The 71,173-nt window shown below is 46.8% G+C and overlaps 3 protein-coding genes and 1 pseudogene across 7 annotated transcripts; all 4 read right to left on the bottom strand.

The window, feature by feature from the left end:
* Positions 1–26,128: 26,128 nt before the first annotated feature.
* LOC103632972 (uncharacterized) lies at positions 26,129–29,066 on the bottom strand (annotated as a pseudogene). The gene is made up of 5 exons (NR_156015.1): positions 28,535–29,066; positions 28,312–28,377; positions 27,611–27,733; positions 27,361–27,447; positions 26,129–27,255 (listed from the first exon to the last, which is right to left on the bottom strand). The product of NR_156015.1 is annotated as an uncharacterized protein (transcript).
* Positions 29,067–35,201: 6,135 nt separating this feature from the next.
* LOC118473501 (uncharacterized) lies at positions 35,202–37,466 on the bottom strand. Its single transcript, XM_035963090.1, has 3 exons — positions 36,817–37,466; positions 36,666–36,737; positions 35,202–36,576 (listed from the first exon to the last, which is right to left on the bottom strand). Exons 1-3 carry the CDS (start codon positions 37,172–37,174, stop codon positions 36,230–36,232), a joined length of 777 nt encoding a protein of 258 aa, XP_035818983.1. The 5' UTR covers positions 37,175–37,466; the 3' UTR covers positions 35,202–36,229.
* A 2,630-nt stretch (positions 37,467–40,096) lies between these two features.
* LOC118473500 (uncharacterized) lies at positions 40,097–41,602 on the bottom strand. 2 transcript variants are annotated; one of them, XM_035963084.1, is made up of 6 exons: positions 41,397–41,602; positions 41,036–41,312; positions 40,863–40,947; positions 40,660–40,784; positions 40,498–40,569; positions 40,097–40,398 (listed from the first exon to the last, which is right to left on the bottom strand). In XM_035963084.1, exons 2-6 carry the CDS (start codon positions 41,283–41,285, stop codon positions 40,322–40,324), a joined length of 609 nt encoding a protein of 202 aa, XP_035818977.1. In that variant the 5' UTR covers positions 41,286–41,312; positions 41,397–41,602; the 3' UTR covers positions 40,097–40,321. The 2 variants fall into 2 exon arrangements, with proteins under 2 accessions (XP_035818977.1, XP_035818980.1); XM_035963087.1 differs by having other exon boundaries at positions 41,036–41,602.
* Positions 41,603–45,068: 3,466 nt separating this feature from the next.
* Positions 45,069–52,418, bottom strand: LOC100191641 (uncharacterized). 3 transcript variants are annotated; one of them, XR_002750032.1, is made up of 6 exons: positions 52,333–52,418; positions 51,715–52,241; positions 48,862–49,738; positions 48,696–48,761; positions 46,017–46,084; positions 45,177–45,446 (listed from the first exon to the last, which is right to left on the bottom strand). XR_002750032.1 is itself a non-coding variant. In XM_020549328.2 (5 exons), exons 2-4 carry the CDS (start codon positions 52,039–52,041, stop codon positions 46,062–46,064), a joined length of 1,227 nt encoding a protein of 408 aa, XP_020404917.1. In that variant the 5' UTR covers positions 52,042–52,241; positions 52,333–52,417; the 3' UTR covers positions 45,177–45,446; positions 46,017–46,061. The 3 variants fall into 3 exon arrangements, 2 of the variants coding, with proteins under 2 accessions (NP_001241714.1, XP_020404917.1); XM_020549328.2 differs by lacking the exon at positions 48,696–48,761 and having other exon boundaries at positions 52,333–52,417; NM_001254785.1 differs by lacking the exons at positions 48,696–48,761; positions 52,333–52,418 and having other exon boundaries at positions 45,069–45,437; positions 51,715–52,175.
* Between the last annotated feature and the right edge of the window lie 18,755 nt (positions 52,419–71,173).

Genomic DNA, 71,173 nt, shown 5'->3' with positions numbered 1-71,173 from the left:
AAGGTAGACCCCTTTGGATACCAGATCCCGAAGCAAGGCGTAGCGACTAAATATCTAAGAATTCGCTTCACAGCCACTAAGTGACACTCCTTAGGATCAGATTGAAATCTAGCACACATGCATACGCTAAGCATAATATCCGGTCTACTAGCACATAAATAAAGTAAAGACCCTATCATTGACCGATATGCCTTTTGATCAACGGACTTACCTCCTTTGTTGAGGTCGGTGTGTCCGTCGGTTCCCATTGGAGTCTTTGCGGGCTTGGCGTCCTTCATCCCAAACCGCTTGATCAAGTCTTGCGTGTACTTCATTTGGGAGATGAAGGTCCCGTCCTTAAGTTGCTTCACTTGGAACCCAAGGAAGTACTTCAACTCGCTCATCATCGACATTTCGAATTTCTGCATCATCACCCTGCTAAACTCTTCACAAGACTTTTGGTTAGTGGAGTCAAATATTATGTCATCGACATAAATTTGGCACACAAACATATCACCATCGCAGGTCTTAGTGAAAAGAGTTGGATCGGCTTTCCCAACCTTAAAAGCATTAGCAATTAAAAAGTCTCTAAGGCATTCATACCATGCTCTTGGGGCTTGCTTAAGTCCATAGAGCGCCTTAGAGAGCTTACACACGTGGTCGGGGTACTGTTCATCCTCGAAGCCAGGGGTTGCTCCACGTACACCTCCTCCTTGATTGGCCCGTTGAGGAAAGCGCTCTTCACATCCATTTGGAACAACCTGAAAGAATGGTGAGCAGCATATGCTAGCAAAATACGAATGGACTCTAGCCTAGCCACAGGAGCAAAAGTCTCCTCAAAGTCCAAACCTGCGACTTGGGCATAACCTTTTGCCACAAGTCTAGCCTTGTTCCTTGTCACCACCCCGTGCTCGTCTTGTTTGTTGTGGAACACCCACTTGGTTCCCACAACATTTTGCTTGGGACGAGGCACCAGTGTCCAAACTTCATTCCTCTTGAAGTTATTGAGCTCCTCTTGCATGGCCAACACCCAGTCCGGATCTAGCAAGGCCTCTTCTACCCTGAAAGGCTCAATAGAAGAGACAAAGGAGTAATGCTCACAAAAATTAACTAATCGAGACCGAGTAGTTACTCCCTTGCTAATGTCACCCAAAATTTGGTCGACGGGATGATCCCTTTGAATCAACGCTCGAACTTGGGTTGGAGGTGCCGGTTGCGCTTCTTTCTCTATCACATGAACATCTTTTGCTCCCCCTTGATCACATGCCTCTTCTTGATGAACCTGTTCACCGTCTTGAGATGGGGAATGCACCATTGTTGAGGAAGAAGGTTGATCTTGCTCCTTTTGTTCCTGAGGTCGTACATCACCAATCACCATGGTTCGTATTGCGGCCGTCGGAACATCTTCTTCATCTACATCATCAAGATCAATAACTTGCTCTCTTGGAGAGCCATTAGTCTCATCAAATACAACATCGCTAGTGACTTCAACCAAACCCGATGATTTGTTGAAGACTCTATACGCCCTTGTATTTGAGTCATAACCTAACAAAAACCCTTCTACCGCTTTGGGAGCAAATTTGGAATTCCTACCCTTCTTCACTAGAATGTAGCATTTACTCCCAAAAACTCGGAAATACGAAATATTGGGTTTGTTACCGGTTAGTAGCTCATACGAAGTCTTCTTGAGGAGGCGATGAAGGTAGACCATGTTGATGGCGTGGCAAGCCGTGTTCACGGCTTCCGACCAAAAGCGCTCGGGGGTCTTGAACTCTCCAAGCATTGTCCTCGCCATGTCTATAAGCGTCCTGTTCTTCCTCTCTACCACACCATTTTGCTGTGGTGTGTAGGGAGCGAAGAACTCGTGCTTGATCCCTTCCTCCTCAAGGTACTCCTCCACTTGAAGGTTCTTGAACTCGGACCCATTGTCGCTCCTTATCTTCTTCACCTTGAGCTCAAACTCATTTTGAGCTCTCCTTAGGAAGCGCTTGAGGGTCCCTTGGGTTTCAGATTTATCTTGCAAAAAGAATACCCAAGTGAAGCGGGAAAAGTCATCAACAATAACTAGTCCATACTTACTTCCTCCTATGCTTAGATAGGCGATGGATCCGAAGAGGTCCATATGTAGCAGCTCCAGAGGTCTTGATGTGGTCATCACATTCTTGCTGTGATGCACTCCTCCCACTTGTTTACCTGCTTGACAAGCTGCACAAGGTCTATCTTTTTCGAAAGTAACATTGGTTAGACCTATCACGTGTTCTCCCTTTAGAAGCTTGTGAAGGTTCTTCATCCCCACATGTGCTAAGCGGCGATGCCACAGCCAGCCCATGCTAGTCTTAGCAATTAAGCATGCATCTAGACCGGCCTCCTCTTTTGCAAAATCAACTAAATAAAGTTTGTCATCTAATACACCCTTAAAAGCTAATGAACCATCACTTCTTCTAAAGACAGACACATCTACATTTGTGAATAGACAATTATATCCCATTTTGCATAATTGACTAACAGATAACAAATTATATCCAAGAGACTCAACTAAAAACACATTAGATATAGAATGCTCAGATGAAATAGCAATTTTACCTAACCCTTTTACTTTGCCTTGATTCCCATCACCGAATATTATTGAATCTTGGGAATCCTTGTTTTTGACGTAGGAGGTGAACATCTTCTTCTCCCCCGTCATATGGTTTATGCATCCACTGTCGATAATCCAGCTTGAACCCTCGGATGCATAAACCTGCAAGGCAAATTTAGGCTTGGGTCTTAGGTACCCAACTCTTGTTGGGTCCTACAAGGTTAGTCACAATTGTCTTAGGGACCCAAATGCAAGTTTTATCTCCCTTGCATCTTGCCCCTAACTTCCTAGCAATCACCTTCTTATTCTTTCTACAAATGGCAAATGAAGCATTGCAAGCATGATATATTGTAGAAGGTTCATCAACTTTCCTAGGAACATTAACAACATTTCTCCTAGGCATATGAACAACATATCTCCTAGACATATCTTTACCATGCATATAGGTAGAACTAGAAGCAAACATGGCATGTGAGTCAAAAGGATCATAAGCATTACAACTCCTATGAGTCTGTCTTCTATCATGGTACATAAAAGCATGGTTCTTTTTAGCACTACTAGCCATAGGGGCCTTCCCTTTCTCCTTGGCAGAGATGGGAGCCTTATGGCTTGTTAAGTCCTTGGCTTCCCTCTTGAAGCCAAGTCCATCCTTAATTGAGGGGTGTCTACCAATCGTGTAGGCATCCCTTGCAAATTTTAGCTTGTCAAATTCATTCTTGCTAGTCTTAAGTTGGGCATTAATACTAGCCAATTCATCATTCAATTTGGAAATTGAAACTAGGTGTTCACTACAGGCATCAATGTCAAAATCTTTACACCTATTGCAAATCATAACATGTTCTACGCAAGAGTTAGATTTACTAGCTATTTCTAGCTTAGCATTCAAATCATCATTTATGCTCCTTAAGCTAGAAATTGTCTCATGGCAAGAAGATAGTTCACAAGAAAGCATTTCATTTCTTTTAACTTCTAAAGCATGAGATTTTTGTGCCTCTACAAATTTGTCATGCTCTTCATATAAAAGGTCCTCTTGTTTCTCTAAAAGTCTATCCTTTTCATTCAAGGCATCAATCAATTCATTAATCTTATCTATTTTATTTCTATCCAATCCCTTGAACAAACTAGAGTAATCTACTTCTTCATCACTAGACTCATCATCACTAGAAGAATCATAAGTGGCACTATTTCGAGTACATACCTTCTTCTCCTTCGCCATGAGGCATGTGTGACGCTCGTTGGGGAAGAGGGATGACTTGTTGAAGGCGGTGGCGGCGAGTCCTTCATTGTCGGAGTCGGATGACGAACAATCCGAGTCCCACTCCTTGCCAAGGTGTGCCTCACCTTTAGCCTTTTTGTATGCCTTCTTCTTCTCCCTCTTGTTCCCCTGTTCCTGGTCACTATCATTATCGGGGCAGTTAGCGATAAAATGACCAATCTTACCACACTTGAAGCATGATCACTTCCCCTTTGTCTTGGTCTTGCTTGGCTGTCCCTTGTGACCCTTTAGCGCCGTCTTGAAGCGCTTGATGATGAGAGCCATCTCTTCATCATTTAGCCCTGCCGCCTCAACTTGTGCCACCTTGCTAGGTAGCGCCTCCTTGCTTCTTGTTGCCTTGAGAGCAAAGGGTTGAGGCTCATTGATTGGACCATTCAATGCGTCGTCCACGTATCTCGCCTCCTTAATCATCATTCGCCCGCTCACGAACTTCCCAAGAACTTCTTCGGGCGACATCTTGGTGTACCTAGGATTTTCACGAATATTGTTCACCAGATGTGGATCAAGTACAGTAAAGGACCTTAGCATTAGGCGAACGACGTCGTGGTCCATCCATCGCGTGCTTCCGTAGCTCCTTATTTTGTTGATGAGGGTCTTGAGCCGGTTGTATGTTTGGGTTGGCTCCTCGCCCCTTATCATTGCAAATCTCCCAAGCTCGTCCTCTACCAACTCCATCTTGGTGAGCAAGGTGACGTCGTTCCCCTCATGAGAGATTTGAGGGTGTCCCAGATCTGCTTGGCATTGTCCAAGCCGCTCACCTTATGATACTCGTCCCTGCACAAAGAGGCTAACAACACAGTAGTAGCTTGTGCATTTTTATGAATCTGTTCATTAATAAATACAGGACTATCCGAGCTATCAAATTTCATTCCATTCTCAACAATCTCCCATATACTTGGATGGAGAGAGAACAGGTGACTACACATTTTGTGACTCCAAAATCCGTAGTCCTCCCCATCAAAGTGTGGAGGTTTGCCAAGAGGCATGGAAAGCAAATGTGCATTTGAGCTATGCGGAATACGAGAGTAATCAAAAGAAAAGTTCGAATTAACCGTCTTTCTTTTGTCGTAGTCGTTGTCGTCGTTGTCCTTTTGGGAAGAAGTGGACTCATCGCTGTCATCGTAGTAGACGATCTCCTTGATGCGTCTTGTCTTCTTCTTCTTCCCATCTTTGCGTTTGTGGCCCGAGCCCGAGTCGGTAGGCTTGTCATCATTAGGCTCGTTGACGAAGGACTCCTTCTCCTTATCATTGATCACAATCCCCTTTCCCTTAGGATCCATCTCTTCGGGTGATTAGTCCCTTTCTTGAAGAGAACGGCTTTGATACCAATTGAGAGCACCTAGAGGGGGGGGGTGAATAGGTGATCCTGTGAAACTTGAAACTTGATCCACAAAAACTTGATTAGGCGTTAGCACAATAATGCCAAGTGGCTTAGAGAGGAGTCTCAACAAAACACAATAACCACAAGAGATCAATCACAGAGATGGCACAGTGGTTTATCCCGTAGTTCGGCCAAGACCAACGCTTGCCTACTCCACGTTGTGGCGTCCCAACGGACGAGGGTTGCAATCAACCCCTCTCAAACGGTCCAAAGACCCACTTGAATACCACGGTGTTTTGCTTGCTTTACTATATCCCGTTTGCGAGGAATCTCCACACTTTGGAGCCTCTCGCCCTTACACTTGAAATTCACAAAGAAGCACGGAGTAAGGGAGGGATGAGCAACACACTCAAGACAAGAAATCACAACAACACCACGCACACAAGTCGCAACAAGAGCTCACAACACAACTCAATGAGTTCACAACTCAACTAGAGCTCTAATTGCTATTGCAAGGAATCAGAAGCACGGAATCGATGTCTTAGTGCTTAGGAATGCTTAGAGAATGCTTGGTGTACTCCTCCATGTGCCTAGGGGTCCCTTTTATAGCCCCAAGGCAGCTAGGAGCCGTTGAGAGCATTCCAGAAGGCATTTCTTGCCTTCTGTCGCCTGGCGCACCGGACAGTCCGGCGCGGATTTCTTTCCTTCTTTGGCGAAGCCGACCGTTGACGCCTTGGAGCTGTTGGCGCACCGGACAGTCCGGTGCACACCGGACAGTCCGGTGCCCCCTTCTAGCCGTTGGCTCGGCCACGCGTCGCGCCCGGATTAAGCGGCCGACCGTTGGCCCGACGACCGTTGGCTCACCGGACACTGTCCGGTGCACACCGGACAGTCCGGTGAATTATAGCCGTACGCCGTTAATTTCTTCCCGAGAGCAGCAAGTTCGCCTGAGCCAGCCTGGCGCATCGGACACTGTCTGGTGCACCACCGGACAGTCCGGTGCACCCCAGACAGAGCTGACTTTGGCAGAACAAAGTCATCTCTTCTCCAATTCGATTTCTCCTGTTTCCAGCACTTAGACACAATACATTAGTTTCTAAAACAATGTACTAAGTCTGAGAAACATACCTTTATACTTGATTTGTACTTTGTCCACCTTTTGACACTTAGGCACTTGTGTTGGACACTAAATCACCAAAATACTTAGAAATGGCCCAAGGGCACATTTCCCTTTCAGGGTGAATAGGTGATCCGTAAAATCAAACACTAAATAGTCACAAGACTTAGTTTATTATAGAGTTAGTGCGACTAAGTAGCTTTGAAGCGAGTTCTTGTGAACACAACAATCACAAGGAAGCAACACAAGAGACACGCGATTTTTATCTCGTGGTTCGGCCAAGTAACACTTGCCTACTTCCACGTTGTGGCGTCCCAATGGACGAGGGTTGCACTCAACCCCTTTCAAGTGATCCGATGATCAACTTGAATACCATGGTCTTTTCCTTTAGAGTCTTTTCCTGTTTTCGAGGAATCTCCACAGTTTGGAGTCTCTCGCCCTTACAATAGAGATCACAAAGAAAGCACAGAGTAAGGTTGGGGAGAGCAACACACGCAAGACTCAAATCCGCAGCACAACCACGCACACAAGTCACGACTTGAGCTCGAAACACAACACATGGAGTTCGCAACTCAAATGGAGCTCAAATCACTAACACAGAGAATCAAATGCGTGGAGTCGGAGTCTGGGAGTCTTAGAATGTTTCTTGAAAGCTTGGTGTTCTCCTCCATGCGTCTAGGGGTCCCTTTTATAGCCCCAAGGCAGCTAGAAGCCATTGGAGACAATCTTGGAAGGCAATTCCTGCCTTCTTTCGAGTGGTGCACCGGACAGTCCGGTGCGCCACCGGACAGCCACTGTTCATGTCCGATGCACGATCTCCTTCCAAATCAGGCGCTTCCGACCGTTGCTTCTCCGGGCCCGTTGGCGCACCGGACACAGTCTGGTGCACACCGGACAACTGACCGTTCGAGCAGTCCATGTGTCGCCCGCAGATTGCGCGGCCGACCGTTGGCGCTGGCGACCGTTGGCTCACCGGACAGTCCGGTGAATTATAGCCACGTCGCTTTTTCCGTTTCACGAGAGCGGCGAGTTCGTCGCGGATGACTCACCAGACAGTCCGGTGCACCACCGGACAGTCCGGTGAATTATAGCCGTACAACTCCGTCGATTCCCGAGACCGGCTACTTCACCGTTGACCAACCTGGCGCACCGAACACTGTCCGGTGCACCACCGGACAGTCCGGTGTGCCAGGCCCGAGCAGATACTTGGCTGTTCACAGCCAAGTCTTTTCCAATGCATTCCTTCTTTTGTTGGCCCTGTTTCTAGCACTTAGGCAAACACATTAGTGTACAAAATAATATACTAAGTCTAGAAACATACCTTGTACATTGATTTGCACTTTTCACCCATTTAGCACATAAGTGCTCAATTAGTGTGTTGGGCATCTAATCACCAAAATACTTATAGAAATTGCCCAGGGGCACATTTCCCTTTCAATCTCCCCCTTTTTGGTGATTTATGCCAACACATCCAAAAGCAACAAAAGAAGTGCAACATCAATGCAATTTAAGACTAAATTGTTTTTGCTTATAATTTGGCATATTTGGATCACTCTTTGCCACCACTTGGTTTGTTTTTGCAATTTAAATTCTTTTTCCTATCTCTAAGTCAAACACACTTGTTTGGGCAAATAGAGAGATATCCCAAGAGAAAAAATTTATCAAGTTCCAAAGAACTCCCCTTTTCCCATAATCAAAATTCTCCCCATAAGAGACCAAATTTTGCAATAAAAGAATTTTTGGTCAAAACACAAATTCTAGCTCTACTATTTTCAAAAATCTCAAGTGGTTGGCTGATCCATTTGCTTTGGCCTTAATTTCTCCCCCTTTGGCATTAAGCACCAAAACGGGATCATTTTTGTCCCTTTAACCCCATTGCTTCACCGAAAATGTCAATTAAGAGCAAAAAGGCCATGAGATTGCAAGTATGAACTTGGAAGTAAGGACACTAATACCGGAGTGCAGTGGAAGTCTTTTCATCATCCAAGTTCACCTTTCCCTTTCAATGCACCTTTGAGACTACATCAAGTATACTCAAACAAACATGTTAGTCTCAAAGGGTCAAGTTGTAGCACATCTCCCCCTAAATATGTGCACCATTTGCATATGGACTTGTGAGGTCCGAGGAGGACTTGTACAACTTGAGTACCATAAGTATACAACAAATAATGTAAATGCTCAAAGTAACATGATCAAAGGCATAGAACACATGTATGTTATAGATCAATCCAAGTTACGCGAATCTAAGACATTTAGCTCACTACGCAACCTGCAAAATGTATTCTCATCCAACGGCTTGGTGAAGATATCGGCTAGCTGGTTCTTGGTGCTAATATGATAAATATCGATATCTCCCTTTTGCTGGTGATCCCTCAGGAAGTGATGCCGGATGTCTATGTGCTTAGTGTGGCTATGTTCAACAGGATTATCCACCAGGCGGATTGCACTCTCATTGAGTCATTGTCACATAGGAGTGGGACTTTGCTCAGATTATAGCCAAAGTCCCGGAGGGTTTGCCTCATCCAAAGTAGTTGCGCGCAACACTATCCTGTGGCAACATACTCGGCCTCAACGGTGGATAGGGCAACAGATGTCTGTTTCTTGGAACTCCAGGACACCAGGGACCTTCCTAGAAATTGGCACGTCCCTGATGTACTCTTCCTATCAACCTTGCACCCGGCATAATCAGAGTCTGCATATCCAATTAAGTCAAAGGTAGACCCCTTTGGATACCAGATCCCGAAGCACGGTGTAGCAACTAAATATCGAAGAATTCGCTTAACGGCCACAAGGTGACATTCCTTGGGGTCGGATTGATATCTAGCACACATGCATACACTAAGCTTAATGTCCGGTCTACTAGCACAAAGATAAAGTAATGAACCTATCATGGACCGGTATGCCTTTTGATCAACGAACTTACCTCCTTTGTTGAGGTCGACATGTCCGTCAGTTCCCAATGATGTCTTCGCGAGCTTGGCGTCCTTCATCCCAAACCTCTTGAGAAGATCCTAAGTGTACTTCGTTTGGGAGATGAAAGTGTCGTCCTTGAGTTGCTTCACTTGGAATCCAAGGAAGTATGTCAACTCGCCCATCATCGACATTTCGAATTTTTGCATCATCACCCTGCTAAACTCCTCACAAGACTTTTGGTTAGTAGAACCAAATATTATGTCGTCGACATAAATTTGGCACACAAATAGATCACCATCACAAGTCTTGGTAAAAAGAGTGGGATCAGCTTTCCCAACCTTGAAAGCATTAGCAATTAAGAAATCTCTAAGGCATTCATACCATGCTCTTGGGGCTTGCTTAAGTCCATAGAGCGCCTTAGAGAGCTTATACACGTGGTCGGGATACCTATCATCCTCAAAGCCAGGGGGTTGTTCCACGTATACCTCCTCCTTGATTGGCCCATTGAGGAAAGCGCTCTTCACGTCCATTTGAAACAGCCTGAAAGAGTTGTGAGCGACATAGGCTAGCAAAATTCGAATTGACTCTAGCCTAGCCACAGGAGCAAAAGTCTCCTCGAAATCCAAACCTGCGACTTGGGCATAACCTTTTGCCACAAGTCGAGCCTTATTTATTGTCACCACTCCGTGCTCGTCTTGCTTGTTGCAGAACACCCACTTGGTTCCCACAATGTTTTGCTTTGGACGTGGCACCAGGCTCCAGACTTCATTCCTTTTGAAGTTGTTGAGCTCTTCCTGCATGGCCAACACCCAGTCCGGATCTTGCAAGGCCTCTTCTACCCTGAAAGGCTCAATAGAAGAGACAAACGAGTAATTCTCACAAAAGTTTGCTAATCGTGAGCGAGGAGTTACTCCCTTGCTGATGTCACCCAAAATCTGATCGATGCGGTGATGTCTTTGGATCGTCGCTCGGACTTGAGTTGGAGGGGCCCGTGGTGCTTCTTCCTCCATAACATGTTCTTCTTGTGCTCCCCTTTGATCACGCTCCTCTTCTTGAGGTACCTGTCCATCATCTTGAGTTGGGGGATGCACCTGTGTCGAGGAAGAAGGCTGATCTTGTTCCTGTAGTTCCTGTGGTCGCACATCACCTATCGCCATCGTGCGCATTGCGGCCGTTGGAACTTCATCTTCATCTATATCATCAAGATCAACTTGCTCTCTTGGAGAGCCTTTAGTCTCATCAAATACAATGTTGCTAGAGACTTCAACTAATCCTGATGATTTGTTGAAGACCCTATATGCCTTTGTATTTGAGTCATATCCTAGTAAAAACCCTTCTACAGCTTTGGGAGCAAATTTAGAATGTCTACCTTTCTTCACCAGAATGTAGCATTTGCTCCCAAATACACGAAAGTAAGAAACATTGGGTTTGTTACCAGTAAGAAGTTCGTAGGAGGTCTTGTTGAGGAGGTGATGCAGATAGAGCCGGTTTATGGCGTGGCAGGCTGTGTTCACAGCTTCCGACCAAAACCGCTCGGACATCTTGAACTCTCCAAGCATCGTTCTCGCCATGTCAATAAGTGTCATGTTCTTCCTCTCTACCACACCGTTTTGCTGTGGTGTGTAGGGAGCGGAGAACTCGTGCTTGATGCCTTTCTCCTCAAGAAACTCTTCAACTTATAGATTCTTGAACTCGGACCCATTGTCGCTCCTTATCTTTTTCACTTTAAGCTCAAACTCATTTTGAGCACTCCTTAAGAAGAGCTTTAGGGTCCCTTGGGTTTCTGACTTATCTTGTAGAAAGAACATCCAAGTGAAGCGGGAAAAATCATCAACAATTACAAGACCATACTTACTTCCCCCGATGCTTAGATAGGCAACGAGTCTGAAAAGATCCATGTGAAGGAGCTCTAGTGGTCTTGATGTTGTCATCACATTCTTGTCGTGATGTGTGCTCCCCACCTGTTTTCCTGCCTGACATGCTGCACAGGGTCTGTCTTTCTCAAAATAGACATCGGTTAGTCATAACACATGATATCCCTTTAGAAGTTTATGAAGGTTCTTCATCCCAACATGTGCTAGACGGCGATGCCAAAGCCAGCCCATATTAGTCTTAGCTATTAAGCAAGCATCTAGATCGGCCTCCTCTTTCGAAAAATCAACTAAGTAGAGTTTGTCGTCTAATACACCCTTAAAAGCTAATGAACCATCACTCCTTTTAAAGACAGATACATCAACAATTGTAAATAGACAATTGTAACCCATGTGACACAATTGACTTACAGACAGAAGGTTGTACCCAAGCGACTCTACTAGAAATACATTCGATATTGAGTGCTCGTTAGTGATGGCAATCTTGCCCAAGTCTTTGACCTTGCCTTGGTTCCCATCTTCAAAGATGATCGTATCCTAGGAATCCTTGTTCTTGACGTAGGAGGTGAACATCTTCTTCTCCCTCGTCATGTGGTTTGTGCATCCGCTGTCGATTATCCATCTAGAGCCCCCGGATGCATAAACCTGCAAGGCAATTTTAAGCTTGGGTTTTAGGTACCCAACTCTTGTTGGGTCCTGCAAGGTTACTGAATCTATATTGCACTAACTCTAATATATGGCACACAGTTTGCCACCCTCTCTTTTCCCTTTTTATGCAAACATTTTCTTGTTATTTTATATTGTGCAGAAGAGAGAGGCTAGGCGATGCATAGTGGTAGTACACAGATCAAACAGATGATACCTGGTACCTTCATCAAAAACAAAAAAAGTGAAGATGTCTAGATAATTGCTTACCTTGTTGCCAATAGCGCGCCCCAAGCCACATGGCACTGCAGCAGCATCAACATCACCAACATGTGGCCCAAGGTCATTCGTTGCCCTTCAGATAATCATGACATAGAATGTGGAAGTATGGGATAAGTATGGAAGGGCAAACTGTAATAATCATGTGAACATAAATTTATAATGTGTCATTAAGAAATGATTCATGATTAGTCAGTACCATGCAGCAATAAGTAGTCCTGCCAACTGCCTTGAACCAACTCTATGGAAGGATATCCCCTCATCAAGTGTTTTGCCAATACTGTCTATCCACCACTTCCCATTGGCACTGCCTTCAAGCCCTACCTAAGGCCATAAGAGAGCTATTTTGAATCAAATATTCATGTTAGAGAACAATAATCAAATGTATAGGTGATGATAGCTGGTGATGTTGACATTTCTAGATTAAACTGAAAGCAGCACGAGAAAGATCAATATACAGTAATGGATGGGGGAAAATATAAAGTTATTAGTGTTCCATCCCTTTCAATTGTCAGGGGTAAAGTGGATACTTTCTAAAATTGGATCTATAATTAACACAAGAACAAAATACATTAACTTCCCAAGTTAAGCTACAACATTGAAAACTTTAACTCACGATAGAGAGCAAATAATAACAAGGTGGAGACACAGTACAAGCATTAGGGTGTATTTACATTGCATTTTGGCACAAATAAAAACCTAAATGATTGAATGCTTCATGAACATGAACATCAAGGTCCACAAATATTCCCTATATTTCATAATATTGTTCAAGAAAATGAAACAATGGTATCGAATACTCCCTTGATTTTTCAAGAGGTCACATATTTTGGACAAACCTATACGAAAATCTTCCTAAAATCATGAAACAGGTGGAATAGAAACAATAGGAAGATCGTCAAAAACTATGCATATTTATTCTTTAAATATCTTCAATTCAAAATTCTTAACCAGATTGTTTTCCTCACTGTTCTGAAAGAAATAAATATTAAGGTGAGACAAAGCATCTTACACTTTCTTGGGCAGCTGTCATGCCAAGAACTCCAGCACCCATCTCGACCTCTTGCAAACCAACCACTACCAGCCCAACATCAAAAAATGCACCACCCAACCATGACCTTAGTGCTTCAGGAGAAGCTTTCTCTTGTGCAACATTCCAAGTCCCAACCAGTATTTTAAGGTTCTCTAGCCTTGTATATAACAGTTCCCTGCTAGCCAACTCATAGCATAGAATATCATCTAGAGAGCTAGGGGAATTTAGAGGCCATCCTCGAATACCACCATGATGTGCCAAAGAAAAATGTAAGAATCACTATTTGCCATGTCTATGACTAGGCAGCTATGACCAATCCATCCCACCTGAAGGTTACCTTCGACATCGACAACTTCAATAGTGCCACTTGCATAGCTCACCCAAACCCTGTCTCCGAGTGTCTTTATGCATCGAACAGAAGAACTATGGTAATGAAATTCTCGCAGTCTATTCCCATTTCCATCCCAAACAATAATTGAACCATCTGTGCAACGAGACAAAATTGTACCATTCATTGCTTGAGCCACTGCTTCAGTTTGTCGATTATCTTCCACAAATGTCCCTTTTGTTGCAACTCTGCGTACAACATCAGCTGCGCCCATCAAGGCATTCCTAGATTTCTAAAAAATGTGAAAGAACCTTGCAACCTCTCCCTTTTGTGGGTTTTACTTTAATCTCTTCCTCTATGAATTGTTCTGGCATTACTCGGGCCTCAGGACGAGCTAAGTCGACTTGTCCATCGATGCCAAATACTTTTAAAAGTTCCCTAGTCTTAGCATCCCTGTATAAAATGTATAAGAAAAATAAGAGCCAGGGAACTTGAGTCAACTGTTAGATATATCTGTATTTATCAAAGTATACCAAAGAGCAAATGTCATGCTAGTTAGACTCCAAACTTTCGCTCGGCAGCTGTCTACGAGCATGTGTTTCACATCAGCAGCAGGCAAAGAGCACATGTTACCATAAATTTCAAAAAGGAAAGTTTGCAGTCTCCATAAATAAAATGAATCTAAATTTCAATTGTGTACATTCTTACTTGAGGTATGGCAGAGCCATTATCTTCATCAAGGAAGGATTTATTGTAAAAACAATTCATAATGAAATGAAATAAAAGGATAAGAACTTACGATCAATATTTTCTTCCATTAGGATATTTGGGTGAAACACATTCAAAACTCAGTCAAAGTCACCAAAATCAATGACATCCCTTTTACAGACATCAAAAAGGTCAAATATCTTAGGCCAGTATCATGTAAATTTGACTGATGGAAATAGTTCTTAAAGCACAATATAATAGTGATGAAATTCAAATGAGTATAATTGTTAGCATATGTATACTCGATTAGGGAAAAGATTTCTTTCCTCTGATTCTTAAATAATGCTAACTGGAATTCTTTATGTGCAATATAAAATTTTATGTCCATAAAATTTTAGTTCTCAATGGCAGCTCCACATGACAGAGCTTCAGCTCATTTTTTAAAGCTGAGCCAGATTAGAGTCCTGAGAAAGATCCAGACCATGATATAAAAAATGTACAATAATTATGAGTATATCAGTGCCATAAATAATGAAATAGTACTTACTAACTACTATAAATGCATCACTCACAAGATAAAGCACATGCCAACAAAAATAAATATGTTAAATATTAAGATGCATTTAAGCAACCCTTTAATTAATTACTTAAAATGGTAATTATTTACTTGTTTTTTAGAATGAGTATAAGATAAGTATGGTATGTGTCGGGGACCATAATTAGGGGTACCTCCAAGACTCCTAATCTCAGCTGGTAACCCCCATCAGCACAAAGCTGCAAAGGCCTGATGGGTGCGATTAAGTCAAGGCTCGGTCCGCTCAAGGGACACGATCTCGCCTCGCCCGAGCCCAGCCTCGGGCAAGGGCAGCCGACCCCGGAGGATTTATGTCTCGCCCGAGGGCCCCCTCAAGCAACGGACACACCTTCGGCTCGCCCGAGGCCCAGCCTTCGCCAAGAAGCAACCTTGGCCAAATCACCAAGACGACCGACCGTATCATAGGAGCATTTAATGCAAGGAAGGTCTGACACCTTTTCCTGACGCGCGCCCTTCAGTCGACAGAGCCGAAGTGACCGCAGTCACTTCGCCGCTCCACTGACCGGCCTGACAAGAGGACAGTGCCGCCTGCGCCGCTCCGACTGCTGTGCCACTCGACAGAGTGAGGCTGACAGCAGCCAAGTCCGGCCTCGGGCGCCATAGGAAGCTCCGCCTCGCCTGACCCCAGGGCTCGGACTCGACCTCGGCCCCGGAAGACGACGAACTCTGCCTCGCCCGACCGCAGGGCTCGAACTCGGCCTCGACCCCGAAAGACGACGAACTCCGCCTCGCCCGACCCAGGGCTCGGACTCGGCCTCGGCCCCGGAAGACGACAAACTCCGCCTCGCCCGACCCCAGGGCTCGGACTCGGCCTCGGCCCCGGAAGACGACGAACTCCACCTCGCCCGACCCCAGGGCTCGGACTCGGCCTCGGCCTCGGAAGACGACGAACTCCGCCTCGCCCGACCCCAGGGCTCGGACTCAGCCCTGGCCTCGGCCGACGGTCTCCGCCTCGCTCGACCCAAGGGCTCGGACTCGACCTCGACCTCGGAGGAGACTCCGCCTCGCCCTACCCAGGGCTCGGACCGACCACGTCACAGGAGGGGCCATCATTACCCTACCCCTAGCTAGCTCTGGCTACGGGGAACAAGACCGGCGTCCCATCTGTCTCGCCCCGGTAAAACAAATAATGATGGCGCCCCGCGTGCTCCATGACGACGGCGGCTCTCAGCCCCCTTACGGAAGCAAGGAGACGTCAGCAAGGACTCGACAGCCCCGACAGTTGTCCTTCCGCAAGGCTCCAGCGCTCCTCCGACGGCCACGACATCACACGAACAGGGTGCCAAAACCTCTCCGGCTGCCACGACGGCATGTACTTAGGGCACTAGCTCTTCTCTACTAGACACGTTAGCACACTGCTACATCTCCCATTGTACACCTGGACCCTGTCCTTACGCCTATAAAAGGAAGGTCCAGGGCCCTCTTACAAAAGGTTGGCCGCGCGGGGAAGGACGGGACGGCGCGCGCATAGGCCTCTCGCTCCCTCCCGCGCGGACGCTTGTAACCCCCTACTGCAAGCGCACCCGACCTGGGCGCGGGACAAACACGAAGGCCGTGGGTTTCCCCTTTTACGTCTGTCTCCCTCCGGTTTTTCCCCCCTTCGCGCTCCGTCTCGCGCCGACCCATCTGGGCTGGGGCACGCGGTGACAATTTCCTCGTCGGTCCAGGGACCCCCCGGGGTCGAAACGCCGACAGTTGGCGCGCCAGGTAGGGGCCTGCTGCGTGTTGACGAACAGCTTCCCGTCAAGCTCCAGATCGGTAGTCTCCAGTAACCTTTCTAGCCCGGAACGGTGCTCCGTTTCGGGAGTCTTGAGTTCATGTCCCTCGACGGCAGCTACGACATGATACCCCTTCCGCCGCCGCGCGATAGCGACAATGGCGGCCGACAACCCGCCCGCCGCCGGCGGAATCGACGACGTCTTCCCCACATGGCGGAAGAACAACATTCGGGTTTGTCCCGTCGCCTCCCCCGCCGACGGAGGAGGAGGCGGGGCAACCAAGGCCAAGCAGGAGGCGGCACCTCGTCGGCTGTCGAGCGAGTCGACGGCGCCGGCGCCCCAACGGGGGACACGCCGGGCATCGACCTCGCGTCTGAGACGAAGACGAGCGCCATTTCCCCGCAACACGCCAACTCCAAGCGGACGGACGACGCCAGCACGCTCGCAAAGGACTTGCTGGGCGTCACCCTCGTACCTGAGACGACGGTGCAGTATGCCCCTGACGTGACTTTGTCACCGCCCGTCGACCAAGAGGTACCGACCGATTCCCATCTCGTGCCTTTTGGATTCAGCCTCGACCCACCAAGCGACTTCGCTTCGGTGGACGCTTTCATAGAGGCGAGTCCAAACCCTCCAGGGTACGGTATGAGGTCACCCTGGGACCGGCTGACAGCCGTCTCGACCTACGGGCCCTCGGGTTCCGAGGAAGATGACGAGCCTGACTTTTGTTGGGATTTCTCCGGACTTGGTAACCCCAGTGCCATGTGGGACTTCATGACCGCATGCGACTACTGCCTTTCCGATTGTTCCGACGGTAGCCACAGCTTCGGCGACGAGGACTGCGGCCCAAGTCGTGAATGTTTCCACGTCAATCTAGGGGGTCCCGGCGAAGGCAACCATCTTGGTATACCGGAAAACGGTGATCCCCCTAGGCCTACGCCTCGCGTTGACATCCTTCGGGAGCTAGCTGTGGTCCCAGTCCCCGCGGGGGGTCAGGACTCACAGCTCGAGCAAATCCGCGAGATGCAGGCCAGGCTCGACGAGGGAGCAGGAACACTTGAGCCGTTCCGCTGGGACATCGGGCAGGAATGGGTAGGCCAACCTCCAGTCGGAGAAGCGCGTCATCCACCCCCGGGCATCCAGCACCGCATCGCCGACGATGTCAGGGCAAGGCCGCCACCGGCATCCAGCGGGGTCGGCCAGAACCTGGCTGCAGCGGCAATACTTCTCCGCGCGATGCCAGAACCATCATCCCCCGAGGGGCGTCGTATCTAGGGAGAGCTCAAGAATCTCCTGGCCGGCGCCGGGCCTTCGTTGTGTGGCGTCTTGCGAGGAGGTCGGCTGGCCGGCGAGGCCCGGCGCGGCACTAGCTGCGGAAGCCGACGCCGTCTGGAGGACCTTCCGGGGAGCCAGATCGGTCAGACCGTGACTCCGCTTGCTAAGGAGAAAAGGAAAATCAGGGTCGGGACATACGAAGGAGGAGCCAGGACGAAGATATCCTAAGATACTTACCCACTTCGGGTCATAATCAACAATGCCTGTGGGGAGGCCTCTCGAACCTCGACCCCCGAAGGTACCACCGAAGTCTGCCTCGCTGCCAGCTTTGGTACCATCCTCGCCTTGGGCGCCCTAGGCGCCCGAGAGACGGACTGCCCAGGCGCAGCCACGACAACCTGAGGATCGCCCTCCTGCGCAGCCGGCACGGGCGACGGTTCTCGGGGAACAGGCAGCTCGGCCTGACTCCCCGGGGTCACCTCAACTTCCCTGGCCGAGGGGTCAAGTACCCCCTCGGTCTACCCCCGCTCTTCGGACCGGGACCCCGACGTCACGGCCCCGGATACCGACGGCACCAGCCCGCTCGGGGGCTGGCTTGGCGACCCCTGGCCCAGCCTCAGATCCGGCTGAGGCCAAGGCGGGCAGCCATATCGTCGTCTTCGTCATCGTCTTCATCGTCGTCGTCGTCGTCAGGCATCTCTGGCGACGGCTCCCTCGGGAGCCCATCCCTCTCCTGCCGACGATGGAGCCTTTCCAAGGCGTCCCGAGCCCGCGTCCGCTCGCGGGCCCGAGCCTTCTTCGCGTCCTTTTTCCCCTTCCTCTTCTCCGCGGCAACCCTCCGCGCAGCTCGGTCCACCGCGTCCTCCGGGACCGGTGGCCGGGAAGGCTTGTGATGCTCTACCTCCTGGAGACAGACGAAAAGTCTCGGCTGTGAGAACCAGGGGCAATCCGACACAAGGAGAAAGAAGGAGCGGACACTCACCAGGGACACACACCCGCGGTCGGGACGCATCAAGGGCTAGGAAAGGGCGCCGGTGTCTGGCTTCCCCAACGTGACGGCTACCCGCCTGTGGAGGTCGTCGACGGGAAGGGGATCCGAGGACATCCGCAAACCCTCCAAGTCGGCCCCCGACGTCATCTCCCAAAACGGCAGTCGCCGCTCCGTCAAGGGAAGCACCCTCCGGCGATGAATGGCGGCAACCACTCCCGCAGCGGTGAGCCCTCCTTTCCGCAACTCCTCCAGGGCCTTCAGAAGGGGCTGGAGATTCTTCTGTCTGTCGTGCGGGGTCCCGTAGCGCCAGATATCGGCGGCGGCGGTCACCACTCGCTGAGAAAACGACGGGAGCCTCCTGTCGTCATTTCGGAGATAGAACCACCGGCGCTGCCACCCTTTGTTCGAGGACGCAAGGATGGCAGGGATATACTGCGGCGCCCGCGCCTGCCTCAGCTGGAGGATGCAGCCACCGGCCCGCACTGCCGTGCGGACCCTTCTCTCCCGGCGAGGCAAAAAGCTCCACGGAGAAGAAATGAGTCCACAGGTCCCAGTGAGGGTCAATCCCCAAGTATCCTTCACAAACCGCCGCGAAGATGGCGGCTTGCGAGATGGAGTTGGGATTGAGGTTGTGCAGCTCCGCCCCGTAGACATGCAGAATCGCCCGCATAAAATGGCTTGCCGGCACTCCGAACCCCCGCTCGTGAAAGGAGACGAAGCTCACGACATACCCCGGCGGCAGGGACGGGGCGGCTCCGCTCGGGGGAGGCATCCACTCCGGCTGCGAGTCACCAGAGAGAGGGTGAAGCAAACCCTCAGCAACAAGGGCCTCCAGGTCATCCACCGTGACGGTGGAGAAAGGCCACGGGTCGCGCGGCGGAACAATGGTCACCCGGTCGGCCATCACCAAGCAGAAGAGGTGGCGGCGGAAAGGACTGGGTGAGCGGTTTCCTTTCTCTGGCTATTCCCTCGGGTTGCGAAAACCTAAGAAGGAGGCAAGTAGCAAGAGTAAAAAACCGTCACCGGTCCCTCTCCCGAATATATAAAGACCCAGGCGAGACCCATTCAACACTTCGCCCGAACCCGCCGCGGGATTCAAAACTCAAAGCGAAACGCCCGTTCCTCGAACGGCTCGCGCACGCGCAACGGCTGCCCCGCAAACCACTCGTCCCGTCGCATTAACTCTGCGGCAGGACAGGCGGCACCTTTGGTGGCAGAAGCAGGCGACGCTTCGCTTCCGCCATAATGACCGCGTCAAAAAAGGTGCACCATGTCATTCGATTTCGTATCCTTTTCCTCTTTCTCTCTCTTACAACAGGGACCGGGAAAGGGGATACCCCGAAAGGGATCCTTCTCCGCGAAGGAAGCGGGCCCCGAGCCCCCCTACTGATCAGAGGTTCGAAGGCTGGCCCCTCGGAAGGGTTCAACAGTCGCCTCAGAGCACTCGGGCTCCGCACCCACTACTGGTCAGAGGTTCGAAGGCCGGCCACTCGGAGGGGGTCAACGGCCGCCTCAGGCTACTCGGGCTCCGCGCCCACTACTGATCAGGGGTTCGTAGGCTGGCCCTCGAAGGGTTCGACAGTCGCCTCAGACGCAGAGCGAGGGATGACCCTGGGTATGTTCGATACATAACCAAGGCTCGGGCTACGCTCTTGAGGTACCCTATGACATTTCCGAGACCAACGAGAACGATTTTGTAACGGAATCCCATCAGAGGGAGGCATCGAGCCCTCGGACCCCGTCAAAAGGGGACCGGGTCCGGCAAATCACCCGCAGGTACTTTTGGAGCGCGCCTCCGGGCCACTAGCCGACCCCTAACAAATGGGGCACGGGCGTCCACTCGGATTACCCGTTAGCAGCTCACTGGAGACACCATGTTCGGCGCCCTCCAAGGGCAACATGGCGCTTTCCCCCCTCCTCCTTGCGGAAAGGCGACGCAGGGGCGTACGTAAAAAAGTCGAGTCTGTCCTTGACCATCCTCTCGCTCTGTGTGGAGGCTCGGGGGCTGCTCTCGCAAACCCGGCTCCGGCCAAACCGTTGACAGCGTCAACATACCAGCCCGAGAACTTGGGACCCGACCGTGCACCCGGGCTACGGCCAGCTCGCATGAGGGAACAACTAGACCGGCCGAAGCATCACGAAACGCGTTAAGACCTCGAAGGAGTCAAACCACTCCTCTAAGGCCTCGGGGGCTACACCCGGCGGGTGCGCTCGCGCGCACCCACCGGAACAAAACGCAACCGAGAAAGGTCGGTCCCCTTACAAAAAAGTGCGACAAAAGCCTCCAAGCGAGTATTAACACTCCCTTTGAGGCTCGGGGGCTACTGTCGGGGACCATAATTAGGGGTACCCCCAAGACTCCTAATCTCAGCTGGTAACCCCCATCAGCACAAAGCTGCAAAGGCCTGATGGGTGCGATTAAGTCAAGGCTCGGTCCGCTCAAGGGACACGATCTCGCCTCGCCCGAGCCCAGCCTCGGGCAAGGGCAGCCGACCCCGGAGGATTTACATCTCGCCCGAGGGCCCCCTCAAGCAACGGACACACCTTCGGCTCGCCCGAGGCCCAGCCTTCGCCAAGAAGCAACCTTGGCCAAATCGCCACGACGACCGACCGTATCACAGGAGCATTTAATGCAAGGAAGGTCTGACACCTTTTCCTGACGCGCGCCCTTCAATCGATAGAGCCAAAGTGACCACAGTCACTTCGTCGCTCCACTGACCGGCCTGATAAGAGGACAGCGCCGCCTGCGCCGCTCCGACTGCTGTGCCACTCGACAGAGTGAGGCTGACAGCAGCCAAGTCCGGCCTCGGGCGCCATAGGAAGCTCCGCCTCGCCCGACCCCAGGGCTCGGACTCGGCCTCGGCCTCGGCCCCGGAAGACGACGAACTCCGCCTCGCCCGACCCCAGGGCTCGAACTCGGCCTCGGCCCCGGAAGACGACGAACTCTGCCTCGCCCGACCCAGGGCTCGGACTCGGCCTCGGCCCCGGAAGACGACGAACTCCGCCTCGCCCGACCCAAGGGCTCGGACTCGGCCTCGGCCCCGGAAGACGACGAACTCCGCCTCGCCTGACCCCAGGGCTCGGACTCAGCCCTGGCCTCGGCCGACGGTCTCCGCATCGCCCGACCCAAGGGCTCGGACTCGACCTCGACCTCAGAGGAGCCTCCGCCTCGCCCTACCCAGGGCTCGGACCGACCACGTCACAGGAGGGGCCATCATTACCCTACCCCTAGCTAGCTCTAGCTACGGGGAACAAGACCGGCGTCCCATCTGGCTCGCCCCGGTAAAACAAATAATGATGGCGCCCCGCATGCTCCATGACGACGACGGCTCTCAGCCCCCTTATGGAAGCAAGGAGACGTCAGCAAGGACTCGACAGCCCCGACAGCTGTCCTTCCGCAAGGCTCCAGCGCTCCTCCGACGGCCACGACATCACACGAACAGGGTGCCAAAACCTCTCCGGCTGCCACGACGGCATGTACTTAGGGCACTAGCTCTTCTCTGCTAGACACGTTAGCACACTGCTACATCTCCCATTGTACACTTGGACCCTCTCCTTACGCCTATAAAAGGAAGATCCAGGGCCCTCTTACAAAAGGTTGGCCACGCGGGGAAGGACGGGACGGCGCGCGCATAGGTCTCTCGCTCCCTCCCGCGCGGACGCTTGTAACCCCCTACTGCAAGCGCACCCGACCTGGGCGCGGGACAAACACGAAGGCCGTGGGTTTCCCCTTTTACGCCTGTCTCCCTCCGTTTTCCCCCCTTCGCGCTCCGTCTCGCGCCGACCCATCTGTGCTGGGGCACGCGGCGACAATTTACTCGTCGGTCCAGGGACCCCCCCGGGGTCGAAACGCCGACAGTATGTAATATAGAAAGATTGTTCAAACGGCAATGCAGTAAGACAAACTTACCTCAGAAATCACTACATGAGCCAGATTAGCATACAAAAGGTCAATTGAGCCCCCATTAATTTTGAATCCCAAAACAGGCACATGAGCATCATAGTAATACAATAACTCTAGGATTTCAAAGGGAGCCCCTCTTACGTTTCGAGTTGCATGTCTTGGACCAACACACAGGGTGTCAATGTCGGCACCAGGGCCATGTACATGTACAATAGATTACACAACAAATTCAGAGCAATTCCTTTAAGCCACTGTGATAAACAACATAATGTGGAAGGGCTTTTGGTTTATCAAATATACAAATCCCCAACCTTTTTAACATCATCTATCTGCATAAGGTCTTTCTCAGTCGGTCGACTTAGCGAGATTGGCCCAGTGACTCCAAGATAGCCATTCCACAACCCTCACAAACTCTCCTAACACTCAACTTCAGAATTAAAAATTCTCACACAGCTACCTTTGCTAAACGTAAATTTGATCTTCTTGCCCTTCACTGGTTAACACTTATTTCTCCTTTCCTTTTATTTTCCTCCGGGTGTCAATGAAGGACAACTATCGAATCAACGACATGTACCAAAAAGAACCAGACGGTGGGGGATTAAAACAATGTCTGGGGTATAGTCGGTTTCTCCTTGTCATTAACAACTCAAGAACCCCGGGAGCAGCACCAAAACAAGATGAGGAAGAGCATGACCTAAATAAAATGAGGAAAATCATAAATAATTAAGAGTAAAAAAAGAAAATGGTGCGGCTGCTTTTCCAGTCACAGCCCGAGACGAAACACGCTGGTGACAACAGGAACGTCGTCGCCGCCGTGGATTCAGGAATCGTTCTTGGATCCAAGCAGAAGGGGGACAAGCTAACGGCAGGCGAGTCAGCGTCGGGCCAGGACCGTTCTTCCGAGTCTGGCGACGGGCGCGGCATCTGCGACATGGGAGGGAAGCGGTGCTCCCTCTAGCGATTCTAGGGGACACCCCCCAGTGTTACAAACCCCACCCCGCCCTAAAGAAGTAAAAGCGCCCCTTCACGGCGACGGCTCGATGAGGGCGAATAATACATCGATAGAGGAGGGGGTAGGAGAAGGGGGATCGGGTTACCTATGGGGCCGGGCGGCTGAGCTTGCAGAAGGCGTAGTATTCATCGTCATCATCAGTGTGGAGCCAGGACGCAACGGGCAGCCGCGACGGCGAGGAGGGGGCAACAGTGGTGGAGAGGAGGCACGCGACGTAGTGGTGGATGTGCATGGCGATGGTCGGCCGCGGGGTGGGGCGAAGCGCAGACGATGGTCGGTGGTGTAGGGTGTGGGCAGGCGTCGCGGGGCGGTTGCGTCGCAGGGTGGGGTGGGCGAAGCGATAGAGGGAGGAGAAAGCTGGGCAGGGATAGAGGGAGTGGGGACCCGAACGCCAGGTTGGCCCGAGAGCTTGCGACGTGCTGGGCATGTTACGTGGGCCGCACCAAATAACACAGCCCACACGGCCTGTCGTCATCGTCACGGCTGTCGGCTTGTAAATTATAGAATCATACTGGGCAACCAACAATTGCAGTACCAGCTTATAAGTTGCGCTCCTTTAGAGGAAACAATCGTGCTTAAATGCTCTTGCCAGTCTCTAGTCTAGACGATTTTTTTGCGTGAGAGGACGTGTGGAGCTATCACGTGTGCCCGAGTGCAGAGTGTGACAGAACATGGAATCGTTTGCACGATGGAAATGGAGGCCGACGCTGTCACGTGGGCCCGACGTGCGGGGTGTGAGAGAACAGGAATGATTTGCTACACGATGGGAATGGTGGCTCTCGTGGAGAGGCTGTCACGTGGACCCACATGTGTAGGGCGTGTGGAATAAGAATGAGAATGGCAGAACGACAGGCTATTCTTGTGGCCTTAATAAGTAACTAGGTATGTGCCCGTGCGTTGCGACGGGTGATAAAAAATTTGTATGAATTAGCTGATATTAAGCATATAGAACAATGTTTGTACCTTCGAGGCCTGAGTTTCTAGATTACACTACTAAGACAAGTCTATATATGCTTTCTAAGCACTACTATCAAGCTGCTGGCAGCTTGGCCATATTTTATCCTAGAAAACGATGCAGACATGAGAGCTTATAATGATTTCATGAGTTACCTAGGTGATAAACAGTGTGCAATAGTTTGTAAACTTGGAGAAGGGAGCACTTTGTTTCTTGTTCCACCTTTGGATTTCTCAGAGCAAGTACTCAGAGTGCCTGGAAATGTCAGCATATCTGGAGTTATTCTGAAGTTTCAGCAGTCAAATTCAGATTACAACATGCCAAATCACAAATCATTGAAGAGAGCTCCTCACCCATCTTCTGCAAGTAATTTCAACACTCATCTAAGCAATTGTGAAGACCTTCATGCACCGAGAAGGCTAATCCTCCAGATATCAGCACATTCCCACATGGTCAAGATTATGTCCATTCATCAGGTGGAAATAATACCCCAGCAAGTGCAGATATTATTGCACAATATAAGCCATAGAGTGCTCCTCCACATGTTGTCTCCCAATTACTGCAAGAAAAGCCACCAGCATACCTCCCTATGGGTATTGCATAAGGCCAACACCACCAGCTCCTAGAACAGAGTTATCGTGCTGTCTAGCCATGTGTTACCTCTCAAAATACAACATCCAACATCCGTGCATGTACAATGGCCTAAGCAAAATACTAAATTATGATATAAGTTCATCTTTCTCACTTAGATTAGGCTATCCACATATGTAACATTAGCCATAATATATTTACAGCTGTTTGTCAGATAGGCAATCAAGCAGCTAAAGTTCTATGACTGACCAAAAGGCACAATTTTTTTTCTAGTTAGGGTGTTGAAATTTGTTCGTGGTATTTATAGATGGTGACATGCATCTACCAATTGGACTGAAAAAGCATATACAATGGTCAGACAACAGACAACAGTAGAAGGAAAAGAGAAAAAAAGGAAGAGACTGGCATTGGATGGGTTCATGGAAGGGCCGGTAGGGTGCAGAGGGCCTGCACCAGCTGGGAGAGCACCTGCAGGGGAAGGAAATTGGTCACCACCAGCTAGAACAGCACCTGCTGGGAAGGAAATTGGTCACGGTGAGAGCAAAGCGAGAGCGAGGAGAGGGGCCCATGTCGGGAGAGCACGGACGCAACCGGATCCGAGTCGCCTCGAGCTCGAAGAATGGTTGAATTTGTTCTTCAAAATTTCATACAAATGAACAAACTCTGGGTCCGGATGCAGCATCAGCTTTGTTGCAGGCTTGTAAGATAGGGCAGAATCTGCCTTTGCTTCTTAAATCTTTACCATACATTTCACCTTAGCACATTAATGACAGAAGTGATTAGATCCATTGTCTAGTTATACGCTCCTATCTAAAATTGAGAAAAGGAAAAGCTCGGGAACCTGGTAATTTAGTAACATCTGGATATGCTACTCAACTGCAGGTGTCATGGTCGTGGGACTAAATCTACGTTGTAGTGAACCATTCCTGAATCATAATCTCCATGATGATTTTCTTATTATATCTAGTTTGTACAGTGAGAAGGGGTGTTCTACGCTTCTCGTGCAACATGAAGGATCTGTCTCCCAATCCCTATCCACCCTCTATAGGTTAGTCATCTCGTGCAACATGAAGGACACAACCAGAAGGGATCCGCTTGAGCATTGTTAGCGTGTGCTTTGCGATGGCTTCTGGAGAAGCCTTCTCCTTGTGGTCGGCTCCAGGAGTGACCATGCTGGGCTTCAGCAGGATACCCTCAAACAGAACATTGTTCTGGGCCAAGTAGAAGAACACCTCAGACCACACTTTCTCTGCCACCTCGAGAGTTCTTTCGATCCCATGGTCTCCATCAAGAAGGATCTCTGGCTCCACAATTGGCACTAAGCCATTATCCTGTAGATTATTAATGTTGAAACATGATAAACAAAAAATGGCATTATTTCTGACCAGTGTAAAGTTGTAAAGGATGAACTCGAATCAGGCTGTAAGAGTCTATTGCAAACGTTACACTGCATGATTCCATTTTTGCTTCAGTTCACAAATATGTGTGCCGACAGCAACTTTATTAGATGTTTATAAACACCTCAGGCTGAACACCAAATAAATCCATACATCATTCTGTCCAAATAAAGTCTGACCCCCATTCAAACACCATGTCTTTCTATTCACAGTAACTGCAGCACAACTGATGTCCATGATCTCACGAACAGCACAAGTGATGTCCATGATCATCATCAGGCTCCTCTCCACGAACTGCTTCTTCACTGCTGGAGAATAATATGTGCATGATTTTTCCAGGAGGGTAGAACCTATGCACTTCCTTTGTCTCGCTGAGCACATCTTCAGCCACGCCACCCACCTCCTCAGCAATTGTACTTTCAGCCATCTCTTCGGCTATGTCATCTTCTTCTCCCTCCCTCTTCCGGTACAACTCACTTTCAAGTTGCTGCCACAGCTCCACATCAGTCATCCTGTCCTCGTCCCCATGGTGATCGACGATGTCATCATCGCTATCTCCCTTGTCATCTACCAAGTCAACAGCATCGACCGCCACAGAAACAGAACTCTGAACCACTTCTGATACAGCTTCTGATGTAACTGTCTTTGTGGTTTAAGAAAGCTGCATGCTCGGCTATATGCATCCGTGAACTGGAACTGCATCTCCTTTGTGTAGTTGAGCTCGTCAAGGTGTGCATCCATGGCCTTGTTCATCGGAGGAGGACCACATCTCAGGATTTGAAATAGGTAAACACATCTCAGGTTACATACAAGAATAGAGAATACGCAATCGATCTTCATAGTGAACTGAAAAAAAATAAGACTCAAGATTCACCTGAATGTACTCAGCAGGCGCTGGACAATGAGATTGGATCATTTCCTTAGACACAAACCCAACACCACTGTTCCAGTTCTCAGGAGGCTGCACAAGTAAAAACACTGTGTATGTCAGATGTCTTTGGAAACAATGTGCTAATTAGTATAACGTAAAGAAGATTTCTCATGATAATAACTTCAAACGATAGAGAACAACATAGCAAGGAAGTGTTGTCCACATAGCAAGGAAGTGTTGTCCACATAGCTACCTAGAGGCAGTGGTTCATTGTGCGGGGTGTTCTTGGGTTGAATATGATCCATCTCTGGCAGCTGGAGATGACCCTCATTATTTCTAGCCATAAAACAAGTAAGGTCTGCCTGCCCTTAATAATCTGGAAATGAAAACAAAAATCGATATCACTAATTCAGTATCACATAACATTAAGACACATATGAACGCATACCAATATATCACAAAACAATTGCCAAAATCATCCAAGTTCATTCAATATCGCTGTTTGATTTTCAGTTCATGGATACATAAACACAATTCTGAATGAGCACATCGATGCACAGCAAGATGAAACAGCAAGAATTCAGAATTTCAACCAATTCATAAAAAAATCACACCAATAATATGGAAGAGGCACCCTTTTTGAGATGTGTACATTGTGAAATATATGCAGTCCAAATTATTCTTCCTTAACTGACAAGCAAATGATAAGGTTTTACACTGAATCGTTTGCATCCCTTGACAGATAAAAGTGCTTGAGCTCTATCTTTTTGGGCTATGTGTGTTCGAGCAGAGGCCAGAAGTCTCTTAGCCAAGGCAGATGTATAGTTCTTGATTTTAATATAATGCTTCCCTTTTCGAAAAAACAGATGCACCCATTACAGCACAACAGGGATAATTACTTAAGCCTCGAGAGACCCAAAAAAGTTGCACAGGAATGGAACCAAAGAATTTGACCTGCTGAGTTTTTTAGCTGCATTCGATGTAACAAGTTGCGCCAATGTGCTTGCGCAGTTCCTCCCCCTGCAAGGTGAGGCAGAAAGGAAAGGGCAAACTATAAGATACTGATGAGAGGCATTTGTATCTCAAAATTGCTAAAAATTATGACAAAGTTCAGCTGCTGCAGTTCTCTAGCCCTCAGCAGAAAAGCATGGGAAATAATTAGTAAGCAAAAGAAAACCTGGAGACGGCTCAAGGGTTTTAAGAAACTTTCAATTCCGGAAAGAACATCAGCACGTGTGCTTTCACAGAGGGCCAGCACCTGCACTCTGCCTTTCAACCACTTAATTATCTCAGATTCCCAGTTGCTAACTAAGCTTGTGGGGGTTACAATGACAGCCCTTTTAACCATTGGCTTATCATCAAAGCCTTGACAAAAAAGGGTATATAGTAAAGTTAAAAGGGCAAAAACATTATAACCTGCCCAAACATAAACTGACTTGATCTTATCAAATGATATAATATTTATTAGAGAAAGAAATGAAACATACAACTACAGCACTGTACATTATGGCTGCCCTTACCTTTTAACAAACTTTGCACTATCATCACTATAATATGCCACGGAATCGTACAATAACACGATAACAATATATATTCTAGATATGTGCCCGTACGTTGCGATGAAAGTAAAAGATTTGTATGAAACATTGATACTTAATTTAGAATTTTAGTTACAGACAAATGTGTCGACAACTGTTCACTATTAAGCTAATCCTTTTTAGCGATATCGACAAGTCTTTGTTGTATGTTTGCAGGGATGGCATATCGGCACGAATTGTCCTCATAACTTAAAAGATCAATCACAAAGTTTTTTCGAAGAGTCTTTGCATCCTACAGACAAAAAGATAAGAGAACAAAACATATTATCTTGTAGAACGAGATAGTTATAATGTAAGTTTTGAACATAAAACGAACATACTACACTCACCCCAACAAATTTCAGTCGTCTGTCATTCCCCCACATGGCCATAGCTTGTAGAACGAGGTAGCTGGTATTAAACCTATAGAATAATATTTGGGCAACTATGTTTTATACAATGATTATCATAGAAAAAATTTAAACTGCTGAGAAGGTGGTACGAAGAAAATACCCTCTTAAGTCAATTGGAACACCAGTCTGAATTGTATGTTCCCACTTAAAGATATCCTCCGCCCATCCAGAACGTTTCTTGCTGTAAGCAATCTTATATTTTTTTGAGGCCATGATAATCGCTTCCGCGAACCTCTTGTATGGCATGTGCTTACACCAATCTTGAGTCGGTGTAAAATCGATAAAAGTCACATGCTTTTTAACATGATCTATTACGAAAAGGGCGTAACATCCATTGAATTTCCATGGCATGAGAACCTGCAAAATATCAGTCATTAGGATCCTACAACAGAAGTGTCCTTTATAAATACATTCGAAATGAACACATACTTACATATCTACAACCCGTGATATAATAATTCATTGATGGCCAACAATCGAGTGTTTTGGCTAACTCTTCTGTTGTAGGATCCTGATGGTACTTTGGAAGTTTACCAAAACCAACCATTCTCTGGACAGTATATATACATGTCCACATGATGATTAGATGTAGATACTATATATTAATACATTAATGATTGGAAACAAACTTACCCAAAAACGCATGTCCATATAATGCTTTCTATTATTTATGATTTCTTCTTTCGGCCTACGTGACTCTTTATTGGCAAGCAGCCGAACAGCCATGTCAAAACATCTTAAAATCATATCTTGAGTTGTCGTTAATATGTTTTGCAGGTCTTTGACAGATATTTCTATCTTAAAAGGATTGAAACTTCGCACCCATGTTCTCCTATAATGTAGCATGACGAAAGTCTATATCAAGAATCTAAGTAGTCGATATACATAAAATAAATAAATCAATGAACACTTACTCTAGTGTCGTATCGTCTTCTATTGCCATGATATAATCACATAAAACATCTATTGAATCGGCTTTGGTCACTGGCATGTCCTTTGTGGAAAGGCCAACCATTAAAAAGTCATTGGTGCAACCATCGGTAGATACTTTTACAGGAGCTTTTTTATCCCAATCATCAACAAACCACCTTTGCAAGTCTGCTTGAGTAATAGGGCCTTCCTCATCTTCATACACCACTTCGCTATCATCAAGCACGTGGAGTAGTTTCCTCTTATTAGAATCTGTTGGGTTTTCTAATATCTCAACATCAGATGAGCTTCCAGAGTCAACTTCTTTTTCATTCTTGTATAACAGACACCCCCTTCTCTTATTCAGGTCTGAAGATAGTAATATAGCAGCCATTTTTTTCCTAAAGTGTGACATGTCATCCTACAAATAAGAAACAATTATTTAGCATTATATATGTAACACTGACTGTAGATTAGTAGTAATAATATACCTGGGTAAAACTGTCAGACAGTTCATCCCCTGTCCAGTATTCGATATAGTTCAAAAGAAAGAGGCCACATGAAGAGCTACAATATACATTAATACCAACATAAAGATTAGTATGAATGAAGAAATTGGTAAAGAAGATCTTAGGACGTACCTATCTGTCTGCTTTGCATATCCCATGTCTATTTCTCTGAGCGGCCAAGAAGCAACTTGGAGGTCTGGCCACCTGTGGTCTTTTAACTCCTTACGTTGAGATATCATATCTATTTGTCTTTGCAGTCCTTTAATCTTTATATATGGTAAAATAAAATTAGAGATTGGGATAAGTTAATATTGAATTCATAATTGTTTAGTTTGTGCATACTCACAGAGTCAGTGAGGTCTTTGCGGTCTTGTGAAGTACCAAGTGAATCGAGCACTTGTATCTCCATATTTCTTGCATGGATCACAGCAAGATACCAGTGCGTCTCTCGGATGTTTATCGGAATAAACACCTACAAAACAATTATAAATACTTGCATAAGAATAAAATACATATAAACACTAACTGTTCAGATTGCAAACTCATATGTACCATGTCATGGTCTAGGTAAAGTAACACCCTTCGTTCAGCGCTACATATGTGTGCCATGTCTTTAATTGGATATAGCTCCTCTGTTTTAATTTCAAGATCACCATCTCGCTTCAGGAAATTGAACTGGAAAGCATTTTCTATGTGAACGCGACCTCCAGATCGGCACTTTAGATGCTTTTGAGCTTTTATCAAATTTATGTAACAGTCTATAACCTGCAAGTGTGTAAGTTGTGGTTAAAAATACCTGGATGAGTAAAAAAACTTATACATAACAACGTCGCCAAATATAAAAACTAAGCATGGATTACCTCGTCACCTAGATATGCGCTCGGCTGAAATAAACACTCCATCCACTTCCTTTCAACAAAGGCATCATCAATAAGAACGACTTCTACCCTTGGTTCACAAGGGATTTCCTTGATAAAATCGATGAGAGCAAGATCACCTTGCGTGCAAATATAGTCTAGGAGCAACCAGTCATGAGATAAAACTAAAATTAGTTATTACAAAAATACAAATTGATCCATACATAACTATGAAAATTATAATACCTTCTCGAACTATTGCGGTTGCCACCGATTTTTTTGGCTTGTTATAAGACAAGCCTACAAATAGAGATTCCATTCTCGCGGGACAAAAACCTACATTCAAAACAAATTGCTAGATGCATAAAAATTAATATTGCTAATTTCACAAATGATCCAAAACTCAACAATACTTTAAGGTAGTATGCATGCTCTAATAATACACAAACATGTGCGGCTCTGATAAAAACAATTGTAGCATGCAAACATGACTTGATAATACACCAGACCAATCAAACATAAGACAAACATCATCCTATTAGTTTGTTAGTTGAACATGCAACTCTTACCATGGGTCTAGTTTGTTAGGACCTCCTTGTAGACGATGTTCTTGGTATATGTCCCACAATCTACGGTGGGGTTTTTCTTTACTCCCTTCCTTGACTTTTTCCTCCCATCGATGGCTGGCATGACAAGAATCTTTATGTTCGATCGGGCTGTCGCTCTAGATAGAGCAACATATAGTTGGCCATGAGAGAACACTGGTTCAGGCAAGTATACACCAACATTGGGAATAGTCTGACCCTGTGCTTTGTTAACCGTCATTGCAAAGCTAAGTCGTACAGGAAACTGCTTTCTTTTGAACTGGAAAGGGAACATCTCTTCATCCGAGGGACACAACGGTATACGCGGTAGGAAAATCCGTTTTCCAACGTGTTGACCCAGTACAATCTCTGCGTCAATGCTATTTCTTTGGAAGCCACGAACGACCAGCCTGGTGCCATTGCAAAGTCCATTTGCAGGGTCTATATTCCGGAGCAATATAACAGGACATCCAATCTTGAGCTTCAAAACATGAGGTGGCAGCCCATTAGGCGTCAATGTGTTTAGGAACTCATGTGGGTAGTAGTTATGGGGATCATCCATGGCGCTATCGAAACTATGGTACACCATATGCTCCCCTTGAAAACGATCAATCATCTTAACATTTATCATATCCACCCAGTCGTTCCGTGTTGACAATATCGCCCTTGAAGTGATGTAGGTGGAATCCGACATATTTTCGTTGAGATTTGGGAAAGCGAAGTCTATTAGGTTGTCAAGATCGTTGTCACTCCCACTATAAGGCACACACACATCGTCAGGAAGACGAATGTCGCTGTCACTATTTGTGTCCTCAGTTCCACCGCCTACGCGCAACAAAAACTCCGCAAACCAAGGGTCGTTTTTTGCTCTCATGTTGCTAACAAGCTTTAAGTGGGACATGGACTCCCATAGGTAAGACATCCGTAGCGAAGACGCGACCACTTGAGCCCTTGACCCTTTACGAACAACAGGCAAGACCTGTCTGAAATCTCCACCGAAGACAATGGTTTTACCACCAAATGGCAGTGCGGGGCGACCCATTATATCGCGCATGCTATTGTCCAGTGCCTCCACGGCTTGTCTCTTAGTCATAGAAGCCTCGTCCCAGATAATGAGAGATGCTTTCCGTAGCAACTCTGCTGTTCCACTCTGCTTCGTGAAGCTACATACAGCGCCATCATCAATAGTGAGTGGTATCTTGAAGCGTGAATGGGCGGTTCTTCCTCCAGGCATTATGGAAGCCGCAACGCCAGATGTAGCTGTTGCCACGGCAATCTTGCCCTAGTTGCATAGCGTCGCGAGGAGCACTCTGTATAGATAAGTCTTCCCGGTGCCACCAGGTCCATCCACAAAGAACAATCCGCCCTGATCGGTGTCAACGGCAGACATAATCTTATCATAGGCGTCCCTCTGTTCCTCGTTAAGAGAGTCTTTAAGAGCCACATCTCCCGCTGTCGGTTCGATACTTTCCTCCTCGTAAACCTCCCTAGCAGTACCAATAGCATCGTCATACGCGTCGATGATAGGAGGTAGAGGGAATGTCTTTATGTCCTTTCCCATTGACTGCAGCATGTTCCTAATGTCAATCAATACCATCTGCTCAACATGAGTTTTGTTCTGACTCTTGTGTTGATAGTCCTCGGACATAGAATCTTTGTGTTTCTGCCAGAGTACAGCCACATCGCTTGGCTCACAGTACACCAGTATTGTGGCAAAAAGCCGTCGCAGCGACGATGGCATCTGGAAAAGAGCACGTTCAGTGAGACAATCATCCAGTGTGTTGTCCGACTCAAGCAGTCCCCTTCTCTCTGCTGCCTCACGAAAAGTCGGTAGGGTAACACCATCAACTGTCCTTAGATCCACATAGGAGGTGGCGCCAGTCACGTGGTTTAGGAGAACACGAAGATAGTAGCGCTCCCCCTCGGCCGGATGAGCAGAGACTATTCTACCGACTTGTCCACCTGTATCTCGTTTCCTCCGTTGCCATACTTTGCCCTTACCACTCTGCCAAGTGTACCACTCAGGGAAATCACGATATAGGATGCAACGAGCCTCATCGTGTAGCATATTCGCCTCAAAATATGATGTGAGCATCGACCTATCAACACCTGGACGGTTGACGACTCGCTCGACCATTTGCCGCTCGTGAAACGCCACCATGTGCATGTTTGGAAGATGGAGTTGCAGCTGCATCACAGGTGGAGATATCTGACTAAGCTCAAAGCCGTATATCCTCCACAAGGCTTCCGGAGGAGTCACCCACCTTGCATCTCTATACTGCTTGATCTCATCAACATCATCATCTGCTTTGCTCGCATCTCTCATAACAACAGACGCACGATCATGGCCTTTGTATATGTACTTGAACAGGTATTTAACAGCCTTGATGCTCCCACATGCCTCGACATTGATGTGACAGTTGAAGAGACGAAGGAGGTATGGGTTATAAGGGACAACCCATCTATTGTCCAATTCGCACCCTCGGACCTTTTCTTTACGGTCATCGTCACGACGTCTGTAAATAGGGTATGAATCCTTCCCTTGCAAGGTTGTGTCACTGAAAGGCCGAGGGTAATGATTCTTGCACGATTTACGACCCTTAGTGCATGGGCAGTTCGGGTTTAGCGACCCACACGGGCCATGCATCATATGCTTGATAACCATTTTTCGTAGTTCAGGGTACTTGTTGCTTGGGATCTCGGCTGAGATCAAAAGGTCGTACTGCTCAGGACATGTGAGCTTGTACTTCCTCTGCATTATGAGTAGAAAATGGGCATGTGGCAAACCCCGCTTCTGAAACTCCACGACATAGACGTAGGCTCGGACCTTACCAAGAATATCCTGTTTAGTCAGCCTATGCTTTAACTCTTGTAGCTTCGCATGAAAGACACGCACTACAAGATCCGGACGATCTTGCGGTGTCTGCCCAGGGAGAAGCTCCCTCCTTATCTCATCCCAGTTAGGGTTACATGTCATGGTAAGAAATATGTCTGGTTTACCAAACTTCCGCACCAGAGCCATAGCATCCATATACCGACGTCTCATGTCACGAGGACCGCCAATAAACGACGTCGACAACACAGTTCGCTTGCCAACCTTCTCTGCTCTAATATCTCCATCTAGCATGCTATCCACCAAGCCCTGGTACAGGTCTGCCCTTAACCGATCCTGATTCCTGCGTATGTAATCTAAACGAGAGCTCTCAATCTTTATGTACGTGTCGACCGCGAACTGCTGGAAAAGCCGCTTTCCATGAAGTATTGGATTGAATACCCCGGGGCGAATCTGGAATTTGTAGCAATAGTAGTCACGTACAGACACACATAAATGGCTTGGAGATTCTGCATACGCAAGGATTATAAAGTGAGTGATGCTGAAAAGAAAGTTAATAATGCGCAAATTATAAAGAAACAACTAACCTGCATCTTCATCATTTGCATTACTTGCCCTATGTGTCGCACGATATGCATCAACTTCGTCCATGGATACTCCAACCTTTGGGATATTTGCATGCCATCCAAGTTCGCCTCTAGGGAAGAACAATGGATATGATAGTGCATCGTAGCATCCATGGTATGAGCGGATGCAGTGGTTTGAACTGTCCTTCCCATGGAGCATAACACTCTTGCTGAACTGGCCTCGCCCTTCGCTCCCTTCGATCCAGACAGCGGCCACCTCGGAAGTGAGAGGTGTGTTATATGTCTTCTGGTTCAACGTCTGGTCTAGGTTCAATGCGATACGATAGTCATCAAGGTTATCAACGTGGCCCATGGTCCTAAGGTGCTCCGAGTACGGGTTTCCACGTAGTATGTCGACTATCTGTCGAATAACCTCTTTGTCTTTCTGTTGATGCTCTTCGCGACACTTACGGTACCGATGCTCGAGAGTGGGATCATCATCATAAAAGTAAAGCTCAAGGTGTTTATGCTCTGCCCCACCCTCCCTACCAAAGGACTTGATATTGTGGTACATCATGCCCTGTGCTCTGAACATGTATATACCAGAATCCCTTACATTAGTTGTCATACTATCGAGGCAACAGTATAGGGAAGTGAAAGAAAAATGGCCATTAAAAACCTAATGTTATCACGAAAGTGCCTAGCATCAGAGTCTGCACTATCCCACAACCTCTTGAGTTGGGGAGGGGTCTCAAGTGGGGCTAGTTCAACCTTCCCACCACGACAACAAAAACCAGGTGTCTCATACTCAAACTTCTTCGCGGTGCAATAACCGCAGTTGGGAACAGTCTTTAGCATATGTGTTTCTTCAGGGATGTTGCTATACACCTTGTCGTACGGGTCAGGAACATCAGTGGCACTCGATTCATCTTGACTACCATCGATCTCTATATCCTCATCAGTATCCTCATCTGATATTTTTTTGGAAACAATGAGTAAGACATATATGTATATTTATATAAGCATTTGTATCATATCATAAAGAGATTGAAATTAGTACATTGCCCAGCGAATAGGTATCCCTCGTTCTCATCAGCATCGTCTTCAAATACGACACCGTCATCGTCATCAACTGGAGGGTGAAAATACAAGCCACATAAAATACCTGGGCATTCAGGATAAAAGGGGGGGATAAAAATGATAGTAATTACCATTGTTGTTGATCTTTGCAGACATATGGGTTTGTGTCGAATCATCCTCTTCCTCGGCATCACTAATAATATCCTCAGCCACATTAGCCATGTTCCTTGAAATGGATGCTTCAAATTGCCGGTTTCGACGGGCTAAGATAGCTTGTCTTTCACCACGTGGCACATGTTGTTTACGTCTTAGTGGTCTAGTAGACATACGCAGTGAATCGGCATCCTCAGTCTGTGTTGAAGCTGGTAGGAACGGGTTACTGGCGATATCAGGGATAACCCAGTCGGAGGGGGTAAGAGCGGATCCATTAGGTTCAATTGCATCTGTTGTAGGGTGTACAACCTCAGGGGTATATGTTGGGGACTCCATGGCGATGGACTCCTGACTCAATGTGTCAGCCAACAGTGCTCTACGTTTTCTTATGTACTCTATCTTTGACCCTTTCCGCTTTGGTGTATTATTATACAACCTAAGGTGTTCACGATTAAGCTCCCTCTCGGCTGGAGTTAAGTTTTTGTACCGCTCTCTAAAGTAGGCAGCCCTTCCCAAATTATGGTTAGGCGTGTTACCAACAGTTTCATGCACACCGCCTGGAATAAGGCATGTATACGTTAAACCGCCTGAAATCAGCTGTTTTGCAAAATTAGTTGAGTGAACAGTCATGTACCTGGTGTCAGAAGGTCTCTTGTTGTGAAAACATCGTCTGACTTGAATGTCTCATTCCTATGCAACCAATCGCTATCATCATCTCGATTCACATTTGGAACTGCCAAATCAACAGTGGCAAAATGATTTTCATGGCTACAAATCTGTATTTCTGTATTTATAAAACGACCGGTGGAAAAAATTGTGATAGGTATACCCGCAATACCTTGTGTTGCAAAGTTTGTGAAATCAATTGTGCTACAGCCATCTGAAAGACTAACTGTGAAACAAAATGAAAACCAATATAAGATTAATAGACATTCACTAATCCACAAGAGGATCTATTAAAATAATTAGGAATTTAACTTTTTCATCACCTCTAGATGCCTCTGTCTGTATAGGAGGTCCTTTATTTCGTTGGCTTGCTTCACGACGTTTTCTACTTTTCTCGTTTTTTTGTTCAACGGTCATCGCGGCATATCTTTCCCTTTCCCTTTGCCTCTTACGTTCCTTAGCATCGACATTTGGACCAAGCCTTTTCGATCCATTTTCATCAGCTATAATATAAACTTGTGTATTAGTGTTACCCTAAATACTACGTTTTAAACGTTAATCGGCACGCGTGTAATAACCTTTACCTATAGTAATGGTGTTTGAGATGTTTGTCAATGGTGTGCGTCCATCATTATGTTCCATCTGATCTGTTTCTGTTGGTTCTCCGTTCTCCATAAAGAAACCCTATCATGGACAGTGGAATGGCTTAGTTAAGTTTTCACACAGTACTTGAGTAAGGTCTGATTTGGTGATCAGGGATCCTGAGGGGATCCATGGAGAGGAATTCCGCTTGGTATTCAAATAGCAAGGAGATTCCTCACACATGGATTTGAAAAGCAAGGGATTCACAGCACTAAATCAATCAGCACGCTGTTGCTACCATACAAATTCAGGTCTCACATACATCCATCCTCAGGCGAGCCGAGTGCTTATATAATCTGGACGGTATTGACCTGTGTCTACCTGACCACATTTTACAAGCAACAAAGTGTAATAGTGCACGCGATTTGGTTGTGATTTGTTCCTTCACCCAATTCAAATATTCTACATGATTCTGCAAAACATAGGCACATTTATCCACTCACTTAGATCCAGTTGCATACAAGATTATTCTCATAGCACTCCTGCCGAAGGGGTCTTCCTGTACCACTATTTTTGTTTGGATTGTTTTTGTTTGGTGTCCTCATCTAGCACTTGGTGATCTCCTCATGTCCACCATATTTGGCATCAAGGAGCCAAGGACAGAGCCCTCCAGTGCGAGCCAGCTAATGACACTGTCCTGCTTCCAAGTGCCAGTCTAGCTGGGGAGTGACATTGATGAAAGTTACTGGGTGATCTGGATGTGGACGCTGCTAAGCAAGGGGATTGTAGCCTTGAAGGCCGGGCTGGCATACAATGTTGTCCATGGACTCTTACTGCTGGTGAGTAAGCAGACCAGCTATGTGCAAATGTAACGGTGCAGTGGCAGCAGGAGCAAGGGTGGATAGTGATGCTAAAAATTCAACCCAGATAATTAAGCGTTAGAATGTTTCAAGAGAATTAAACAAAGGGCTACATGTTTGCTCAAAACAAATAACTTAAGAGCTCCCCTAAAAAACAGCAAGGAATATAGCCAATGCCAGAAACCAAGGACTACAACAGTCTTGGTCAGAAACCAAGATCTATTTCGTGGAAGCAATTTGCAGCTAGAAAAGCATTTTGCATTGCAGCGAATTACAGGTCAATGCCATCCTCAAAACAATGCAAGATATAGCTAGTTGCCTACTTGCACAGAAAGATCATGTTTTTACACTTATGCATTTCCATTGAACTACAGGTGTTGGCCCGTGACAGGCTCCTGGGATCTTACAAGGTACTAATGCAAAGCCTTTTGGCACCCGCCCCCAAACAAAGCACGCTCTGTGGTATGTCTCACCAACGACAAACTGAGAAGAATTTGAGTTCTTAATGGCACACAAGCATAAGGAACAGCAAGAACAAAGGAACACAGAATCAGAGAAAAAACAAGAGTTTATATATTCACTTTTCTCTCTTTGTTTCTGGAGTTACATCTGATCTTTTCGTTTTGGAGTTACATCTGATCTTTTTGTTTCTTGAGTTTCATCTGTAGTCTGTAGAGAGTGACCTTTTATTTACAGCAAAGGACGCAAGGGTGAATACACATTACCGTGTGTACTTCTCAGTTTCTCCCCTCTAACTAATCTTGCCACCGTTGGAGTCATCTGTTCACATTTTTTTTATATACTGATTTTACAACACTCTCAGATAGGGCTGTGGTTAGAATGTTTCAAGAGAATTAAACAAAGGGATGTGATTTAGTCAGTAAATCAACTGAAAGCTTAAAGAAATCAGACAGTGGTTCAAATGGCTACATGTTTGCTCAAAACAATGCAAGTCCCATCTGGAGCACAAGCTATGACGATGCTAAATAAGTAAGCACTACTCTTGATCATGTCATTACTTAGGAATTCCACGGAGGTTAGACATAATACAAAGTGAATATTTTTTCTCATAATATAATATATTACAGATTTGGAGACTGTTTGCATTATCTAAATGTATAACCCATACAGATTATTACGGGAATTCAAATTTTCGCACAAAATATTTATTAATCATTTGCACGGTAAAAAATTTGACAAAATATCTCTTATTAAACCCATGTCATAGGTATTACAAATAAGATTCATAGACATACAAGTTTGCCTCCTGTTGCTTTTGGTTGATCAATAACAGTACGACACGTATTCTATCAATATAGAATCTCTCTACGCCTAAACATAGTCCCAATTATTGCTCTTTGCGAATTTGTAGAATCTATCTACGCCTTTGTTCTTCAAGAAATGTCACAGCAAACTGATGGTTGTTCAGCGCCACCAAAGCTTTTTGGATTGCTGCAATGAATGTCACAATTAATCACATCTACATGTAGTTCATGATATAACGAGAACAATCACGAATTAAATGTAACTAATTTTTTAGAATATACTTACGTCCAAAATGATGGGTGTTGTGATGGAACGGATTGAAGTGTATTGCGGTATGATCCGAAGACTCGAGACACTCTAGAATTACACATTTAAACCTCCGTTACGAATCATTATAAAGCAAAACTTAGTGACAGATGTTTTGAAAGGCGTAAAGACATGTTGTACCTTGTCTTCTGAACCGTCTAAACATAGTCCCAATTATTATGCCATAATCCTCCTTAGCCAACGCCCAGCGGAGTGCATTTTTGTTTAGTAGGTCACCCCAAACTTTAATGATATGTAAATATCCCCTACGACATTGATTTTGGTAAGAATAGGTTAGTAATATTTAGACTTGAATATATAACTCGACAATTAACAGAATATACCTAGCATCCATTATAACAATCTTTCTGAAAGGGCCCCACATTGTGCGTTGTATTGTATCCAAGTGGACTACAACAGCCATAATGTCTACAAAAATAATAGTTTATAAATGGATTAATACTGAATTTTGTGTAAATGATATTTTAATAATATTAAGAGAGCGATATATTCTTACCGACTAAAGTCCTGTTTGGCAACTCGGCAATATCAGCAAGGTTCAAGAGTATTTGTTTTGGGAATGGCGCCATTTGAATTGGAACAGTGTATGGCTCCACGATAGTTTGTTGGTCAAGACACAATTCCATGGGACCATTTAGATGACGAAAATTAAATTCACCCGGATGAAGACTGAACTTTACATTATGCATCTTGTAAACATGCTTTTCATGGAGCAAATTGTCGAAATGTTTGACTGTCTCATACATATATGTTATGGCCTCGATCTTGGCTCCCTAATAGTATTTCAGTAGGAGAAGAGGCGATGGTATGAAGATCGTGTAACTTTGAAAATGAAACTTAAAGAATTGTTGGCTTACATTGATGTCAGATAAAACGAAATGTTGTCTGTCACGGAAACGTGGTTCCTTCGGGAATTTAACTTCTACCCGAGCGACAATACTGTATTTCCGTGGTAGCCCATAAAAATCTTCTTCACGGTAGTCGTCAAACAGCCTGAATCTATATTAAACATACGACTAAATAACGGTCATAACTTTGATAGACAAATTTCGTTTATATAATAACTTACATAGGCATCCGTTTCAGGCGGTCCGCTGCGGCTCTTTCGCGGTTCAATACGATCGGTTCCATCAAAACCTTGTTGCCTTAAAATTTAGAAATTTAAATAGAACACATGTCATACTTTCGCGGTTCAATACGACCGGTTCCATCAAAACCTTGTTGCCTTAAAATTTAGAAATTTAAATAGAACACATGTCATACTTTCGCATTTCAATATTATATATTGTTGTTACTGGTTGCACTATGGTTTTGTTCACTTCAAAGAACGATACAAGGCTATGAAGGCTCTGGAAGACACTGAGAGATTCAAACTTGACGGTGAGTTTACTTCTCTATCTTCCTTCTGTAGTTGGTCAATCTTTCTTCATGTATGAAGAAAGCCATGATTGTTTATGTCTATCAGGTCAGCTTCTGGATTGTTCACTTGCAAAGCCTCTTGCTGATAAGAAGGACGATACATCAGCACCTAAAAGGAGGTCCATTGCTCCCAAGTTATACCCCACTTGGATATGGACTGATGGGAGCCTATAACCCACTCGGAAATGGCCTGGCAGTGGCAGGCGCTTACAATCCGTATGGAAATGGACTGGCAGGTGCTTATGGTGTGCTTGGTGCTCATGCTGCACAGGTAGATGAAATCTTATATTTACACTGTTCTCTGAACCAACTGTTGCAGTGGTATTTCCGTGTTTGGTCCTTGGTCTTTGGCAGTCAGCAGCATCATGTAATTAATTTGTCCGATGACATGTTTGTGGTGTACTGGTGTGTATGTACAAGTATATCTCTACTACTCTGCATCATGTAATTAAGGAGGGAGAGCAAGGATCTATAGTCTTGAGACCCCATATAGATGAAGATGTGCACTGCATCATGTAGTACCATTTATAGATTAAACCTTATAATTTATGAGTATGGGGCCACAAGGCCTTCGACTCATATATACCTCCCCACTAATATTTTATCTAAATATTAGCATCAACCGATATATACCGGTAGAATGCATATAAACTTTATACCCCAATACAAACCACCAATACACACAAGCATACACGACATTAACAACATTGTTTGTTAGGAAAATTCAACTGAAACATGATCGAAAAAATGAAACCAAAGTGGATAGTGAACAGGTACTCATAGTTCAAGTGTATTTCTAAATGAAATTCCACAATTCCTGAAAATAACAATCTGACTGAAATCAACATGGTTGTCCGTTCACAAGTTACTATATGAGCAAGTAGTGGAGTTAATTCATGGCAGAACATCTAGAGACAAATGTAAACCCATGAAACAAAGTATCAATCAGTGTTTCAACATGACTGAATGTGTTCCATGGGTATGGCAATTTACTAACATATCACAGGCTATGTTCCATGGGTATGGCAATTTACTAACATATCACAGGCTATTAAAGAACAGTTGCAGGAACAATCTGACTGAAATCAACATGGTTGTCCGTTCACAAGTTACTATATGAGCAAGTAGTGGAGTTAATTCATGGCAGAACATCTAGAGACAAATGTAAACCCATGAAACAAAGTATCAATCAGTGTTTCAACATGACTGAATGTGTTCCATGGGTATGGCAATTTACTAACATATCACAGGCTATTAAAGAACAGTTGCAGGAACAAAATTGTTTGAAAGCTTACCTTGGCCTGAGAAGATGCGGAAGCCGTCGATGTGTTGCAGCGAACTCCCGACGGTGTCCTGCCGTCCGGTCCGGGTCAACCAAGCGCCTTATCCCTTCCTTTTTCCACACCCCTCGCTAGCCGAAGCAACAAACTACTACAATGAAACCCCCATACACAATTTCAGTAAACACTCGATGATCAATGTAGCCGAAACAACAAACTAAATAACTTAAGAACAGAAATAATGGTCCACTGCGACCAGTTTCACAATTGATGCTGATAGCCCAATAAAAATACATATCAAACAAAACCAAATTCTGTAGTGCTACCAGGACCACGAACAATGCAATGACAGTGAGGAACAAAGATCTAAGTTTTCGTCTGAATAACTATAAGTAGCTGGGGAAAGTTTCAACAACAAAATTGAGATAAGATAACAACCGACACTTGGATGAACAGTTGCAGCACATCTAGAGACACATGTAAACCCATGAAACAGTATCATATTCTCATTTGACAGATGTAAACCCATGGAACACATTCAGTCATGTTGAAACACATTCATGGCATCAGAATAGTACACGCACCAAAGTATTTCTGTTCAAGTTTACACGCACCAAAGTTTACACACACCAATGGCATCAGAAGAGTACACGCACCAAAGTTCAGGCATGAAATAACTTGAAAAATTGGTACCCGCAACGCAGAAATTCACGCAACACAGCCGCAACGCAGAAATTCACGCAACACAGGTACCATTGACGCAACATTGATAACATTGCCATACCCATGAACATATTAAACATTGAGGCATGTTGAAACACAGAATCTGGCAGAGAACTGAACTCACCGGCGAAGGCGTTGAAGCCCACTGCACAGACAACGAGCGTGATGAACAGACAACGAGCGTGCTGAACAGACAACGATCGTCGAAGTTTGATGGGAGATTTGTCTACATCCCTCGCAGTGGTCGTGTGTTTTAATAGGAGTTGACAGCGACGATGGAATGGGACTTGACGATGAATGCTGATTGAGGTGGGGATTTGGGTTTCCATGTGAGATACTGGGGGGCGCCGAGTGCGGAGATTGCTCGTTTCCAAGTGCGGAGATTGCATCGCACCATGGAGCGGAGGTGGAGGGCAGAAGGTTCGCGACGCACCAGGATCTGTTGGGGGCGGGCGTTGCTGGCGCGGCGGGGACTGCGGGCACAGCAGCTTTGCGGGGGCGCGGCGAATTCGGGGACAGCGGGGACGAGCACGGCGGCGGGGACTGCGGGCACAGCAGCTTTGCGCGGGCGCGGCGAATTCGGGGACAGCGGGGACGAGCACGGCGGCGGGGACTGCGGGCACAACAGCTTTGCGGGGGCGCGGCGAATTCGGGGACAGCGGGGACGAGCACGGCGGCGGGGACTGCGGGCACAGCAGCTTTGCGAGGGCGCGGCGAATTCGGGGACAGCGGGGACGAGCACGGCGGCGGGGACTGCGGGCGTTGCAGCTTTGGCGGGGACTGCGGGCGCGAGGACGGCGGCGAGGACTGCGGCGGCGAGGAGTCACGAGCGCGGGTAATTGCGGGCACGGCAGAACAGAGGAGATGTACACGCCTACACTAAGGACATAAGAGTAGTAGAGATAGAGATTATAAACATTTTAAATTTTAGCAGGGCTTCACTTCAGTGCTCCATACACTCGGGAGCGATAGGGGAAAAGCCATGCCCACCCCACCCCACCGCTAGCGTCCCTGTACTGTATCCGAAGAAGTCTTAGGATTGATTTGATGATAAAGAATCACGAGGATCAAATGGAGGATGTTTAATTTTGAATAGCAAAGTGATTTCTCCCTAGTCCCTATAGATCCCTGATAACCAAACCAACCTTAAGAGACAAAATCCATGTACGCATAATCAATCACTGTTATCATAACCTAAGTTATAGTCTCTGCAAATCATAATAATCTAGGATCACCATTAATCACCGAAACCATTTAAAGACCTAGATGCTCCCACCTGGACAAAAGTAAAAACATTGTACGGCTGCCTTTGGTCGAGCGAGTAAGGAAAACGAAATCATGTATAGTCAACATGTGTTACTGTATATTTTTTTTTTAGTATTAGTATTAGTATACTGAATTCTGAGCAATCCCGACGGTCTTCAGGTTCCCAATGGTGGCTAACCTGCCAGTCTCAAGATTCTGTTCATCACAAATCTGCAAAAACTGAAACCACATCAGTAACGGGAACCACATTGCTAACTGCAAATTGTAACTGATGATAAAGAGGCCATGAGGGATAAAGAGAGGTGAGTAAAATGAAGCCAAATAACTTGGTACACTTCTTAATGTTTCAAGTAAATGCACTACTTTTAAGGAAGTCCCATATACTTAAAAGGAATGCTCAATCACTTATACGTTTTTCAGTTTAGTTATACAACAAGGTAAAGCTTAATTACTCGTGTCAAGGAATATGTTCCTGCCAAAGCTAAATGGCAGTCATCATATCTAATTAGATTCGGTGTGGGAAAGACCCAAAGAGAAATAAAAGATACCCACATCAAAATATATTTTGATGCCAAAGAAGTTGCTTATGCAAGAAATATGGACAGGTCAAGCCGTAATTATGATCTAGATGAAAATCAGTGAGTACTGACTTGTATTTTGAAAGGAAGCTGTTGCAATAGTGAATGGGTCAAATAAATGGTTGAGCCTGGTTTGTGTTCTGATCATGCAAAGTAAGAGTAATGTTCATGAATAGAACACAGCACAAAGGGCTGTTTAATTGTAAATCACCTCTATCCACTAATGTTACTGGACAACATTCTGGGGGACCACCGCTCATGCTTCAGTTATGACATCAGCTGAAACAACACAGTAAAATACATTAGGTCTATTAGATAAAGGAGAACAGTACACAAAAAATAAACCACATGACAATATGTTGTAATTGTAATCAGTTCCATGGCCGGCTTTCAGATCAGATTTTGCCATGGTTATCCATAGGCTAAAAAATCACTCAGATTTCAAACGTAGGTTTCTTTAAAAAATCAAAGGTAGGTCATTGTTGGATTCAGACAAAATCAAGCTTCTTCAACTCGGCCCCTAAATACATTCAAAATTATATGCTCCTGTTCTGTCTGTTGGGCTAATTGCTGTAAAGAAGATGTTCAATTTCTTTCTGAGGTTTATGTCGCCTATTGTTTCTTCATTGCCACCATATTTCTACTACATAAAGCACCAGTTTCAACGGTCGTCCCATGTCCCCCTTCCCCTTCTCGCTTAATGCAAAATGCAAAAATAAAATAAAATTGTGTACAAATGAGGATTCGGACCTTGGTTGTTGGCTCCACATTCACGCTCACCTAACCAATAGAACACATATTTTTGCGTCTTATTAAACAAAATACTCATATAATATATACAAACCGTGACAATGGGCAACTGACTAGTTGACATCTAAGCACAAGTGTCCCACACGTGCATGATAAATATGGGATTACAATACACGGTTAATGTCACTACATACACGATGGAAAATTTTCATAACCATAATTTCTTTATTTAAAACAGTACTCCATCCTTTCCAGATTGTAAGTCGTTTTGGCTTTTCTAGATACATAGTTTTTATTGTGTATCTAAACATAGAGAATATATAGGTCCATAGCAAAAACAATGTAAGTACAGAAACCAAAACGACTTACAATTTGGAATAGAGGGAGTATAGTTTTCCAAAAAACTGGAAATAGTTCTTCGGTACACATGTGTCCTAATTCCTAAATGAGGGGATAAAACATTTTCATGTACCTCAAAACCAGCTATATCATGTGGACCTATATTTGACCCCTGTACAATTCATTTCCCTTTTTCTTTTCTGTAACTATTAATGACTTGCATTCCCACATTTCTCTTTGTAAGGCATGAACCCTTGTATAATTCCTTTTCCCATTTCTCATTCATAACAAATAATGAATTGTACTCACACATTTCTTTTTCTAACTTTGTAAGGTATGAATACATTCAGATTCAAACCTCATAATTTGCAACTAACATAAGCCTTACAAGAGGGTTTGTTATACAAAAGTGATATTATTAATTTGTATTCGTAAACACTGTCTGATAATTTTGATTTTGTTGCCAGAAACATTATCATATAGGCCCCGTTTGTTTCGTTGGAATTGAATTTCATTCTAATAATCATAATTTAGACACAAACTAATTAAGTTCATATAATTGTATATGTAATACATTTGTATATTATCATAAATCATATGAGAGAGATAGTTATAAACTACACTTATGCTATGAGAGAGAAGCGAGTAGAAGAGTGTGCTATAAGTTGTATATTAGAAAAGTATCATGTAAATCTATAGAATCAATTTCCACCTCTCATCCTATGAATTTGGGATAGGCTTATATATAAACTTTGGAAAGTTGTGGAATGTCACATTCTAAAAAAAATAGCCTACTCCATTATTTAGATTTCAATGCCTCAAAATGAAGGGAAACAAACGGGGCCTAAGAGAAATTATAGATAAATATAACTTTGGAGATCGCATCAAACAGTGGCACAGTGCCTTATACTTTGAAACAGGAGTACAAAATATATAATGTAAAACAAAACAGAACATGCTCCTTTCCTACTGTTTTGTGTCTGGTGGAAACTAATCCAGAACTATAGGCTTAGCTGTGAAAGGAGTTAAGACTGATCAATGCTTTGGTATATCAAAATAGCAGCTATTTATCTACTTCTGTGCATTGTTTCTACAAACATAAATGGAATGAAAACTCGCACACCCACAAGAAGGTTTGTGCAGCAGATAGGCTGCAGAAAAGAGGCATGGACCATCCGAAGAGATGTCCATTATGTGATCAGGATCAAGAAACTTTGGACCACATGTTGATTGGATGTGTTTTTGCTCGAGAATTTTGGTTCAAACTGCTTCTTCAAGTGAACCTTCAGCTTTTTGCCCCCCAATCTGAGGATAGTGCCTTCCTTGAGTGGTGGAGAATGTTATGCACCAAGATCTCTGGAATCGCAAGGGATGGCCTCAATTCTCTTGTCATTTTGGGAGTTTGGACCTTATGGAAGCAGCACAATGGCTATGTTTTCGACAATAAGAGCCCCAGTATTGCTGATGCTATTAGACGAGTTGGTTTGGAGGTTGACCTTTCGGAGATGGCTGGTGCACAGAAGTTGTCTTTGCTCACCGCCCCCATTCTGGGCCTCCCTGCTAGTTAGCTAGCGCTGTGGTAGTTTTTTTAGTCATGGATGGGTTTTTGTATGCCTGTTATTGGCCGCCGTAGGGGCCCCCAGTTTGTTTTTGTATCTATTCCTCTTTAATATATTGTCGCACAGTTCTCCTGCGCTTTCAAGAAAAAAAAACTCGCATGCCCTAGCAAGTGACCAAACAGTAACAGGAATGTGACCCAGAAAATCTTCTGTTTTTTGTAAATTCCTAGTATATGACTGACCTCAAACTGATCAGTACTAATGGACATCAGATGCATGGCTTTCCCTTTGCTTCAAGACACAGGCAACTAGGCACAGAAATTCAACAGAAAAGTAAGATTACATATGCATGCTTTGCGTAAAAAAGAGAACTGAATGAGAGAATGTCATACGTCAACTAGTACATACCATATTGAGGATTTTTGCAATTCTGTTGTGCTTCCATCTGACAGTCCTGCTCTAACCGTGGATGATCATAACCATAATCCTCAACTGTTAAAGGAGGGTCCACTTGAAAGTCCTGCTCTGGCTGTTGAAGAATGTGCTCAAGTTCATCACCAAATATATCCATGTCATCCCATTCACATAGAGCAGAGGTGTCAGTAAAATCATTGCCAGTTGAATCAAAGGTATTAACATTGTTTGAAGCCATCTCTACATCCATGGGCATCTCAAGTGCAGGGCTTGAAGCTGGTTGTGCAGGGGTTGAATAGAAAGCTTCATTTGCTGGTATTGGCTGATTGGAAGTTTCAGGAACAGGAGGACGATATTGAATAATTTGTGCGCCTCCACCAGAAGTCTCTTGGTCATCTACAGGACCATGTTCCAGAGCTTGGAACCTTCTTTTCCTGTTACCATCATCATTCCACCAGTTACTCCTGCGCTGCTGCTGCACGAGCTGGTTCAGGAAGTCTGGATTCTGGACAACAATTGCCAAAAGTGCCATCATCTGCTGCTGGTTCTGCTCCATCACACGGAGGCGTTGAATTAAATTCTGCACTTCAGCGCTAGATGATTGCTGGTACTGCCGTAGATCTACAAGCTGCTGCATTAGAAGGGCCTTGTCCCTCTTAAGTGTCTCAACCTCCTTTTCAAGGCCTCCATATTTTCCTATCTCGATATTCTCAGTGCCAGGTGCAGTTTTGACAGGCACCGACTGCAGATCACTAGGTACATCCTGAGAGGATTTCTTCTTTCTCTTGATGGTCTTCAAAAGATGTTTTTGGCCCTTAACAAAGCCTTCATTGGCCCATTCCCATCTATCTGGATCAACTTTATGAAATCCCTGATAATGAAAAAGAACACTAGTGAATTCATGAAACGACAGAGGTTAAGATTCAACATGAGCATACAGCATAGAACATGTGGACAAAATAATAGTTAGTTTCAAGCAGATGATTTCCAACACAGTATAATAGTTAAGCAATGCTTCTATTTCTATATACACAATTACAGTCTAGTTACATGCTTCGTGCATGAGTTTTAGTACATCCCTGAAGAGAAAAATCATGGAAATGATACCATAGGTCATTATTTCAGTTAATTGTTTGCATGTAAAGGATTCTATTGCCTTGCTACTTTACTAGCATCCTAACCCAAAAAGGATCCCTGATGCCAGGTCTTGTATGCATTAAGGTCTGTACCTGTGTTTTCAAGTCGTCCGACTAATCGCGATTAGTCGCGATTAGTCGGGCTAGTCGGTTAGCAGAGCTCGATTAGGCAGCCGACTTGACTAGAGTACCTGGTCGCCCTGGTCGTCCGACTAGTCGACGATTAGGGCCGATTAGTCGCTCGATTAGCCGGTTCTGGGCGACTAGGTTTAGGACCTAGATTTTTTTGGACTTGTATTAATGTGTGTTGTGTGGTACTGGTATCTGGGACTTGTAGTATTAATAACTAGAAGTGTTTCTCTGCTGTTTTCACTTTTCAGTATTGCTGAATTCATGTCATGTTTACCCTATCCTTCATAATATAGTATATGAAGTTCATATATACTATATAGTTATATAATTATTTACTATATAGTATAATAGTATAATAGTATATATTATATAGTATATACATAGGTCCTGGTCTCCTGGATGAACAGGACGACCAGTAAACGACCAGGTCGACCAGAGCTCGATTAGTCGGACCTAGTCGACGACTAATCGAGATTAGTCGCTGGTCGGTCCCCCAGTTCGACTAGCTGGTCGAGCGACCAGAAAACATAGGTCTGTACTGAGCACTTTTCCGAAAGACCTCCAGAAGCTTGCGACCAAATTCAACTATTCAGTTTTGCTTTCAGAAGTACAGAGCAGAGCTAAGTAAAAATTGGCACATCCAGTGATTCAGTGATACATAACCTCAATACAGATAACAAGAAGCACCAAACTGCAAAATGACAAAATATATCAAATGACATCACGAGAAGTTGCTTGAGGAACAACAAACCCAAGGAGACTATTTATAAGAAGGCATTGCAATTTCTGTGATCGCAAGTTCAGTAGGTGACAGAACCCAATGAGTTTTTTATAAGGTGCGCAAAATTTCAAACTGGTTGTACAAGAACAATAAGGGGTCCCCGATGGCATTGGCATGTGTTATGCATTATTGAGGTCTGTATTGAGCAATTTGCTGAAAGAGATCTGGTGAACAATCTATACAAGTCCATCATCAAAAGCTTCCAGCCAAATTCAACATGCAGATTTGTTTTGGAAGTGCAGGCAGGAACTAACAGAAAAATAGGGGAACCAGCTATTCTGTTATATAAAATCTCAAATGACATAAGAGAAGTTGGTGAAACGCCAACAAAATGGAAGGATACTTTTTTGAGTTAAATGCATCGATGGCCCTGCATTTCTAAATCTTTGAACTTGCTAAGTGATGTACCACACATTCCAAAACATGTAAAAATGGTGGATCGCAGGTACATTTGTGGACTTTACCGACCACTGTGGTGTGTCACTTAACCTAGAAATGCATTTTTAAAGTTCGTGGACCTAAGTGGCATCTTGGGAACCGCTTATACATTTAACTCTAGATTTTTTTTTAATAAGAAATCAAAGGAAATTAGCATTCCTTATCCCAAAAAATAAAGGATACTGGCATTTTTCATAATCAGAAGGTACTGCAATTTCAAAAACCAAAATACTAGGTATCCGTATTACAGAATCTACAGTAAACCAACAATCGCGCCTAATCAGCGCAAACCACATTTATTTCGCGCACAGGGAACTAATAGAGAATGTAGGCATGAGGATCAGGGAGGGTAATTCTCACGTAGGTGTTGAGCTGGCGTATGAAGCTGGTGAAGTGATTGTGCTTGAAGTGCCGCGGCAGCAGGTCGCGCTCGAAAGCGTGCGAGTCCCAGATCACGAAACTGCCGCCGGCGGCGCTCCAGGAGATGACCGCGTCGGTGGCCGGGTCGGAGACCATGTCGTAGACCTTGGTCAGGAAGGGCGCCACGTCCGGAGGCCTCGGCACCACCGCCGCGGGCGCCGACTCCGGCGCCGCCGGCACTGGTGTGACCTTCCCTGCCGTCTGGGCGCCGACCTCGCCGCCGGCTGGGGAGGCGGGATGCTGGGGCGACCGCTTCGTGAAGCCCATCGCGACGGACGATGCGGAAACCCTAGAGGATGTTTGGTTGGAGGCCTTCGGAACGATGATGAGGCGGCTCCGCCGGAGAGGCTTCGAGATTGAGGCGACGACGGGACAAGAAATGTCGAGAAGGGACGGGGCGGCGAGGGGAATTTGGCTGGGCTGCTTCGTTCAATCTCCTTCGATTTGGCGATGATCCTGTCCGCTTCCTGTGATATTAATAAAGAAAAGAAAAATGTCGGAGAGGGTATATATTTTGGTTAGATCACGAAAGGCGCGTGTTCGGAAAAAAAAACGTACTCGGTTTCGTATTAACCACGGTCTACGGATTTAGTAGTATGAAATTTTTCAGCACATATAGATTTAGGGCCAGATTATAATCCTAGACAAGGCCCTTTGTTGAATGCGACAAATTTCGGAGGCGTGCGTTACCAAGTTTTCCTAGATTAGTTGTTGTACGTGTTCCTTTACCGACATATGACCAGTGGGAACGAATTAAGGTGGGTCCTGTATACCAGTGATGTCACTGTGTACGCCGATTTCTCATTTCTCACAGAGGTAATTATATATGTCGCGTGTTGTCTCGCATTTGGTGGGGTCGGGCTTCGTGTGGGACAGAAGAGTCAGTTTCTCAGAGAGGTTGCCGTGTCGCGCTCGAAGGTGAAATTCTTTGCTTCGCTCTTTGTCTTCTGACACGTGGGGCAAAGTCGATACGGGTCCCACGAGACGTTGAGAATCCGTGGTCGTGCAGGAAGGTGTATGGACTGACTCGTGGCCCAGAGAAGCATATTCCTCCTGTGCTTCTACCGGGACAAGGCACATAAGGGCATGTACAGTGGTGTTTAATGTGGGGGCTCTTAAGGTGTTTTAGGGGGTTATTTGCAAAAAAATCTTAGAGCCGTCTCTCCGTGAAGAGACGCCTCTGGCTCGTAAACCAAGTAACAACAGACGCCTCACTTCCCACTGTACGAATTTGTCGTCTGTTCTATCAATCTGATGCTATACAAATACATTTAATTCTGTATTTATTAATAGACTACGTTTATAGACACTCCATTGTACAATAGAGTCTCTTAGTTGTCTCCTGTGCTTGGAGAACCGTTTTGGTGTCTCTCCACTGTACATGCCCTAATACCGCCGACCGTCGTTGCCTACGCTCTTTCTCGTCGTCTTCTTCGACTCTTCGTTCCGAAGCCTGCTCCCTGCTGCCATACCAACCGCCAAGGTGACTGTCACTACCGCCTAGTCGCCTACCGAATCCATTCAACCTCCTCGCGTTCTCACGAGTCACGAGTCATGGGTGAGCTGCGCAATTTCTGCTTCGACTCCGTTTTTCACCGCACGATTCGATGACTAGTGCCAGTAACGGAGCTAGTCAATTTTAACTTCCGTTGCTATGAAAACGAACATTGTCTCTAGTACCCATAGATAATACTATAGCCTACAGAAATTGACATATAGTAAAAATGAATTAACTGCTCATGAAATTTCTAGACAGGGAAGAATCCAATAATAGGAGAGAACTGAGTTTTAAGGATGGAGAATGGTATCGCCCTCGCGGGTGATAATCATGATTTTCGAGAGTCTGGATGGATCCTTATCATTTCATGATAGAAGCAATATCGTTTTTATCGAAACGTATGTGAGGCAATATTGCCTCCATCCTCTAGCTTGGCAAATGGATTAAGCGGATCAAGAAAAAATGGTGGTTCCTCATTCACTTGTTGTGTTTACTTTCTTGTTATATTTAAATTTAATTTATAATATACTATATGCTTTAGGTTAGTGTTTGGTTGATGCATTCCATGGATTCAATCCAAGGGAATAATAAGTCTAACATATTTTTTGGGGGTCCAATAGAGAAGTCCTTCAGCTCCACCTCTGAGCACACCATCACCATGCATATCGATAAGCAACTGAAGGGTCATTGGGTCACAATTAATTAAATCTAAAATGGTATTCATCTTCACTAGATTTTATATCCAATAAGAGATGCTTCGATAGTGTAGTGTCAATGAATCGATGGCCATGGAAGCGGCCAAGGTAAAGGTACGAGTAGAAAATGGGATGTGAGTTCAAGCTTGAGCTTTGGTAGGAAGATGTTCGACAATAGCTAGAGTGACTGGAGAAACATGGTCCCAACAGTGTATCTAATGCAAGGAAAAAATCTAACGAGTACTGCTTCGTGGGAGCGAGTGGATGACACCAAGGAGGAGGTGCCTTGTCCTAGGGCAAGAAAAGAAAGGAAAGGCAGACACAATTGATGACCCAATAGGTGTGGCATCTAAGTTGGAGAAGCTCCATTTTTTAACCACATGCTTAGTGAAGGCAAAACTATGGAAGCAATGAAACAAGCTTAAGGATCGCACCATCGATAATGAGTGGGAAAGAAAAAAGAGGGCATGCTAAAGGCTCGAAGCTTATTCAAGATAATATTGGTATGGTGGGAAAAAATGGAGGATGGTGAAGCGGAATAAGACGACTAGTAGAATACTTCATGCATTTTAGTATTTTTAATTGTAACATATTTTTGTTTTCAATTAGTTCATAGATTCTAGTATTTACAATTGCAATGTAATCTACGACATTTATATCTATTTATATCTGAGAACATTTATTTGGTCACCATGTAATAAATATTCCTGTTGAGCATACTTGATTTGGATAATTAAGGTTGACTAGGTGAGTGCACGTGCGTTGCAACGGATACATATAATATCATGGTAACTTATGTACATCTAGACAGTGTTAGGTAATACATGAAAACAAACGATATATATTATCTTCAATCTTAATATCTTATAGGTATGTGCCCGTGCATTGCAGCGGAACATAAATTTACACAAATTGACGAGCCTCTAATGGCTCAGAGCCCTAGTGACTGGCGACTCGAGCGCAATGGTAATGGGAACCCTCATGGGGAACAGTGCCTTGTTGCAGAGGAGCGCGAGTCCGAGCGAGCCACCACTTGACGCCTTGAGCTCCATTGTCCTGTTGTGAGGATGCATTTGCCACGAGCTCCCTATATAAAACGGGTTGTTCAGATCATAATAACTAAAACAATGGTGTGCCAAAACTTTTACTACTACGCTTAAAGACTCAGACAATACTCAGAAAGCTAGCGAATATCCTTATCTAATTGCCTCATTCTTGATGGCAGAAAAAATATAGATCAAGAAAGCATATTAAGGTTATAGTATTGGCACAATTACGCTTTCAAGATAATAACAAACCACATGTGTAGCTCAAGGTGTCTTGACGGTAGGCACATACAGAAGCGTGACCTCAGACCCTCAGTGCATTAGAAACATGGAATGGTAACGGTGCCATGGGAATGGTAATGTTAGCCAAATACGAGGTATCCTGAAGCTTCTCATCTTCAAATCTGACGCTATCCACCTTAATCCGTTGAAATTTAGTCACAGTCTTGAGCTGAAGTAGATAAACAAAACAGAAATTTATCACAATATTGATGGTGTTGGTCAAACAGACATATAATGCCTACTTCAACTTGCTCAGAACAGGAAAGGCTGGTGGACCTAATAAGATTGTTATTAGGGGCACCAAGCGTAAGATCAACAACGACATCACTGGTAAGATTACTCGCATAATCTCTATTATACAAAATACTGACATGCAAGCCACAATGATACCAGAGGATCCAAAAGTCTCACGTATAGAAAATGCAATATATTTATAAACCTCATCTTGATGAATTCACGCTAGTGGACATCGTACCGACGATCAGTAATTGATCATTGTGGAGGCATTTCTAAAACATAATGCAAAAGCATGTTGCTAAGGAAGATAGTAACAATTTTCAGAGAACAGGTCAGCTACAGTACTCATTGGCCATTGCCAAATACAGAAAAGAAGCTCATGTGCTAATTAATTTTTAGTAGTATTTAGATCGCCTAGACATTTCAAAACCAAATGGAAGTGCTTCTCCCTCGGACTACAAGGTAAAAAGTAACCTTACGATTGAAGAACCATGACAAAATGTATCCTTTAATTGCATAACTATAATACAAAGCTGAAAGGGAATTAGGCTTACACCTATTTCCTAAACTAATTTTGGTGGTTGAATTGCCCAACACAAATAATTGGACTAACTAGTTTGCCCAAGTTTATAAGTACTACAGGTACCAAAGGTTCACCATAAGCCAATAAAAAAATCAAGAAAAAGGGTCCAAACAAAGGAGCAAAGGGACAACCGAAGGCACCCTGGTCTGGCGCACCAGACTGTCCGGTGCACCACCGGACAGTGTCCGGTGCACCAGGGGAGATCGACTTCAAACTCTTCACCTTCGGGAATTCTTAGGGCCGGCGCGCTATAATTCACCGGACTGTCCGGTGTACACCGGACAGTGTCCGGTGCTCCAAGGAGGCGCGGCTCCGAACTCGCCAGCCTCGGGAATTTGCAACGGCTGCTCCGCTATAATTCACCGGACATGTCCGGTGTACACCGGACTGTCCGGTGTAACTATGGAGCAACGGCTACTTCAGGCGCCAACGGCTACCTGCAACGCATTAAATGCGCGCCAACGCGCGCAGAGGTCAGGCACACCCATGCTGGCGCACCGGACACCCTACAGTTCATGTCCGGTGCGCCACCGGTCATCCAGGCAGGCCCAGTGTCAGAGCTCCAACGGTCGGAACCCTAACGGCCGGGTGACGTGGCTGTCGCACCGGACATGTCCGGTGTGCACCGGACTGTCCGGTGCACCATTCGACAGACAGCCTCCACCTAAACGGCTAGTTTGGTGGTTGGGGCTATAAATACCCCCAACCACCCCACATTCAAGTCATCCAAGTTTTCCACTTCTCAACCACTTACAAGAGCTAGGCATTCAATTCTAGACACACTCAAGTGATCAAATCCTCTCCAATTCCACACAAGGCTTTAGTGATTAGCGAGAGTGATTTGTTGTGTTCTTTTGAGCTCTTGCGCTTGGATTGCTTCTTTCTTTCTCATTTGTTCTTGTGATCAAAACTCATTTGTAACCGAGGCAAGAGACACCAATTGTGTGGTGGTCCTTGCGGGAAAGTTTTGTTCCCGGTTTTGATTTGAGAAGAGAAGCTCACTCGGTCCGAGGGACCGTTTGAGAGAGGGTAAGGGTTGAAAGAGACCCGGCCTTTGTGGCCTCCTCAACAGGGAGTAGGTTTGCGAGAACCGAACCTCAGTAAAACAAATCAGCGTGTCACACTCTTCATTCACTTGCGATTTGTTTTGCGCCCTTTCTCTCGGACTCATTATTATTTCTAACGCTAACCCGACTTGTAGTTGTGATTAATTTTGTAAAATTCAGTTTCGCCCTATTAACCCCCCCCCCCTCTAGGCGACTTTCAATTGGTATCAGAGCCCGGTGCTTCATTAGAGCCTAACCGCTCGAAGTGATGTCGGGAGATCACACCAAGAGGGAGATGGAGACCGGCGACAAGCCCACTACGAGTCACGGGAGCACTTCATCGGAAGAGTCCCGCACCAAAAGGAAGGAGAAGAAGAAGAGCTCCTCCAACAAAGGGAAGGAGAAGAAATCCTCTTCTCACAAGTCGCATCGGAGAGGCGACAAGCACAAGAGGATGAGGAAAGTGGTCTACTACGAGACCGACACTTCATCAACATCGACCTCCGACTCGGACGCGCCGTCCGTAACTTCTAAGCGCCAAGAGCGCAAGAAGTATAGTAAGATCCCCCTACGCTACCCCCACACTTCAAAACGTACTCCTTTACTCTCTGTTCCATTAGGCAAACCACCGGTTTTTGACGGTGAAGATTATAATATGTGGAGTGACAAAATGAGGCACCATCTAACCTCACTCCACACAAGCATATGGAATGTTGTTGAGTTTGGTGTACAGGTACCATCCGTAGGGATGAAGACTACGACTCGGACGAGGTGGCCCAAATCCACCACTTTAACTCCCAAGCAACCACTATACTCCTCGCCTCTCTAAGTCGAGAGGAGTATAATAAGGTGCAAGGGCTAAAAAGTGCGAAGGAAATTTGGGACGTACTCAAGACCGCGCACGAGGGAGACGAGGTGACAAAGATCACCAAGCGGGAGACGATCGAGGGGGAGCTCGGTCGCTTCATGCTTCACCAAGGGGAGGATCCACAAGCAATGTACAACCGCTTGAAGACCTTGGTGAACCAAGTGCGCAACCTCGGGAGCGAAAAATGGGATGACCATGAGATGGTCAAGGTTATTCTTAGAACCCTCGTATTTCTTAACCCTACACAAGTTCAATTAATTCGAGGTGATCCTAGATATAAGCTAATGTCCCCCGAGGAAGTGATAGGTAAATTTGTAAGCTTTGAGCTAATGATTAAAGGCTCAAAGAAAATCATCGAGCAAGGCACTTCCTCCACAGCCGAGGCACAACCGGTCGCATTCAAGGCAACGGAGGAGAAGAAGGAGGAGTCTACACCAAGTCGAACACCCATCGACGCCTCCAAGCTCGACAACGAGGAGATGGCGCTCATCATCAAGAGCTTCCGTCAAATCCTCAAGCAAAGGAGGGGGAAAGACTACAAGCCCCGCTCCAAGAAAGTGTGCTACAAGTGTGGTAAGCCCGGTCATTTTATTGCTAAATGTCCATTATCTAGTGATAGTGACAGGGGCGACGACAAGAAGGGGAGAAGAAAGGAGAAGAAGAGACACTACAAGAAGAAGGGCGGCGATGCCCACGTGTGCCGCGAGTGGGACTCTGACGAGAGCTCCACCGACTCCTCCTCCGACGAGGACGCCGCCAACATCGCCGTCACCAAGGGTCTTCTCTTCCCCAACGTCGGCCACAAGTGCCTCATGGCCAAGGACGGCAAAAGGAAGAAGGTTAAATCCAAATCCTCCACTAAATGAGTCCTCTAGTGATGATAATGCTAGTGATGAGGAAGATAATTTGCGTACCCTTTTTGCCGACCTAAACATGCAACAAAAGGAAAAATTAAATGAATTGATCAGTGCTATTCATGAAAAGGATGATCTCTTGGACTCTCAAGAGGACTTCCTTATTAAAGAAAACAAAAAGCATGTTAAGGTTAAAAATGATTATGCTCTACAAGTTGAAAAATGTGAAAAATTGTCTAGTGAGCTAAGCACTTGCCATGAAACCATTGACAACCTTAGAAATGAGAATGCTAAATTGTTAGCTAAGGTTGATTCACATGTTTGTACTATTTCAACTTCCAATCCTAGAGATGATAATGTTGATTTACTTGCTAGGATTGATGAGTTGAATGTCTCTATTGCTAGCCTTAGAAATGAGAATGAGAAATTGATTGCTAAGGCTAAAGAATTAGATGTTTGCAAAATTACAATTTCCGATCTTAAAGATAACAATGATATTTTGCGTGCTAAGATTGTTGAACTTAATTCTTGCAAACCCTCTACATCTACTATTGAGCATGTGTCTATTTGTACTAGATGTAGAGATATTGATATTGATGCTATTCATGATCACATGGCTTTAATTAAACAACAAAATGATCATATAGCATTATTAGATGCTAAAATTGCCGAGCATAACTTAGAAAATGAAAAATTTAAATTTGCTAGAAGTATGCTCTATAATGGGAGACGCCCTGGCATCAAGGATGGCATTGGCTTCCAAAGGGGAGACAATGTCAAACTTAATGCCCCTCCTAAAAATTTGTCTAACTTTGTTAAGGGCAAGGCTCCCATGCCTCAGGATAACGAGGGTTACATTTTGTACCCTGCCGGTTATCCCGAGAGCAAAATTAGAAGAATTCATTCTAGGAAGTCTCACTCTGGCCCTAACCATGCTTTTATGTATAAGGGTGAGACATCTAGCTCTAGGCAACCAACCCGTGCTAAGTTGCCTAGAAAGAAAACTCCTAGTGCATCAAATGATCATGGCATTTCATTTAAGACTTTTGATGCATCTTATGTGCTTACTAACAAATCCGGCAAGATAGTTGCCAAGTTTGTTGGGGGCAAACACAAGGGCTCCAAGACTTGTGTTTGGGTACCCAAAGTTCTTGTTTCTAATGCCAAAGGACCCAAAACCGTTTGGGTACCTAAAGTCAAGAACTAAACTTGTTTTGTAGGTTTATGCATCCGGGGGCTCAAGTTGGATCATCGACAGCGGGTGCACAAACCACATGACAGGGGAGAAGAGGATGTTCTCCTCCTACGAGAAAAACCAAGATCCCCAACGAGCTATCACATTCGGGGATGGAAACCAAGGTTTGGTCAAAGGTTTGGGTAAAATAGCTATATCTCCTGACCATTCCATTTCCAATGTTTTTCTTGTTGATTCTTTAGATTACAATTTGCTTTCCGTTTCGCAATTATGTCAAATGGGCTACAACTGTCTATTTACTGATGTAGGTGTCACTGTCTTTAGAAGAAGTGATGATTCAATAGCATTTAAGGGAGTGTTAGAGGGTCAGCTATACTTGGTAGATTTTGATAGAGCTGAACTCGACACTTGCTTAATAGCTAAGACTAACATGGGTTGGCCCTGGCACCGCCGACTAGCCCATGTTGGAATGAAGAATCTTCATAAGCTTCTAAAGTGATAGCACATTTTAGGATTAACAAATGTTCATTTTGAGAAAGACAGGATTTGTAGCGCATGCCAAGCCGGGAAGCAAGTTGGTGTTCATCATCCACACAAGAACATCATGACAAGTGACAGGCCACTGGAGCTCCTACACATGGATTTATTCGGCCCGATCGCTTACATAAGCATCGGCGGGAGTAAGTACTGTCTAGTTATTGTGGATGATTATTCTCGCTTCACTTGGGTGTTCTTTTTGCAGGAAAAATCCCATACCCAAGAGACCTTAAAGGGATTCTTGAGACGGGCTCAAAATGAGTTCGACTTAAGGATCAAGAAAATTAGAAGCGACAACGGGACGGAGTTCAAGAACTCTCAAATTGAAAGCTTTCTTGAGGAGGAGGGCATCAAGCATGAGTTCTCTTCTCCCTACACCCCACAACAAAATGGTGTAGTGGAGAGGAAGAATCGAACTCTCTTGGACATGGCAAGAACCATGCTTGATGAGTACAAGACACCGGATCGGTTTTGGGCCGAGGCGGTCAACACCGCCTGCTACGCCATCAACCGGTTATATCTACACTGAATCCTCAAGAAGACATCCTATGAACTCCTAACCGGTAAAAAGCCCAACATTTCATATTTTAGAGTCTTTGGTAGCAAATGCTTTATTCTTATTAAAAGAGGTAGAAAATCTAAATTTGCTCCTAAGACTGTAGAAGGCTTTTTACTAGGATATGACTCAAACACAAGGGCATATAGAGTCTTTAACAAGTCCTCAGGACTTGTTGAAGTTTCTTGTGACGTTGTGTTTGATGAGACTAACGACTCTCAAGTAGAGCAAGTTGATCTTGATGAGATAGGTGAAGAAGAGGTTCCATGCATCGCGCTAAGGAACATGTCCATTGGGGATGTGTGTCCTAAGGAATCCGAAGAGCCTCCCAATGCACAAGATCAACCATCCTCCTCCACGCAAGCATCTCCACCAACTCAAAATGAGGACGAGGCTCAAGATGATGAAGAAGAAAATCAAAATGATGAGCCACCTCAAGATGACGGCAGTGATCAAGGGGGAGATGAAAATGATCAAGACAAGGAGGATGAAGAAACAAGGCCGCCACACCCAAGAGTCCACCAAGCAATCCAACGAGATCACCCCGTCGACACCATCCTCGGCGACATTCATAAGGGGGTAACCACTCGATCTCGTGTTGCACATTTTTGTGAGCATTACTCTTTTGTTTCCTCTATTGAGCCACACAGGGTAGAGGAAGCACTTCAAGATTCGGATTGGGTGATGGCGATGCAAGAGGAGCTCAACAATTTCACTAGGAATAAGGTATGGCATTTAGTTCCACGTCCTAACCAAAATGTTGTAGGAACCAAATGGGTCTTCCGCAACAAGCAAGATGAGCATGGTGTGGTGACAAGGAACAAAGCCCGACTTGTGGCCAAGGGATACTCCCAAGTCGAAGGTTTGGATTTTGGTGAAACCTATGCACCCGTAGCTAGGCTTGAGTCAATTCGCATATTATTAGCCTATGCTACTTACCATGGCTTCAAGCTTTATCAAATGGACGTGAAGAGTGCCTTCCTAAACGGACCAATCAAGGAAGAGGTCTACATTGAGCAACCTCCCGGCTTTGAAGACAGTGAGTACCCTAACCATGTCTATAGGCTCTCTAAGGCGCTTTATGGGCTCAAGCAAGCCCCAAGAGCATGGTATGAATGCCTTAGAGATTTCCTTATTGCTAATGGCTTCAAAGTCGGCAAGGCTGATCCTACTTTATTCACTAAAACTCTTGACAATGATTTGTTTGTATGCCAAATTTATGTTGATGATATTATATTTGGGTCTACTAACGAATCTACATGTGAAGAATTTAGTAGGATCATGACACAAAAAATCGAGATGTCTATGATGGGGGAGTTGAAGTATTTTCTAGGATTCCAAGTCAAGCAACTCCAAGAGGGCACCTTCATTAGCCAAACGAAGTACACTCAAGACATTCTAACCAAGTTTGGAATGAAGGATGCCAAGCCTATCAAGACACCCATGGGAACAAATGGGCATCTCGACCTCGACACGGGAGGTAAGTCCGTGGATCAAAAGGTATACCGGTCGATGATAGGTTCATTACTCTATTTATGTGCATCTCGACCGGACATTATGCTTTCTGTATGCATGTATGCAAGATTCCAAGCCGACCCTAAGGAATCACACCTTACGGCCGTAAAACGAATCTTGAGATATTTGGCTTATACTCCTAAGTTTGGGCTTTGGTACCCTCGGGGATCCACATTTGATTTGATTGGTTATTCGGATGCCGATTGAGCGAGGTGTAAGATTAATAGAAAGAGCACATCGGGGACTTGCCAGTTCTTGGGAAGGTCCTTGGTGTCTTGGGCTTCAAAGAAGCAAAATTCGGTTGCTCTTTCTACCGCCGAAGCCGAGTACATTGTCGCAGGCCATTGTTGCGCGCAATTGCTTTGGATGAGGCAAACCCTGCGGGACTATGGTTACAAATTAACCAAAGTTCCTCTTCTATGTGATAATGAGAGTGCAATCCGCATGGCGGATAATCCCGTTGAGCATAGCCGCACTAAACACATAGCCATTCGGTATCATTTTCTTAGGGATCACCAACAAAAGGGGGATATCGAGATTGCATATATTAATACTAAAGATCAATTAGCCGATATTTTTACCAAGCCACTAGATGAACAAACTTTTACCAAACTTAGGCATGAGCTCAATATTCTTGATTCTAGGAATTTCTTTTGCTAATTTGCTCACATAGCTCATAAGTATACCTTTGATCATGTCTCTTTTATATATGCTATGACTAATGTGTTTTCAAGTGTATTTCAAACCAAGTCATAGGTATATTGAAAGGGAATTGGAGTCTTCGGCGAAGACAAGGCTTCCACTCCACTCTACTACTCATCCTTCGCCGTCGCTCCGCATCACTCTCCGTCTTTGGTATAATCTTCACTCATATGTTTTATTTGCCAAAGGGGAGATAGTAGTTAGTGAAAGGGCCTATATTTCATTCCAAGTATCCGTTTTTGGCGATTCATGCCAAAGGGGGAGAAAGTTGGCCCAAAGCAAAAGGACCGCACCACCACCCTAATTTTAAAATTAATGATTTTCAATTGGTAAATTTCAAATTGGAATCTCTTTGTGCTCTACAGGGGGAGAAAGTAGTACTTTCAAAATTAATATCTTAAAATCCTCTTGAACACTAAGAGGAGAATTTATTGAGGGGGAGTTTTGTTTAGTCAAAGGAAAAGCATTTGAAACAAGGGGAGCAAAATTTCAAATCTTGAAAATGCTTCGCAAAATCTTATTCATTTACCTTTGACTATTTGCAAAAGGACTTTGAAAAGAATTTACAAAAGAATTTGCAAAAACAAAACTTGTGGTGCAAGTGTGGTCCAAAATGTTAAAAATAAAGAAACAATCCATGCATATCTAGTAAGTAATATTTATTGGCTCAATTCTAAGTAACCTTTGCACTTACACTTTGCAAACTAGTTCAATTTTACACTTCTATACTTGCTTTGGTTTGTGTTGGCATCAATCACCAAAAAGGGGAGATTGAAAGGGAATTAGGCTTACACCTATTTCCTAAACTAATTTTGGTGGTTGAATTGCCCAACACAAATAATTAGACTAACTAGTTTGCCCAAGTTTATAAGTACTACAGGTACCAAAGGTTCACCATAAGCCAATAAAAAGATCAAGAAAAAGGGTCCAAACAAAGGAGCAAAGGGACAACCGAAGGCACCCTGGTCTGGCGCACCGGACTGTCCGGTGCACCACCGGACAGTGTCCGGTGCACCAAGGGAGATCGACTTCAAACTCTTCACCTTCGGGAATTCTCAGGGCCGGAGCGCTATAATTCACCGGACTGTCCGGTGTACACCGGACAGTGTCCGGTGCTCCAAGGAGGCGCGGCTCCGAACTCGCCAGCCTCGGGAATTCGCAACGGCTGCTCCGCTATAATTCACCGGACATGTCCGGTGTACACCGGACTGTCCGGTGTAACTGCGGAGCAACGACTACTTCAGGCGCCAACGGCTACCTGCAGCGCATTAAATGCGCGCCAGCGCGCGCAGAGGTCAGGCACGCCCATGCTGGCGCACCGGACACCCTACAGTTCATGTCCGGTGCGCCACCGGTCATCCAGGCAGGCCCAGTGTCAGAGCTCCAACGGTCGGAACCCTAACGGCCGGGTGACGTGGCTGTCGCACCGGACATGTCCGGTGTGCACCGGACTGTCCGGTGCACCATTCGACAGACAGCCTCCACCCAAACGGCTAGTTTGGTGGTTGGGGCTATAAATACCCCCAACCACCCCACATTCAAGTCATCCAAGTTTTCCACTTCTCAACCACTTACAAGAGCTAGGCATTCAATTCTAGACACACTCAAGTGATCAAATCCTCTCCAATTCCACACAAGGCTTTAGTGATTAGCGAGAGTGATTTGTCGTGTTCTTTTGAGCTCTTGCGCTTGGATTGCTTCTTTCTTTCTCACTTGTTCTTGTGATCAAAACTCATTTGTAACCGAGGCAAGAGACACCAATTGTGTGGTGGTCCTTGCGGGGAAGTTTTGTTCCCGGTTTTGATTTGAGAAGAGAAGCTCACTCGGTCCGAGGGACCGTTTGAGAGAGGGTAAGGGTTGAAAGAGACCCGGCCTTTGTGGCCTCCTCAACGGGGAGTAGTGTCGGCGTTTCGAGACAGGGGGGTCCCTAAGCCGACGAGTGAGTGTGCTGCGTGCCCCAGCCCAGATGGGTCGAGCGCGTGGGCGAGCGCGGAGGGGGGAGAGGCGAGGCGGCCGGAGCCAAGCGTGAGAGAGGTGGAAGTCCCGCGGCCTTCGTGTTCGTCCCGCGCCCAGGTCGGGTGCGCTTGCAGTAGGGGGGTTACAAGCGTCCACGCGGGTGAGGGAAGCGAGCGGCCCCAAGAGAGCGCCTGTCCCGTCCTCGGTCCCGCGCGGCCAACCTTCTCTGAGAAGGCCCTGGTCCTTCCTTTTATAGTCGTAAGGAGAGGACCCAGGTGTACAATGGGGATGTAGCAGAGTGCTACGTGTCTAGCGGAGGGAGAGCTAGTGCCCTAGGTACATGCCGATGTGGCAGCCGGAGAGATCTGGGCATCCTGCTGGCGTGATGTCGTGGCTATCGGAGGTGCGGCGGAGCCTGATGGAGGGACAGCTGTTGGAGCGGTCGAGTCCCTGCTGACGTTGTCCTGCTGCCGTAAGAGAGCTGGGGGCCGCCGTCGTCATAGAGCTCGTGGAGCGCCATCATTGCCCCTCTGGCGGAGCTGGCCGGACGAGACGCCGGTCTTGTTCTCCGTGACCCGAGTCGATTCGGGGTAGGATGATGATGACGTCTCCTGTTGACGTGGCGGTCTGTGCTCTAGGCAGGGCGACGTGGGGTTTCCTCCGAAGCCGAGGTTGAGTCTTGCCTTCAGTTGCCGTGGCCGAGCCCGAGCCAAGGGGTCGGGCGAGGCGGAGGTCGTTCGGCCGAGGCCAGGGCGGAGTCCGAGCCCTGGGGTCGGGCGGAGCGGAGTTCGTCGTCTTCCGGGTCTTAGCCCGAGTCCGAGCCCTGGGGTCGGGCGGAGCGGAGTTCACCGTCTTCCGGGTCTTAGCCCGAGTCCGAGCCCTGGGGTCGGGCGGAGCGGAGTTCGCCGTCTTCCGGGTCTTTGCCCGAGTCCGAGCCCTGGGGTCAGGCGGAGCGGAGTTCGCCGTCTTCCGGGTCTTTGCCCGAGTCCGAGCCCTGGGGTCGGGCGGAGCGGAGTTCGCCGTCTTCCGGGTCTTTGCCCGAGTCCGAGCCCTGGGGTCGGGCGGAGCGGAGGTCGCCGTCTTCCGGGTCTTAGCCCGAGTCCGAGCCCTGGGGTCGGGCGGAGCGGAGTTCGTCGTGGCGCCCTTGGCAAGGCCTGATTGCCTGTCAGACTCACTCTGTCGAGTGGCACTGCAGTCGAAGTGGCGCAGGTGGCGCTGTCCTTCTGTCAGACTGGTCAGTGGAGCGGTGGAGTGACGGCGGTCACCTCGGCTCTGCCGGGGGCGCGTGTCAGGATAGAGGTGTCGGGCCACCTTTGCGTTAAATGCCCCTGCAATTTGGTCAGTCGGTGTGGTGATTTAGTCAAGGTTGCTTCTGAGCGAAGCCAAGGCCTTGGGCAAGCCGGTGATGTGTCCGCCATAAAAAGGGGGCCTCGGGCGAGACGGAAGTCTCTCGAGGTCGGCTGCCTTCGGCCGAGGCTAGGCTCGGGTGAAGCGTGATCGAGTCACTCGTGTGGACTGATCCCTGACTTAATCGTACCCATCAGGCCTTTGCAGCTTTATGCTGATGGGGGTTACCAGCTGAGAATTAGGCGTCTTGAGGGTACCCCTAATTATGGTCCCCGACAGTAGCCCCCGAGCCTCGAAGGGAGTGTTAGCACTCGCTTGGAGGCTTTTGTCGCACTTTTTTGCAAGGGGACCAGCCTTTCTCGGTTGCATTTCGTTCCGGTGGGTGCGCGCGAGCGCACCCGCCGGGTGTAGCCCCCGAGGCCTCGGAGGAGTGGTTACACTCCTTCGAGGTCTTAATACTTCGGCTGGTCTGGTCGTTCCATCATGCGAACTGGCCGTAGCCCGGGTGCACGGTCGGGGCCCAAGCTCTCGGGCTGGTATGTTGACGCTGTCAACGATTTGGCCGGAGCCGGTTTTTGCGAGAGCAGCCCCCGAGCCTCTGCACAGGGCGAGAGGACGATCAGGGACAGACTCGGCTTTTTACATACGCCCCTACGTCGCCTTTCCGCAAGGAGGAGGGGGGGAGTGCGCCATGTTACCCTCGATGGGCACCGAACATGGTGTCTCCGGTGAGCTGCAAGCGGGTAATCCGAGTGGACGTCCGTGCCCCGTTCGTTGGGGGTCGGCTAGGGGCCCAGAGGCACGCCCAAAAGTACCTGCGGGTGATTTGCCGGACCCGGTCCCCTGGCGACGGGGTCCGAGGGCTCGATGCCTCCCTCCGATGGGATTCCGTTACAAGATCGTTCCCGCTGGTCTCGGAAATGTCCTAGGGTACCTCGGGAGCGCAGCCCGAGCCTCGGTTATGTATCGAACGTACCCCTGGTCATCCCTCGCTCGGTGTCTGAGGCGACTGTGAACCCTTCGGGGGCCAGCCTTCGAACCCCTGATCAGTAATGGGCGCGGAGCCCGAGTAGCCTGAGGCGGCCATGGAGCCCTTCGGGGGGCTGGCCTTCGAACCCCTGACCAGTAGTGGGTGTCGGGCCCACGCGATCTGAGGCGGCTGTTGAACCCTTGGGGGGCCAGCCTTCGAACCCCTGATCAGTAATGGGGGGCTCGGAGCCCGGTTCCTTCGCGGAGAAGGATCCCTTTCGGGGTATCCCCCTTCCCTGGTCCCTGTTGCAAGAGATAGAGAAAGAGGAAAACGGAAAAGGATACGAAATCGGACGACGTGGCGTACCTTTTCTGAAGCGGTTATTACGGCGAAGGTGAAGCGTCGCGCGCTCCTCCTACCAGAGGCGCCGCGTGTCCCGCCGCGGAGTTAATGCGACGGGGCGAGTGGTTGGCGGGGCGGCCGTTGCGCGCGGGTGATCCGTTCGAGGAACGGGTCACGGGTGCACCGTCTTCACGCCGTGAGAGGAGGCTCTCTTGCTGTCTCAGGATGGGACGTGAGCCTGGCCGACGACGTGCCCGTCAGCGTGGCCCGACGTCAGAGTCGGTGACCCGAGGCCTCGGGTCGGGCTGGCGCCCTCGGAAGATGCTTGGCCGAGGCCCCAGGGGTAACCGGCCGAGCCGCCTGCTCGGGCCGGATTCCCGGAGAAGTCCCTGGACCTCGGCGCCGCCCGAGGCTGGGTCGGGCTTTGCTGTAGACGTCGTCGATGCCGAGGGTGCTACGGCTCCCTTCGGCGTGAAGACCCGAGCCTGCAGGATCAGATCATCTTGTAGCGTGTGCCTTCTGCGGCCGCCGAGGCCAGAAAAACACACCCTCGCCGTGCTTGCGAAGCTGCGTCTTTTTTCCTCTTGTTTCGAGCATCTGGACTCTCTGTCGGTAACAGGGATGTTTGTGCGAGCGAGAGTTGCTTCTCGCGGAAGGGACGAGTGAGGTATCCGTATCCCAGAGGCGTGGGAATCCCTCGGCTCGGTCAGCCTTGCCGCTTACGCGTACTTTCACCCGTCCATGAGGCCATGTCCCCGACTTAGTCAAGAAAGCTTGAAGGACTGCTTCGGCAGGAGAGCTTTCCGAACGTGAAGACTTGTTCGGTCCACGGAGTCGCTTTATCCGAGCGCGAGTTACTTATCGCAGAAGGTGATGAGTGAGGTATCCGTATCCCGGAGGCGTAGGAGTCCCTCGGCTCAGTCAGCCTTGGCTGCTTACGTGTACTCCGTCGTTTCCAGGATCCGCTTTCTGAAGTAGTCAAGAAGCACGAAAGTAATCCTGCTAAAAAGAGATCCTTTTTCGAGGAAAAATTCGACGCAGAGGGGGTCTCCCCCCTTTTAGCCCCCGAGGGAGGGTCGGGCTTTGCCGAGGCTAGGCCGACCCTTCCTTGACGACTAAACTTTGCGTAGGTGCGAGGTATATGAACAATTTGGAAACATCTTAAGGGTAGAAGCGACGTAGCTGTTTGATGTTCCAAGCGTTGCCGTAGATCTCGCCTTGATTGTTGGCCAGCTTGTATGTTCCGGGCTTCAGAACTTTGGCGATGACGAATGGCCCTTCCCAGGGGGGCGTGAGCTTGTGCCTCCCTCGGGCGTCTTGCCGCAGCCGAAGCACCAGATCGCCCACCTGGAGGTCTCGGGACCGGACCCCTCGGGCGTGGTAGCGTCGCAGGGACTGCTGGTACCGCGCCGAGTGTAGTAAGGCCCTGTCCCGAGCCTCCTCCAGCTGGTCCAGCGAGTCTTCTCGGCTAGCTTGGTTGCTTTGGTCGGTGTATGCCCTCGCCCTTGGGGAGCCGTATTCCAGGTCAGTGGGCAAGATAGCCTCAGCCCCGTAGACCAGGAAAAACGGCGTGAAGCCCGTGGCACGACTCGGCGTCGTCCTTAGGCTCCAGACCACCGAGGGGAGTTCCTTCATCCATCGCCTGCCGAACTTGTTGAGGTCGTTGTAGATCCGAGGCTTGAGCCCTTGTAGAATCATGCCGTTGGCACGCTCTACTTGCCCATTCGACATGGGATGAGCCACGGCGGCCCAGTCCACCCAGATATGGTGATCCTCGCAAAAATCCAAGAATTTTTTGCCGGTGAACTGGGTGCCATTGTCGGTGATGATGGAGTTTGGGACCCCGAAGCGATGGATGATGTTGGTGAAGAATGCCACCGCCTGCTCGGACCTGATGCTGTTCAGAGGTTGGACCTCGATCCACTTGGAGAATTTGTCGATGGCGACTAGCAGGTGCGTGTAGCCCCCGGGCGCCTTCTGCAAGGGGCCGACGAGGTCCAGACCCCATACAGCGAAGGGCCAGGTGATGGGTATTGTCTGCAGAGCCTGAGCGGGCAGGTGTGTCCGCTTCGCATAGAATTGGCACCCTTCGCAGGTGCGGACAACTCTAGTGGTGTCAGCCACCGCCGTTGGCCAGTAGAAGCCTTGCCGGAAAGCATTTCCAACAAGGGCTCGGGGTGCTGCGTGGTGGCCGCAAGCCCCCGAGTGTACTTCTTGCAGCAGTTCCCGACCTTCGGCGATGGAGATGCATCGCTGGAGGATGCCCGAGGGGCTGCGATGGTAGAGCTCCTCTTTGTCACCCAGCAAGACGAATGACTTGGCGCGTCGCGCTACCCGCCGAGCCTCGACTTGGTCGAGGGGTAGCTCTCCTCGTCGGAGATATTGCAGGTACGGGGCCTGCCAATCTTGGTCTGGCGTGGCCCCGCTCTGCTCTTCCTCGATGTTCAATGCCCCGCCCTCGGGGGCCGAGGGTACCTCGGGCCGAGCCGAGGGTACCTCGGGCTCGGGCGCGTCGTCGAGCTTGACGGAGGGTTGATGCAGGTCCCGGGAGAAGACGTCCGGGGGGACTGTCGTTCGCCCCGAGGCTATCTTCGCCAGCTCGTCTGCGGTTTCGTTGTAGCGCCGAGCGATGTGGTTGAGCTCGAGCCCGAAGAACTTGTCTTCCAGGCGCCGAACCTCATCGCAGTAGGCCTCCATCTTCGGGTCGCGGCAGTGGGAGTTCTTCATGACTTGGTCGATGATGAGCTGCGAATCACCGCGGGCGTCGAGGCGTCTGACCCCTAGCTCGATGGCGATTCGCAATCCGTTGACCAGAGCTTCGTACTCGGCCACATTGTTGGACGCCGGGAAGTGGAGGCGCAGCACGTAGCGCAAGTGCTTTCCGAGGGGCGAGATGAAGAGCAGGCCCGCACCGGCCCCCGTCTTCATCAGCGACCCGTCGAAAAACATGGTCCAGAGCTCCGGTTGGATCGGAGTCGTTGGTAGTTGGGTATCGACCCATTCGGCCATGAAATCCGCCAACACTTGGGACTTGATGGCCTTCCGAGGGGCGAACGAGATCGTTTCGCCCATGATCTCCACCGCCCACTTTGCGATTCTGCCCGAGGCCTCTCGGCACTGGATGATCTCCCCCAGGGGGAAGGATGACACCACAGTCACCGGATGGGACT

This window comes from Zea mays, chromosome 1 (assembly GCF_902167145.1).
Source record: "Zea mays cultivar B73 chromosome 1, Zm-B73-REFERENCE-NAM-5.0, whole genome shotgun sequence".
NCBI classification, from domain to species: domain Eukaryota; kingdom Viridiplantae; phylum Streptophyta; class Magnoliopsida; order Poales; family Poaceae; genus Zea; species Zea mays.
This window is presented reverse-complemented; position numbering and strand designations above follow the sequence as displayed.

Coding starts and splice junctions, on each gene's coding strand:
- LOC118473501 (XM_035963090.1), bottom strand. CDS start 37,174: ATGGAGTCCCCAACATATACCCCTGAGGTTGTACACCCTACAACAGAT. Junction 36,738..36,816: donor TGCAAAGATCAACAACAATG/GTAATTACTATC, acceptor TTCACCCTCCAG/TTGATGACGATGACGGTGTC. Junction 36,577..36,665: donor ATACCTATTCGCTGGGCAAT/GTACTAATTTCA, acceptor AAAAAATATCAG/ATGAGGATACTGATGAGGAT.
- LOC118473500 (XM_035963087.1), bottom strand. CDS start 41,285: ATGTATGAGACAGTCAAACATTTCGACAATTTGCTCCATGAAAAGCAT. Junction 40,785..40,862: donor ATTGTTATAATGGATGCTAG/GTATATTCTGTT, acceptor TCAATGTCGTAG/GGGATATTTACATATCATTA. Junction 40,570..40,659: donor TAGACGGTTCAGAAGACAAG/GTACAACATGTC, acceptor GTGTAATTCTAG/AGTGTCTCGAGTCTTCGGAT.
- LOC100191641 (XM_020549328.2), bottom strand. CDS start 52,041: ATGGGCTTCACGAAGCGGTCGCCCCAGCATCCCGCCTCCCCAGCCGGC. Junction 49,739..51,714: donor TACGCCAGCTCAACACCTAC/GTGAGAATTACC, acceptor TTTCATTATCAG/GGATTTCATAAAGTTGATCC. Junction 46,085..48,861: donor TTGCAAAAATCCTCAATATG/GTATGTACTAGT, acceptor GTGTTGTTTCAG/CTGATGTCATAACTGAAGCA.